The 72,089-nt window shown below is 42.2% G+C and overlaps 1 protein-coding gene across 3 annotated transcripts; it reads right to left on the reverse strand.

Annotated features, from left to right (window-relative positions):
- Nucleotides 1-571: 571 nt before the first annotated feature.
- LOC121878759 (zinc finger protein 729-like) lies at nt 572-35,375 on the reverse strand. 3 transcript variants are annotated; one of them, XM_042385327.1, is made up of 3 exons: nt 35,264-35,375; nt 32,708-32,788; nt 572-5,632 (listed from the first exon to the last, which is right to left on the reverse strand). In XM_042385327.1, the coding sequence occupies exon 3, from the start codon at nt 5,413-5,415 to the stop codon at nt 1,240-1,242; it is 4,176 nt and encodes a 1,391-aa protein (XP_042241261.1). In that variant the 5' UTR covers nt 5,416-5,632; nt 32,708-32,788; nt 35,264-35,375; the 3' UTR covers nt 572-1,239. The 3 variants fall into 3 exon arrangements, with proteins under 3 accessions (XP_042241261.1, XP_042241123.1, XP_042241190.1); XM_042385189.1 differs by lacking the exon at nt 35,264-35,375 and adding an exon at nt 34,590-35,236; XM_042385256.1 differs by lacking the exon at nt 35,264-35,375 and adding an exon at nt 34,242-34,347.
- Between the last annotated feature and the right edge of the window lie 36,714 nt (nt 35,376-72,089).

Here is a 72,089-nt window from a genome sequence, read left to right on the forward strand (position 1 = left end):
AGTCAACAGTAAGAAAAACAATTGAAACCTGCAATTGTGTGTAAATGAGGCAGAAAGTCAGATCAGCAATCTGGGACTTGGTCACAATTTTTGTGATGCCATATGGCAGCAGGGTCTACCATTAGACAATACATTATGCTTCCAATATCTTCCCAGGCGGTAGTACCTCCCTGTTTGGTAGCTGCCTACTTTGGTTAACCAAAGTTGTTCAAGAGTAAAGGTCTGGCAAGTCCAGAACATAGCAATATTAACATGTGTTAAAGGGGATCACGTGCGCAGGTTTCTGATGCGTGGACGCACCAGTACGATATACCCACTGTAATGTACTGTAATGTATGTATTAATCTTTATGATTAGTCCCAGACACTCAGATCAGGCAGGTCTCCTGGGTCCTATACCACTAGCTTAATGAGCACCTATACCCAAGCCACCTAGTAAAGGGTAGTTAACCATAGAAAGATGAATGTATTAGCATGCATGTCAGTCTTTGTTTATCCTAGAGGGTGCCAATCTCTGCTAAAATGGCGCGCGCACGCACGCACGCACGCACAGGTTGTAAAAATACAATACATTGTAATAGTTTAAACAGTGTCTGATCCTCATAACCAATTTTTTTATTTGTGCAACAATGTTTCATATTTATTCTTACTAACAATTTGCTTCAGTACAATTATATAACAACTAAAGTTGCAATAGAACTCATTAGAAAATAAAAAAAATACCAGTTTTAAGTAAATTATTATTAAAATAATATATAAACATGATCACAAAATAGCTGTAAATATGATATTTTGATAATTATTGCAGCTCACAGTGCAATACCCACTCTCCTATCAACACTGTAACAGGATAGCTAAAGCATTCAATGAGCATATCTCCATGAATCAATTTACCTAAAACCAAATGACATATACAGGTGCTCCTCTACTTAAGAAAGTTCAACTTACAAACTTTCAGAGATACAAACATCACCACCGAGGGGGGTTACCTGCCAGAGCAGGTGTTTAATGTGGATGAGACTGGATTATTTTGAAGAAAATTCCAGATAGAACAAACAGGAGTAAAGTTGGACTTACAAACAAGCCTCAGGAACGTAACTAGTTCATAAGTAGTGAAGCACCTGTACTGTATCTGTTTAGTCAATGTTGTATTTTCCAAGTGAATAAAAGGTGAAATTACTGCATTTCACTGCCCTCTTCCTGAAAAAATATTTTTTCCCTATAACTTGATCACACACACTTAACTTTTTTTGTTTGCTTTACACCAACTATTAATGTGATCCTTTAGCTTTGCTACTCTAGTGAAAGACTTTTCACATCCCTGGCATTTATACTGGCTGATTTCATTAAGACAAAACTCTTTTCCACCCACTGTATCATTAAATCTATTTGTCATAATTTTGCCTTCATTTTCTGTTTTCTTTTTTCTAGTCCATATTTTTCTTTTCTTTTGCATTACACATTTGTTATTCACTGAACTGTAACTCCTATTACTAATATCAGCCTGGGACTTCATATGAGATATTTCTTCTGGGTGTAGCTGACTTATATGTTTATTTAACATGGACATATCAGACAACTTTATACCACAAAATGAGCACTTGCAATATTCTATCTCACTAAATGATATGTCTTCTGCCTCTACCTTAATTTCTAAAGGAGCACATGGATGCTGATATTGACTACTTGCTGTTACAGTTGTTTCCTTGATAAACTCACTCATTTTCATTTTGTTATCCAAATCATCATTTTCACTTCTATAGTTTGTCAATAACCTTTCTTCCTCTTCATCATAATCATTTCTGTGACTCATCTGCTTATGAAATGTAAGTGCTGAGGCCCTCCCAAATGCCTTTCCACACATGTCACAAATGTTCCCAATATTTTCTTCACAATGGTTTATATTTTTCTTGCTATCCTCTAATTCAAAGCATGTTTCTTTATATTCATTACATATACTTGGTTCACTTGATTTCCTAATTGTTTCAAAAGTTTTCTCACATATTTTCTTCCTATCAATCTTCACAAAACTTTCTTTTGGGATAGTTTCTTGTTCCTCATTTTGATTATTGTGGATTTCAGATTCTTCCTCATTTTGCTCTTCTTTACACCTTACAATAAGTACTGGTAGCTTGGTTGATTTTGCACGAGTTGAACATCTCCTACATATATTTAACCGTCCATCATTGTCGGTTACTGTAACATGACGAGCATGTTTTCCAATAGACCTATTACACATTTCACATTTCTGCAAAATTTTTGTGTTAGGAGTATAACTGTGAATTTTTGGAGAATAAGTAGAAATATCCTTTTTGTACTCTTTATCTTTTTCTTTTTTCAGTGCTCCAGTGCTCTTTTCAAAATGTTTATGCTCAACTGATACTGATACTCCATTTTCAATACTTATTACAATAGTATCATCAATCATCTGAGTTGTATTTTCAAGAGTTATTGATTCCTTATCTTGTAAGAGTATATTCTTTTGCTCCTTCACCACATGAGCCTTTCCTTTGTGATATTTTCTAATGTGATACTTTACTGCTGAAGACTGAGTAAAGGCTGCTGAGCAGCCACTACATCTAAAAGGTTTCTCTCCAGTGTGCATTTTCACATGGTCTTTCAAATGGGAAATTTGACGAAATGCATTTCCACAGTCATTACATTTATATGGCCTCTCATCAGTATGCATTCTCATGTGAGTCTTAAGATTGGAGCTTTGTCTGAAATATTTTTTACACACCATGCACTGGTACTGTTTAAAATCAGCTGGGATACTTGCATTTATAATTTTTGTTTTAGTCATATTTTCTGTACATTCTGAACTTAGTACATGAGAACCTTGGTAGTGCTTGAAGCGCTCATTAACAGAATTTAAAACGGATTCAATTACATTTTCTTTTATTTCTTCACTGCTGGAGACATGATCACTTTCACCCTCAAGTTTTATTGTTTCATTAACATCATGTCCTTCTTTCTTGAAATCATTTATATCTCTTCCATGTGATGTCTGTTTATGCACATTTAATGCTTTAACACCCTCAAATTGAAGACCACACAATTCACAAATACCCCAATTATCTACATGATGCAACCTATGCTTCTTGAAGGTACTTTTAGTCTTGAATACAGCATCACATCTGTCACATTTGTACTGTGCTTCATCTTCATGTGTTCTCATGTGCTGTTTTTTATAGCAAGAATCAAGAAATGTTTTATCACATATCTTGCAATAGAAATTTCTAATAGAAAACTTCTTTGCTATTTTCTTTTTCTTTACTTTTCCTTCAACATGTTGTGTCCTCTGGTGAGATTTTAATCTTGAAGACTGTTTAAATGTAGCATCACATATATTACACTTATATGGTTCCTCTCCTGTGTGTATCCTGACATGAGCTTTTAGATGGGCTAATTGCTTAAAACCTATTCCACAATAATCACAATAATAAGGCCTCTCACCTGTATGAGTGCGCATGTGAATAATATAATTTGAAGAAGTCTTACAATTCCGGCCACAGTGCTGACATTCATAAGACTTTGGAATACGAATCTTCTTATCCTTCATTTTCTTTTCTTTTTTTTGAATTTTGACAGATTTATTTGTGTGTAACTCTTCTTGCAAAATATTCTCTTCATCAACTACCACCTTTTCTTTTTTCTGTTTCTTAGCCTTACTATAAATTTCTTCCACAGGAAGTAACTCTCTTTCTGGATCAAAAGCAACTTCTGTGACTGCATCAATGTCATTATCCCAAACAAATAAATCACAATTATTATGTCCCTGTTCTTCATTTTCTTGCAGCACCACAGATTCTGACACCATGGCAATCTTAGAGGCTGGCATTGGAGGCAAAGCTATGAGAGTATAATCCTTTTCTGCTAAGGCTTTTGGAAGTACTATCAAGTAGCCTTGTCCATCTTCCCCCTGAGACTCTAACACAGTGCCTGTGGCAAGAGCATCTCGCACAATATCAGGGTGAGGAACACTCACCATTTCCTGTTCAACATCTGTCATGATACTTCTTGTTAAGTCACTTGGAGGTTCAGTAATAGTGGGAAAACATGAATCCATTACTTGAGTTTTCATGTTCTGACTGCAAGTAAATTCCTCAAATGATGCATTTGTACTTTTACTTCTTAAATTATTTTCTTTAATTGGTATACATCTATCTTTAACTTCTAATTCTTCTGATAAATAATTATTAGTATCAACATTCTTATCTACTGACCCATTACCAGAATTGTCAATGTTTTGCACTGGTTCCATTTTTTTAGGTACATACCTGTAAGTACCATTTGTGTTGTGTACTTTCTTGTGTAGCGATAGACTATTTAGACGTGAAAATATCTTTCCACATAAATAACAAGGATATGGTCCCCGAGGAAGATGGGTGCCCATATGAGCTCTTAGCGTTGTTTCTTCACGAAAGGCCACTCCACATTCTTCACACTGATATGGCCTCTCTCCAGTGTGTATCATCTGATGACGCTTTAGTCTAGGTGCAGTTATAAATTTGTCCCCACAATCAGTGCATTCATAAAATTTATCTTTATGTTTCTTTGTGTGGATTCTCAACTGCAATTTATCAGAAAATGCTGCATGACATATTTGACATTTGTGACCCTTCACTTCGGCATGTACTTTCATATGTGATTTTAAGGCAGACTTTGTGGTAAACGTCTCATCACACACCTCACACTCTAAAGGATTTTCACCAGTGTGTGTGCATATGTGTTCTATCAGGAGATGGGACTGATGAAAAGTCATGCCACAGTATAAACAAGTATGAGGTTTCTGTCCAGTATGCATCATCATATGATGTCTGAGATTAGAAGGTGTCTGTGAAGACATGCCACAAAGCTTGCACATATATTTCAAAGATTCCTTTTTTGCAGTATTAACCCTTGTCTCCTCTCTCTTATTTCTTCCCCGAAGGATTCCAGCTCCATTTTTGGTTTCAATTACTAGTCCTTTGTCATCAAATTCAACAAACTCATAATCACCTTCAAGGATATTACCATCTAGTTTTTGTGAAGTTTCACTGTTTTCTATCTTAATTATAACATCTCCAACTGAAGGTGTAAGTGATCCCCTGGCTGGAGAGATACGTGCACCATCTGCTAAATCTTTGTTTCTCTTGGGTTTTGAACTTATATTTAAATCTGGTATTGTATTCTGTAGAGTATCCTTACTTTCTAAATTTGATACCAATACTTGAGAAACTTTAGAATCCAGAGGACACTCCTGACTACCTTTCACTTTACCATTATCAATATTAAAAAATGGTATATCTCCCACTAATGTTTTTGCTATTGACTTGACAATCTCTTCTTCATTCTTCGTAAAACCTAAACTGACAGTTGATATATCAGAATCATATTCTTTATTTTCTGAAGTATTATCACTCATTTGTTCCATGACTACAATACCTGTACAAATTTTCACATTAAATAAATTCTAGTAATAATTTCTCGTTGATATATGCAGTAATACAAATGTATGTATTTTCACTTCTCTGGTGATGTTTTCTGATAAGAAGTTGGAATGTAGTAAGTTAAGGAGCATGACCAGTTGGGAAACCTTCATCTCTAATAATCAGTGGTGAAGTAGAGTTAACCTCAGGACATTTCCGCACCTGCAAGACAAATGATTGACATTAGTATATAGAGTATCAGTAAATTGCTTGAGTATCAAAATAAAAATAATCAAGGTAATGTAAGTACAGTATCTCTTCTGTATAAAGTGAACATTACTAACAAGCCATCATATCACATCAGCTGTGAGACATGTGCATACTATCTGTCCACTACAATATTTGTTGGTCATACTGTGATTTCCAGTTCTGGAACAACTTTTATACCCACCTATTGGAAGGAGGGAGGGTATCCAAGTTACCTGGTCCAGACTCCCATAAATGGTGGGACTGGTCCTGAAGTACCTTTTTTATGGCATAGCCAGTAATCAACCAGATATGGCAGTTTGTGTTGGACAACCCCCAATTATTCACATTCCCATTACACCACTGGTAAAAAAATAGGGAAATTTAGCAAAACATTCACCCTTTAGAGGCAGAAGGATTTATAGTAACTGTCTAACCAATCAGTACACTTCATACAAAAGCTATAGCTCTGACTCTTGTTCAGGACCAATTCCCTCATTTGTTTTAGTTCCTAGCTAATAAGCTAATAACCCCATGGAGGGCCCCACTGCTCAATGTATTTCTCAGCTCTTGTTTGTGATTGTTTCGTAACCATGACAACTGCATGGGTTCATGTGGTTGTTTCGGTTGTGGTGGTTGTGATAACTTATGCGGTTGCTCTGCAGTTGTGGTTGCAGTTGCGAAGCTTCACGACATCACTAGTGCGTAATGTGTCTCCATATGCCCTTGTTTATTCACTGATCAGTTGTCTAAGTGCAAAAGTAGCCAAATCGAGCCATCATGAATCAATTAATTTTAAAATATAAATTCTAAAGTAAAATGTTATAAGACAATGGTTTAGTAATGCTGTTAATGTGTGTGTTGTGTAAGTGTCTTGGCATGTCACCTTACCACCTGACTCGTCACCTCACCCTTCTCCTCGTTAGCGAAGCTTGGAGTTACATTGATTTATTACTGTATTACTTAACCTTTTTTAGTATTGTGTGTACATTTAAAGAAATAATTATGTTTGCACAGTAATTATAAATAGACCCAGAACAGAAAAATCCAGCGTTACCCAAGTGGTTGGTCTTCCCACCCACGCACCAACCATGTGAGGATGTGGCTAAACATGGTACAATCTTTCATAACGCTGGGAACCTTTGTCCTCAGGCCCAGAAGAGAAAGGTTTTGAGTGATTTTATCTTCATTTTCTCCGTTTCCGATAATTGCTTTATATCATTATTCATTTACAGGTAGTTCTGCTATAACGCGATAATTGTGTTCTTGTAAAATATCGTGTTATAGAAAATCGCGAAATAGAAATAACAGGGCTTATGGAGAAAATAGGGTTAGGTGCAGATTACTCGAAATCGAAAAAATTTAGTAGTTAGCCTAACACAAAGGATAGCACAGTCTAAATAAATGTTACATTCATATCTAATAACGAAATCATACAGTAAATTTAGCACTTTACCTTGAAAAAATATGAATGTAACTTGATGGGGGAGAAGGGTGATTTTGAGGTTGATAACATCGAGCTTCTCTTCAAGTGTTATATCCTTTCTTTTACGATAATCACCGGGAATTCTATCATCAGAACTCTTTTTGGAGATATTCTTCTTTACCATATTCACAGTTAATACCACAAAATTGGAGAAATAGTAAGCAAAAATCGCGTTATAACAAACAAGCGTTCGCGCTATACAAATATTGTTCCGAATTCATAAATCGCGTTAGAGCAAATTCGCATTATCAAAACACGCGTTATAGCAGAACTCACTGTATTTATCGTTTTTATACATTTAGTACATTCGCCGGAGGCTGAAGTAGGTTTTACTGTATCATGTGTCTGAGGTGTTTCCTTAGGTGTGAGCGTATTAATGGAATTAATCTCGATTTAGCGAACTAGTTCACTAAATCGAGCAAAAAATAATGGAAAAAATACCTTCCAGTAAATCGAGTTCTTTATATTGGAATCCATTAAATCGAGAGTATACTGCACCTGACTCACTTCAGTCACAAAAACTGAGCATAAATATTACTGCAATGTACAGTATTAATCTGTAGTGTACTCCACTGTATCACTTCAGAGTCACATTAACTGGAACAATCTACCAGAAAGTGTTGTGACGGCACTGAGTGTGAGCTCTTTCAAGACCAAACTTGACCAACACTGGAGCGGGTTCAGGTACATTCAGGAGCCGGTGCATGCCCAGTACTTGCCAACAGTGCGTAACAGAGATGTGACCAATCGCCCAAGCGGCTAACGAGCCGATCATTTGGTGAAGATAAAAGAAAGAGAAAAGTAACAGACACGTGACTGATCGCCCAAGCGGCTAACAGCCGATCAGTGGTGAAGAGGATAAATGTAAAAAAGTAAAAGATTACTATACAGTAATGTACAGTATTAACCTGTAGTGTTTACTTAACTGTAAGAAAATAAACAGGGATGACAGTGTAAGCACAATGATATCAGCCCACACGCACAGAACACATGTTTACGAAAATGACGTACTTTACAGTCACAAAAACACAGAAAATATCACTTCACAGTCACCATAATACAGTTCAGTCTAAATGTTAGTGCTGTCCTCTCACTATATAAGAAAAAGAAAAACACTGATGATAAGTACAGTGTACGATGCTGGCCAATAATCATGGAGGCATGCGCTGGTGGGTTTATGATCGACAAAGAATCAGGGGAGGGCTATAGTGCACGGGTTGGCTGTATGGTAGCATGTGGGTAGACTGACAAGTGAAGATAGAGATGTGTGGTGCATAGGGTTAAATAATGTTTCCATATAAAATGTCACTGACTTGACACAGAAAAGTATAATTTGCATTGCAGGAATCCTTGCAAGACAGCGATTAATTTGAGTGTAAAAAACCCATAGTTTGCACTAGAGAAAAAAATTCCAACCAATGGATATTGATAGTTATTTTATGGATATCATTAAAGTGAGTTGTTTTGATTGTATACAGTATAGTGAAATGGCGTTAATTTATTACCATCGCTAAAGTGGGATATCGCATCCTGGGATATAATATCTCAAGGTTTACCAGTAGAGGGATGCATCGTTTTGCGATCAGGATGTGATCCTGAAAAACAGATCACTAGGTGATTTGATCACCGAGTGAACAGAAATGAGAAATATCTTAAACAAGGGATAACGAAGAATAATATTCATGGGAATTGCACGTAATTGTGCAGCTGAGTCGCCGGCTGACAGACTCGCCATCTAATAGCAGTCAGAGTGGGTGAGGCTGAACTGTGAGATGTTAATGTTCAACTCATCATTTCGGGTAGATATACTGTATGTAATTTTCTTAATTTTCTTGTAATACAGTGACCCCTCATTTAACGAACGCCTCGGTTAACGAAATTTCGGTTAACGAACTGCCTTCCATAAGGATCTTCAATTCGGTTAACGAACAAAAATTCAGTTGATGAATTTCTTACGAACCGACCTCAACATGTTTTCGCTTGCACTGACTGGGCAACCAGCTTTAGTATCAGTCCGCCAATACAGTAATCGCTTTTAGGGCTTAAATTCCTTACTATTTTAGTAAATATCAAGAAGTTTATACTATTCAATAATTTTAAAAGTTTAATATTAACATTTTTAGTCATTTTAACAATTATTGAACATAATTGAAGGTAAAGAAACTAGTTTCTGGCGTGCCATCCAGCCTGTTAACACACCAGACAGGCGTTAGTCTCTCTCTGTTTTCACTGGAGGTAACATCTTGCTTGAGACTCTCAACTAAACGCTTTTTTTCTGTGTTTCCAAGCAAATTATTGGTCATTTTGAAATATATTTTACATATTGACAATATATAATGCAGTGCAGTGTTGATTTAAAGAAAATAATCTTGAAATACACCAAGAGAACTAAAATTTTATGGGTGAAATGGTGCCATGGGGTGACTTCTCTTCCACCCGAATGCCTTCTCTTCCTCCTTCTCCTCCACCCCCATTCTAATTCCCATCATCATCATCATCCAGGAGCCTTCTACATACACACCTCAAAGTAAGTGAACTTTTCTACCATTTTTGTTGAATTTAGGAAATTTTCGGTGAGCTGGAACCAATTACCCAAAAACCCATTGAAACAATGGTTTCGGTTAACGAACGACCTTCTGGAACGGATTGAGTTCGTTAACCGAGGGGTCACTGTACAGTAGGGTCGGGATATATCGAGAGATAGGGTCCAAGGATGTTCGTCACATACAGTAAAGCCTCCGATAACGACAGTTCGACCAACGACTATTCATATTTAAGATCCTAGTTAATTTAGGACCCAATTCAATTTACGTCATTGTTTTATTTATATTTACGACAAAAATATAATTAAAAAAAAATTACATTTTCATATAAATATTATAAAAAAAAACTGAAAAAAAAGAAAGAAGAGCGCCTTGCGCAAGAAGCTGCCAGGCTAATGAGTAGTAATGCGCATAACCAGTAAACAACAGTCGGAGCTTGGCGGTCCCTTTGTTTTCACGCATCTGAACAGGAACAAGAGAAAAACTTTCTCAGGTTTCTTACGACATTTTTGAGTCCCTATTCAACATGAGCAAGAGAGCAACTGATGGTAGTGTTGGTTCAAAAGCTAAAAGAAAGTGTATAAGCTTAGCCGAGAACTAGATGTGTTAAAACGATATGAAAAAGGTGAGAGGGGTGTGGATATTTCGCGTGCTTTGGGGATGGCGGAATCAACAGTGAAAATTATCAGTAAAAATTGGTTAAAAATTAAAGAAAGTGCTCTGTCTACAACTCCGTTAAGTGCAAATAAGGTTTGCTGTTAAAAACATTGGACAGTCATGGAAGGAAGTAACATGATAACATGAATGGTGTGTGGAGGAAATTGTGGCCGGAATGTGTAAAAACCTTTAAAGGTTTTGAGGAAACCATGACAAACATTCAAAGAAATATTGTTGAGCTTGCCAAGCACATTGTAGGATTTGAAGAAGTTGATGAAGAAAATGTTCAGGAGCTGTTAAACAGTTACGTAGAAGACCTAACCAACGAAGAACTTAAACAAATTGAACAGGAACAACACGACCGGACCACAAACACACAAACCGTACCTCATCTCACAAATGTATGACAAAGAGCTTGGCAGAAGCATTTGCTCACATGGAGCAAGGGATGAACATATTTTCTGAAGTGGATCCATTAACAGAACGAAGTATTAAAATAAACAGGGATGTGAAAAAAGCATATGACCTCTACATAAAGATGTATAATGAGAATAAGAAAGCAACTGCGCAAGGTTCTTTAGACAATTTTATTATTTGAAGGTCTAAACCATCTACTTCAGCTACACCATCAACATCAGCTACAGCTTCAGCATCAGCTACAAAATCAAATTCAGCAACTACAGGTTCAGTAACAGCTTCAGCAACAGCTATGACAACATTATGGAAAGCTACAGCTGATGACTTGGCAACTTCATGATCCGAGTAAAAACTCACACAACAACATTGGCTGTCCTTATGTTTTCAACTTTACCACCATTGGTGAGTAGAATTTTTGCTTTAAATTCAGAAGCATTAATTAAAACAAATATGAACAGTATTAAGTGTTGCTTTCATATTTTTATGTAGAGTAATGACGATATGTTTTCACATGTGTGCACTTACATACATTGGCATTGAGCAGTCTCACTTTTTTTCTTTACCATTAATGGGTAGCTACTTCTATTGTTCCATTTATTAACATTAAATAACATTACTTAAAACAACCATATTAAGCTTTTTACATTAATTTTACTACAGCTACAACCTGGGTCTTATTTTCTTCAGTTTTATATGTAGAACCAGTCAGTCACATGTGTAAACACTAACAACAATGCTGCCTCGTCTCCTCTTGTGTGTTTTAATATTCTACATATTATTAATGAATTGTATTGTTAATTTTGCACACATAAACATAAATTCAATCAAAAAGACCTTCAGTAATAAACAATAATGAATCTTTTGTACATAAGAGAAATGACGATGTTTCCACGATTGTGCACTTATAAATGTTGGCCTTCTGCCGTCTCACTTTTTTCTTTACCATTAGTGGTTATTTCTACTGTGTCATATTATGGAATAAATTATGTTTGTGTTTACCTTTACTTTAAATGTTCTCTTGTTCTAATTGGGTTTTGTTTTGTTCTGTTGCAGATGTATATGGATTTATGAGTTGAATAAAGCCTTGATTACTGAAGGTGTTTGATATCATACGACAATTTATTCAACTCATATTCTACTAGCAACATGGAACGCATACTCTGCCCCGACAAGCTTGATGTTGATCCAAATTCCCCAGCTGCTGAGAAGGAATACAAGCATTGGCGTAAAACTTTTAAAAACTTTATTGATGAGTGTGGAGACAGATCACCTGACAAACTACGATGTTTGACAAAATATGTGTCTGCTACTGTGTATGAATACTTTGCTGATGCTAAGGAGTTTGTAACCGCTATATAAGTGTTGGAAAAGGTGTATGTGAAAAAGAAAAATTAGCTAATCGCCAGACACCAGCATGCCACAAGACGTCAGCGTCCTTCTGAAACACTGGATGAATTTCTTCGCGACTTGCACAGACTCAGCATAGATTGTACTCTAAAAGCTGTCACAGCCAAAAAATATCGTGAAGAGTTAGTACGGGATGCCTTCATCAACGGACTGTCTTCTGCAAATATACGTCAACGTCTATTGGAAAATCAGGCTCTCACACTCTCTCAAGCCTTTGATCAAACTAGAGCCTTGGATCTTGCACAGCGTACTTCTGAAGCCTTCCAGCCACTAGGCCCTGTCATTGCAGCAGCTTCAGGATGTGTGGAGGAAACTGGTAAGTCACCACACACTAATCAACAAGATACACATCCAGTTGAGAACTCAACACTTGGTAGTATGACCACTAAGAAACGATGTTGGTTTTGTGGTGGCAGTTTTCATTTACGGGCGAGATGTCCAGCTAAAGATAGTGATTGCTCTTTATGTGGAAAAAGAGGGCACTGGGCAAAAGTCTGTCAGACTAAGGGTAAGAAACAGGTCACGGCATCAATTTCATCTCCTACTTTTTGTGCCATCTCAGTTGCTGCTCCTCATTGCCTGAATTGCTCTGCTACAAACTTAGAGGTAAATGGAAGATGAATCTCCGGCCTTATTGATTCGGCAAGTTCTGAGAGTTTACTTGACAAGAGAGTGGCCCATCGGCTTAAGCTTCACATCAAACCCGTTTCCCAAAGTATAACCCTGGCAATGTCTTCTTCAACGGCTTCTGTGATAGGTGAATGTACGGTGGATCTCTATGTGAATGACAGTCATTATCCAAATACACGACTGGGTGTCATTAAGAATCTTTGTGGTGATGTTATTCTCGGCATAGAATTCCAAAAACAACACTCCTCAGTTACCATCGAGTATGGAGGACCCAGACCTAAGCTCAAGATTTCCAACACTGGTAACAAGCTTGTATGTAGCCTGGCATCAGCAGGTATGTCAGAACCACTGTTATTTGCAAACATGCGAGGAGATGCAAATCCGATAGCCACCAAATCTAGGAAGTTTAGCCCTGATGACCAAAAGTTCATTACCAAAGAAATACAACGCTTACTGTCCGAAGGCATCATAGAATCAAGTACATCACCTTGGCGTGCACAGGTGGTGATTGCAAGAGATGATTCAGGCTGTCACAGAAAACGAATGTGCATCGACTACTCTTCTACGGTGAACATTTACACCAATCTCGACGTATATCCATTGCCAAACATTGAAACCATGGTCAACACTCTTGCTAAGTACCAAGTGTTCTCAACATTTGATCTAAAGAGCGCATGTCATCAACTACACATAAGCGAGTCTGATAAACCCTTTACAGCATTTGAAGCAAATGGCAGACTGTATCAATTCACACGTGTACCATTTGGTGTCACTAATGGTGTCGCCGTTTTTCAAAGAGCCATAGACAAGTTCGTGGAGGAGGAGAATCTATGTGACACATTTCCCTACCTTGACAATATTACCATAGGTGGTCGGGATCAGAAAGAACATGACGCAAATCTTGAGAAATTTCTTGCTGCTGCTGAGAAAAGGAAGCTGACATTCAATACATCCAAATCTACAATATCAGCAACATCAATCAATCTTCTGGGTTATCAACTTGGAAATGGTCAAATCTAACCAGATCCTGAAAGGCTAAAACCACTGCAAGAACTTCCACCACCTACAAACCGATCGGCTCTTCAACGTGTTCTTGGTATGTTTGCTTATTACGCTAAATGGATCCCGGAGTTTTCAAACAAGGCACGGCCTCTTTACAAGGCTAAATCTTTTCCTTTGGACCGTGAAGCACTCACAGCTTTTGATGACTTGAAGAAACTGCTTGGGGAAGCTGCCCTAAATAGCATTGACCATGCCATCCCATTTGTTGTGGAGTGTGATGTGTCGGATGTGGCCGTGTCTACTACTTTGAATCAAGCTGGTCGGCCAGTAGCCTTCATGTCTCGGATGTTATCTGGCAGTGAGATTCACTATCCTCCTGTTGAGAAGGAGGCGACTGCAATAATTAAAGAGGTGAGAAAATGGTCTCGCCTGTTGTTGGGACAGCACTTCACCATTGTTACCGACCAGGGATCAGTTGTATTTATGCTGGACAGTCGTAGGAGGACTAAAGTGAAGAATGACAAGACACAAGGGATGCGGCTCGAACTCGCTTGTTTTAGCTATTCCATTTGGTATCGGCCAGGTAGAGACAACGTTGCTCCTGACACTTTCACCCGAGCGTTCTGCGGAGCCATATCATCGTCAAACCTAACTGTCATCCATGAAGGGCTCTGCCACCCGGGGGTTGTCAGAATGCTTCATTTTGTCCGGACAAAGAACCTCCCATTTTCTACGGAGGATGTGAAAAAGGTCTGTTCAACTTGTCGTGTATGTGCTGAAATCAAGCCAACATTTCACAGGCCTACTGAAAATACCCTTATCAAAGCTACTCAACCAATGGATAGACTGAGCATTGACTTCAAAGGTCCTCTTCCATCAGGCACGAGAAACTCACATCTCTTCATTGCTGTGGATGAATATTCCAGATTTCCCTTTGCTATTCCATGTGCTGACATGACATCCTCAACTGTCATCAGATGTCTGGACACCATCTTCTCGCCTTGTGGTATAGCGAGTTTTGTCCACTCTGATCGAGGAAGTGCATTTATGTCTCGTGAAGTAAAAACTCATCTTGCTAGTCATGGAGTGGCGTCCAGCAAAACTACACCTTACCTCCCAACAGGAAACAGTCAAATAGAACGGTACAATGGCATAATCTGGAAGTCCACATGTTTAGCTGCCAAATCTCGAATCTTCCGGATAGTGAATGGGAGGCTCTCCTACCTGAAGCACTTCACTCCATTAGATCATTCCTCTCACCAGCCATCAACTTGACTCCACGTGAGAGGTTTTTCAATTTTCCAAGACGATCTTGTCAGGGTACATCCCTGCCAACATGGCTAACGACTCCAGGTCCTGTCTTCTTACGCCGATACGTCCGCTCAAGCAATGGTGACCCTCTCATTGATGAGGTGGAGCTCCTCGAGGCTAACCCAACGTATGCACACATCAAGTATCCAGATGGACGTGAATCTTCAGTTTCCCTCCATGATCTTGCTCCATGCCCCGGTAGAACCTCATCCTCAGACATCTCTGCAAGATCAAACTCACCTTCACTGGAGCCAGAAATGTTGGATAATGGTGAGGGAGTTGCTGCAGAGGGAGATACCGGGACGACATTGCTGAATCCTAGTATCATGCAAGAGTTACCTCTTCATTGTTCTACTCGGCAGCAAAGAGAACCCCAGCGATAAGGCTATGATGTTTGATTGATTATGTTGGCAGGGGGTGAATGTCATATTATGGAATAAATTATGTTTGTGTTTACCTTTACTTTAAATATTCTCTTGTTCTAATTGGGTTTTGTTTTGTTCTGTTGCAGATGTATATGGATTTATGAGTTGAATAAAGCCTTGATTCCTGAAGGTGTTTGATATCATACGACATCATGCACATTCATTAAATTACATTAATTAAAAGAAACATATAATTTTTTTTTTGCATTATTTTTACTACAGCTACAGCTAATCTAATTTTCTTCAGTTCAGATGGAGAACCATCGTCCCGGGTGTAAACACTGATGACAACAATGGCGTCCCATCTCCTCTTGTGTGACTAAATATTATTATTGATATATATTGTATAAAGTGCATTAATAACCATTATTTAAAGAATATAGTTTTTTTTCATTAATTTTCCTTTTTGGGGGGGAAAAGAGGGTAAAATACCACACAACATATATGAAAAGGTCAGACCTTGGAATGCATCAAATTATTATTGCTTTATTTTAATGGTAATTAACGATTCATTATACGACGATTCATCTTTCACTGCAATATTGAAGGACAATAACGTTTTCGACAATAACGGTAAGTTACAATAGATACCCATTTTCGATAATAACGTCTGGATTCTCTTTAATAACGGAAATTTCGAGGGAAGCGTCCGAGCACATCAATGATAGCGTTTGTTTGCCGCCATGTTGATGACGTAGTTGTCCGGTCCGCCTCACTCTCACACACGCGCAGTGGAATACAGCGCTGCGCCCACGTCGAGGGAAGCGTCCGAGCACATCAATGATAGCGTTTGTTTGCCGCCATGTTGATGACGTAGTTGTCCGGTCCGCCTCACTCTCACACACGCGCAGTGGAATACAGCGCTGCGCCCACGTGTGAGATTTTTGCCTGTATAACCAGTGGTTGTTAGGGTTGGTGATCAATAATGGCTTCCGCATTTTTGCCTGTGGGGGCTAGGGGAGGTGGTGGAGGGAGTGATTTGCCACCTGAATGACTGGGAACTTTTAAAGTAAGGAAATTGAGCTGTCCAGAGTTTACAGTGCGAAATATTAAGAGGAACTTAGAGGAAACCAAGAAGAGTATTGCGCTGGCTAAAAATATTTCGGGAGTGATGGAAATGCGAGGCGAGCTATGAATGATAAAGGCGATAGAAACAGGTTGTTAGTGATAACCGAGCATTTTCTTGTGAAATGGTTAGCTTGTAGAATGAAAGACAGTGCAAGTGTTAGCGGCCCTCAGATACGGAACAATCATCACACCAAGCACCTCAAAAACTCCCCCAAGCTAAGTGTTATATTACTCAAACTCTTTAATTTGATGATTGAATAACAATTCTTTTTATTTCAGCTAACAAAAAGTGTTAGGAGGGCTTCAAGGGGAAAAAATGGGTGAAATTCTTGTGGCGGCGGCACCAATAAACCCTTTTTACATGTATTTTAATGTCACACAAATAATGTTTTTGCGAATAACGGTGTTTTTCAGGCACCTATTAAACGTTATTGGTGAGAGCCTACTGTAGTTAGTTTAGTTTCTTACTAACTAAAGCACCAATGAACACTAGACTATTGAATACCAGACTGTTTCAATATCAAAGTCAAGGAACACCAGAATCGGCAGCTGAAGCACAATCCCGGGAACACCAGACCCGGCAACAGACGCCACACGGCCACCCTCACTTGACAATCTCACACCTACATAAATGAACAAACCAAAAATATTAGTTACCGTATTAAATCTTTTCCATTAAGCTTTCTATTCTCTTCACTTCACTTTTCACGTCACTAGCAACCCATTAACACTCACCTTAGAGTCGGAATCTGCAGCAGAGTCAGCTGCTGACTCGGTACTCACTCAGAAAGGCTGTGCGGGCGAGCGAGAATGCGTGAGTGAGCAGCCACGGTGGCGCCTCTGATGAGCAAATAACGCATTTGTTTGCCATGGCGGTAAATTTGAAATATTTTCTGCCCGATTTCCCTTGCGAAATAAATAGACTTCTCGCGACACAGTATATTGGAAAACGTCGATAATTTTGGTAGTCGCGATATTGTAATGGGCCCCTGTCTCTCATTAACAGAACATATTATATAAATGGGTCAATGCATCTGATATTATATTCAGATTCACCACCCTGTAACTTTCCACTGTCTATGAGTAAGACATGAACGGTACACGTGAGAGGGCAACTCTCCCAAGAGGGAAGAAGCCCATAGTCAGATCCTATGTAAGCCCGCACTGCGACACCCTTAGTCAGTCACTCACAGCAACTTATATTGTTTGGACGTGATCAACGTTTATACACTATTACATAAACGCCGTCCCCTTTCTCATTCACTCATATATAGTGGAACTTACGGTCGATCTACACTCAGGAATTATAGATACAATCCTTTTATAATAAAACAAGGAACTACAGTTGGGTTTCGCTACTTAAACCCAATTAATAAATATATGTGAACGGCCTAGTTAATTGGACAATCCAACCGATTCAATATAAAAAAATGGCTATAAAAAATCGCTATATATCCTGTCCCTACTGTACTCTTGTAACATACACACACATTCACTCATATAGAATGTGTAAAAAAAAAAAAAAAATACATATTATAAGGATCAAAAACACCAAGGGAATACTGTACAGTAGGGAGTGACAGTTTTGCAAAAGTTTTCAAAATCAAGTGGCTTGGGTTGGATTATTTGTCTATCGGCCACGCTAATTCCGAATATGTTTGAGTTTTTTACATCATTGCATTAGAAGGTTTGTGGATACTTTTGGGTTTGGCATGAAAAACGCGAAAAAACTGTAAATAATAAAGGGACTGGCAATGTGGCACAACCTGTTAAAATCAAGTTATTGAATTGGATTATTCGACTACTGTGTACACTGGTTCATAATATGCTATTGTTTTACAACTCAATGCGCTACAAATTATGCCGATATCTTTGCTGCAAGTCACCACATACGTATATTTCGAAAACCAGGGCCCAATATTACCAACGGCGTGGATAGATTCCGTGGAATGAATTCAGGACATTCCCGCTCATGGAACATTACCAAACTCCGTATATGTGCCAATGGCAGGCCAATGGCAATATTTACAGAGTTTGTTGAGGCTCCCTGGACGGGAATGCCCTGAATTTATTCCACGGAATCTATTCACGCCGTTGGTAATATTCGTCCCAGGACTGATCAACGAATTCAGCCCAAGTAGCTTGACTTGGACAGTTAAGGACAAAATCTCAGTCCGTACTTTTGAATAAAATATTGTTCAATAGGTGGTGATATTGAAGTGCTGAAAGTTGTTTTTTCTGTGTTGTTTTGCAGTTAGTTCAAAGGGCCGCCACCAAGATGGGTCGTCCTAAGATTAGCAACACTCAGCTGCGCCAGGGTAACGATAAGGTGTTCGGGGTTCGGATGCCTCTGCCATCTAACAAGTTGCCTCTGAACAAGGAAGTTGGAAGTGCCCTGGCTTATGAAGCAGAAAACGAGAGGTTAAGGAGAAGAACAAATGCTTTTGATTATATGGATGCCACCAACAAGGTGACTGAGAAGGTACTGGATGTGTATAGGAAGGCCACTGTCCCCACTATCTCTGAAATCAGGGTGAAAATGAGAGTCCACGACCTGTGGAGGATGCGGAGGGAGACGATGATGATGAAGGGAAATGGACAGAAACAGAAAAGGAAGAAAACGAAGAACGGGAAGCTGAAGATGAGGTTCGAGGATATAGCTGAGAAGTTGTTTGATGTGGCAGACGACAGCAAAGTGCACGAACGAGAGAAAAGCTTCCTGGCAGCCCAGAGGAAACCGGGAAGGGAGGGCTGCATTGATGGCGTTGACAAAATTGTGACTGCCAAGCTGAAAGAAGAGAGGGAGAAGGAAGCGAAGAGGGCAAAGAAAAGGGCTGAGGAAGAGAGGAAAACTGAGAAGATGAGGTCAAAGAGTAAGGAGGAGATGGAGAGGATGTCGTGTAAAGTGTCGGCAGTGGATGACAGTGCTCAGGAAGAAGATAGTGATTATAAGGATGTCAATGACAATGAGTTCAAGGCTATGGTCGACAGGAGAGCAAGATCAGAGAAAAGGAAAAGGGAGAAAGAAGCCGAGGACAGGATCGGAGAAACTGCTGACAGGTTCAAGGTATCCATTGATGCAGTGGCTCACATCGCAAACACCATCAGAGCTGCAGACAACATCATAACTGAAGGGGACAAGTCTAAAGTGACTAACTGGAAGAAAGTGGAGAGAGTCAGGAAGAGGTCACGAGAACAGAAAAAAGAAAAGTTCAGGGGATTCAAGGTCAGAGGTCTCATGGTAGATGAGAGGATCAATGAGAACAAGATAGTGACTGGTGTAGGTGAGAAGAACCACAAGAGATTCGCCATGGAAAAGAGGGAAGACTGTGCAGTGATCGGCTTCCCTGGTGAGGAGTTCCTTGGTCACCTGGTCCCGGTGGGGGGAAAGGGGGTAGACCTGGCCACCAGCCTGCTGGCCTTCCTGGAGGAGCGCGGTATTGACACCACCGACCTCCTGGTTGTCCTTAGCGACGGTTGCAACAAACTGAGTGGCTATAATCACGGTTTCATCGCCGAGTTTGAAAGGCTGTTGGGACGGCCTCTCCTCCACATCCACTGCCTGATCCACAGTCTGGAGAAGCTCTTCGGCCATCTATTCAACCATTACGCTGGCCCAACCACTGGTCCCGCCTCCTGGAGTGGTGAGGAGGCTCGGAAGCTGACCGGCAACGTGTGGGACCTTCCGGTGGTTGAATTCGAGGCCGTCACCAACACCTACCTCAGGTCTCTCCTGGATGCCATCCCCTCCGTCGTCTGGGAGGAGTTCAGCTGGGACACCCGGTATCTGTTGGAGATGGCCAAGACGGTGGAGTCCGGCCACATTGAGGAGAGATGGGCCAGGGCACGGGCCGGAGCCATGACCAACGCCAGATGGCAAAACACGGAGAGCAGGGAGCTGAGGGCCTACATGAGCACCACCTCCCCCAGCGAGTCACAGAGACGGATGACCTCCTTCATCATCCTTATCTACGTGCCCTCCTTCCTGGAGATCAGGCAGAGGAATCTGCTACTGGAGGGCCCACGCCACCTCCTCGCCATCATCAACCGGGTGAGGACGTACTGCACCCTGGAGGAAGTGGAGCTGCTTACTCCATACCTCCAGTTCAACGGCTACTTCGGCCAGCACGAGGTGGTGCTGGTCTCACTGCTGGCCTCCATGGACAAGAGTGAGAGGGAGTTGGCCCTAAACATCATCAAGCAGCTGAGGAAGAAGGAAAAGAGGCACAAGAGAAAGACAGTGAGGAGAGTGAGGAACCCTCAACTGAATCTGGCAGCCACCAAGCTGTCAGAGTTGGTTGATCTGCAGAAGGCCAGCTCCTCCCCTCCCATCCTGTTCCAGCACAGTGACCAGGAACTGGAGCAATTTCTGGAGGAACCGTACAGTGAGCCAGGTCTGCCCTGCACCACCACCGCAGTGGAAAGAGGAGTGAAGCTCACCACGGAGGCGGCAGACGTGGCCAGCTCTGCCTGGCAGCAGGACCAGGTCACCTGGAACAAGCTGGAGGCCAGGAAGAGAAACAAGCGGAGGGCTAAGAAAGAGGACTACCAGTGCTAGACTGTGGGGACACTGGGACTGAGGGGACACTGTGGGGACAGCCAATGTTAGTGTGCCAACTGTGCTAGTGTGCTGCTGATAAATTGAAGCATACATGCCAATAATAAAGAATGTCTACCATTATTCTTGTTTTTTTTTATGTCGAACCGAAAAGTATCCACAAAGCTTCTAATGCACTGATGTTAAAGATTCAAACATATTCGGAACCAGCGTGGCCGATAGACAAATAATCCAACCCAAGCCACTTGATTTTGAAAACTTTTGCCAAACTGTCACTCCCTACTGTACAGTAAACAGCTCTTACCTGGTCCACAGTTAGCCGACAAGAGCAGAGGGGGAGGGAGGATCAACCATTTTAGTACAGTACACAATATCACAATAGTACAGGGTAATGAACAGTACATAAAGTACTCAATAACACGCCAAAGTCACAACAATAACAGCGATACACAACAATAGGAACGATGCACTGCGATCGAAAATACAGTGGTCCCTCGGTTAATGAACGGTTCGATTAACGAAATTTTGGTTAACGAATTACCTCCCATAAGATCTTCAACTCGGTTAACGAACAAAACTTCGATTAACGAAATCCTTACGACAAACACGTTTTGTTGTGAGCATCAGCTGATCAGCTGATGGGCTAATCCTCCAATACAGTAATCTGTTCTATGTTTACATTCGTTTCCAGTGGAGTAAATATCAAGAAGGTTGTGTTCTTGAATATTTTTGTATTTTTTATATTAAAATTATTGGTCATTATAAAATTTAGCCATCCAAGCTCTGTCTACATAAAGTTTTTCAACTATTATTTTTGACTCGATATATGTAACGTTATTCATTTATTGAAACTCATTTACATGCACACACTGTCCCAAGGGCAAAGCTGTACTGTACATGCAATCAAAATAATGTACAAAATGATAACTAAAATTTTTGTCGAGTGCAAACTATCGTGTGTTTACATTCAAATTAATCACTATCAGTGGGGTATGCTATAACGAATGTAATTGGTTCCAGAACCTCGTTCGTTATAGCATTCGTTCGTTATTGGATTAATCCGTTCCAGGCCCCCAAATACAACCACTTAACACTGAAAAAATTCTGTGGAAAATGTAAAAAATACGGTACTTTATCTTACCTTAGTGTTATTCAGCATGCAGGTACCCCTAAACACTGGCACAGCACTATCACTTCCACTGGGAGTCTTGGCTTTAAGGTCCTCAAACAATTGTTTAGCCTTCTCACAAATTATAGCTTCACTAATGTTACCACCTGCCATTTCTTTCTCCTTTATCCACACTAAGAGTAAATTTTCCATCTCTTCAATCACATTACACCTTGCTTTGCTAAGTCTAAAGATTCCCTTAGCCACTTGCACTGTTTTTAACTCCCCTTTATTCTTCAAAATCGTACATATAGTCGATTTAGCCATCCCATGTTCATCACTAAGTTTTGCAATGCTTCTTCCATTCTCACGTTTCTTTATAATTTCTTTCTTAGTTTCAAGGGTTATTAGCTTTCTCACTCGCTTTGGACGATTCATTGTTACAATTGTATACTTGTACAACAAAATAGTTATACAAATAACGCGAATTTCCACATTAAAAGACGAAATTTCAACAATAACAGTGGTGCACTGGCTACACAATGAGAAAGAGATGGCGCCTGACGCTCTTGTTGTGGGTCGCGGTACAACAATATTCATGCGCCAGGCGAAATAGTCCCATATTCATCCGCGTTCGTTGTAGGAGTTGCGTTCGTTATAGCATTCTCAATTTTATAGGTAAAACCGTTCGTTATAGGAATATTCGTAGTAGGATCCGTTCGTTATAGCATACCCCACTGTATCTTATAAAAATTCCAGCAATGTAAATTATATTCTCCCAGGTCACTTCTATGACATTTTATAAGCAAAAAACAAAAACTCAATCTAAAGGACATATATAAACAAATAAATACTTCACTAGACCTTCGCACTAACTGTCAAACATGTCACTGTCACCCATCCCTCCCCCCCCCACCTCCCAGCCAGGGTTTGGTGGTTATACAGTAGGCTTTAAGTTTTTATCTTATATAATATCACAGACTAAAGTTAGCCGAATATAATCTGCATTACTGGAATCTTTGCAAGACAGTGAATAATTTGAATATAAACGTCATATATTTTGCAGAAGAGATAAAAATTTTAGTACATTAGTGTACTGTAGTACATTTTATAATGCAAAGTTTTTCAACTGTATTTTTGGGTAGATTTACATAAATTTCTTCATTTATTTTCATTCATTTACATGCACACACCATACTAAAAGAAACGTAAAAGAAATAAATGACCTAAGTGCAAACCTGTACTGTACATGTACTAAATGATTACGGTACTAAAATTTTTATGTCTAGTGCAAATTATAGCTGTTTAAATTCAAATTAATCACTATCTTACAAGAATCCCAGCAATGTAAATTATATTCTCCCAGGTCATTTCATTGGCATTTTAAAATGAGAGAAGCTTAGTCACTTAAGGACTGATAAATGAACACACATTAGACCTTGGGTGCCAACTGTCAAACATATCACCTCACCTCCCCCCCCCTCCCATCTTCCCAGCCAGGGTTGGGTGGTATTAGGCTTACAGTTTTTATTTTATATAATCTCTCAGACTAAAGTTAGGAGAATATAATTTGCATTGCTGGAATCCTTGCAAGACAGCGAATAATTTGAATATAAACGTCATATATTTTGCACAAGAAATAAAATTAATCACCTGTATCACATTACAGTCGTGATTTAAGAGTTCTAGTGTATATGTACGATATATATAGTGATTTAAGGGCGATTTAGGGGAATTTTAGGAGTGTTTCTGACATTATGCATTTTTGGCTTTACTTTGCATGTACTTTTCTGTGAGCTGGAACCAATTACCCAATATCCCATTGAAATAATGGATTCGGTTAACGAACGACTCTCTGGAACAAATTGTGTTCGTAAACCGAGGGACCACTGTTCAGTATTCCCTTAAAGCTCACGGTTTTAAAGCTTACGTCCTTCAGAAACTCACGGATTGCCATGGAAAATAAATAAAATAAATCTGAGGCTGTGTGCCAGGGATCAAGAGGCATCATCACTACAGGACAGTACAGAGCACCATATTTTCCAGGTCATAAGATGCACCCTATAATTAGCAAAGTGTATTTTGGAAAAAAAAAATCATTTTTAATAGCCTACTGGACTGGCAGAGCAAAATCACTGGGTCTATGCTTTCATGTTTCTCACTACCACAGCTCACTATCATTTTATGGACCTATTATCAAGCATTTGTTGGTATTATTAATAAAATTTACCTGATTTAATACAAAAGGATATAATTATACGTATAGGTACCCACGGTATACACATTACAAATACTTAATGGTACCGGGCATGTTCACTAGGAACTGTCCAGTACAGGGATTGGTTACATCCTGTGCACCAGGTCAGCTGATGTTTCACGGGTATTGTTTTTGCATTGTTTATGCCACAACTAACTATCGCTATGTGGACCTAATGTTCATACAGTGTTATTTCATGTTTATGTTTATTTATTTATGTTATTTCATATTTATTATATTGTCTTATACATACATACTGTTGTTATACTTATGCATATAGCTATTGAGATACAGTATTACCCGCTTTACACGGTTTCACTTTCCGCGATTTCTCATTTACTCATCATTTACTCATTTACGTGGTACCTTGCCAGAACCGGACTTTCACTTTCCGCGGTGCATCTACTCATATACGCAGTGAAGTATAAATTTTTTTTTATTTAGCTCATAAAATTCATACAAATTACCCTGCCAGAATATAATTTACATTGCTGGAATTCTTACAATATGATGATCATTTTGAATATAAACATCATGGATTTTCCATTAGACATACAAATTTTAGATCTAATGTAATAATTTGGTTTACACAAAGCAAATACAGTGGAGTATGCTATAACGAATCTAATTGGTTCTAGAACCTTGTTCGTTATAGCATTCGTTCGTTATAGGATTAATCCGTTCCAGGCCCCCAAATACAACAACTTAACACTGAAAAATATAATATAAAATTGTAAAAATTGTAAAAAAGTGCATAAATATGTATCTAAACCCCTGAAATAAAGAATATCATTAATACTTGTAATACAAAAAAAAAAATAAATAAATAAAAAAATTTAAATAATGTTCGTTGTAGGGGTTTCGTTCGTTATAGCATTCTCAATTTTATAGGTAAAACCGTTCGTCATAGGAATATTCGTAGTAGGATCCGTTCGTTATAGCATACCCCACTGTATTTTATCTTGTGCAAAATATATGAAGTTTACATTCAAAATATTCCCTGGCCTGCAAGGAATCTAGAAATGTCAATTATATTATCCTAACTTTAGTCTGAGGTATTATTTATTACTAAACGTTAAAATCTAGTTTTTTCACCCAAACATTTCTCTGGGAGGGAGGGAAGGTGGGGGGAGGGTTGGGACCGACCGACCCAGCTGGCGTGAGTGTGAAAAGGGGGGGAGGCAAGGTGGGGTACTTTGATTGACAGATAGTGTCGTGAAGAATATTTTTTTTTTATTACCTGAAGATATTTGTTTTAGCTCATAAAATTCATACAAATTACGAGGCCAGAATATAATTTACATTTCTGGAATTCTTACAATATGATGATCATTTTGAATATAAACATCATGGATTTTGCATTAGACATACAAATTTTAGATCTAATGTAATAATTTGGTTTACACAAAGCAAATATTTTATCTTTTGTGCAAAATATATGAAGTTTACATTCAAAATATTCCCTGACCTGCAAGGAATCCAGAAATGTCAATTATATTATCATAACTTTAGTCTGAGGTATTATTTATTACTAAACGTTAAAATCTAGTGTTTTCACCCAAATATTTCTCAGAGAGGCAGGAGCTAGTGAGCTGGGAAGAGGGGGGGGGGGATTTGAGTCCATTATTTGAATGGACATTAACCTGGCGACTGTATTTCTCTTAAATATTAATTGTGAGAGCATACCATCATAAAATTTAATGTTATTTTTACTACAACATAGGTGTTGTGTCGGAAAAAGTGGAATTTGGAGGCCGGGCCAGTCTCTATTGGAATTAATCCCATATGTTCTGTTGTTCACTTTATGCGGTTTTCACTTTCCGCGGTACCCTGTGGGTTCAATTGACCGCGCGTATATCGGGGTACTACATTTTGCACACTCCTTGGACCGTGCAAAACTCGCGAATTTTGCTTTCTCACGGGGTCTATTTTACCTAACCCCAGTGAGCTTTAAGGGAATACTGTACAGTATACAGAGCAATATAGTAAAGCACAGATCGTAATGTTCAAAGACAGGGTAAACACAAGCAGAGGAGTACAGTAACTGCCTGTAAAGCAAGAGCTTTACCTGTCTCAGGCCAAAAGGTTTGATGGTAGTTTTGAAATGTATATTACATGAGAAAGTCAAAACACCATTTCTTACTTGATACAGCCTGGCCAAAAACGTGTGGTGGTGACTTTTTTACAAACAGGGAAATAACATCGCCATAATTGAAATTTGATCTTATTATTTTGTGCAGTTGTGTTGGAATTTTATAAGTAACAAAAGCATACATCATAAAAACCATAGAAACATAGATATTACATATTAAAACCTATAAAACAATAGAAGCACAGTCATCACATTAAAGCAAAATTTCTGATATAATGTTGCACAAGTAAAAAAATATATACCGTATATACCCGTCTGTAGTTCGTATGTGGTTCGAGTTTTTAAGACCAAATTTTTTGGCAAAAAATTGTAGGTCGACCTCTAAACGGGTAATAGTTTCGTTACGTTGAAAAATATTTACCAGTAACTACCAGTAAACAATGGAAATGACGCACCACCAGCTGTGAGTGTCAGTACAGTTGCCAGGGCAGATCTCTTGCGTCATCATAGCAAGCCCAAAGTAGCCAAATGCATGGTATGGTAGCATAGGACGATGTAAAACATAAAGTATTCATTTTTAAAAGTTTATTTATAGATACATAAATTTTTTTTCATTAAATTTGAAACATCAGTCTTTGTTAATTAAATTTGAAACAAAAGAAAACTACGATACCGTATTTCTAAATATTTTCATTAAAATATTACATCACAAGTATATTTTACCTTAACTGTGCCTGAATAAATATATTCTCAGAAATAAATATGGTAATGTAATATTTTTGCTGAAATGACGTTAGTATTACAGTGGAAAGTAGGATAAAATCGTGACGAAAACAATAACTTTCACTTTCTTTCGTTGTTCAAAAGATTTTACGGTAATCACTTTTCGAATGGTTTTCAGTTAAAAAAACTGTTGTATTACAATAATATTCTATACTAATTCACTTGAATAAATCCTACGATACCATATTTCTGAATATTTTCATTAAAATCCATCAAAATCATAATATGATGTGAGTCAGGTCATCTACAGACAGTTGCCAGTTTCAAGATTTTCCATTTAAAATTTTAAGTTACCGAGTATTTCTTTTCCCAAATCGTTTTACAATACTGTAGGTAAAACAGTTTACTATTGTGCAAACTCCACAGAAAAAAAAAAATAACAGAAATGGAGACACCAAAAATGTAAAAAAAAAAAGGCTGTGTCTGAATTGCAACACTGTTGGTAGGGTCAGGTGGTTCTAATGGCATCCTGCCAGTACCCGGTAATCAAATTTATAACACTGTCTAACCTCAATTACAGTGGTCCCTCGGTTAACGAGCACAATCCGTTCCAGCAGGTTGCTCGTTAACCGAAACCATTGTTTCAATGTGTTTTTGGGTAATTGGTTCCAGCTCACCGAAAATTGCCTAAATTCAACAAAAAAGGTAGAAATGTATACTTACTTTGAGGTGTGTATGTAGAAGGCTCCTGGATGATGATGATGATGATGATGATGTGAATTTGAAGTGGGAGGTGGAGGAGGAGAAGGGAGAAGAGAAGGAAGTGGAGGTGGAGGAGGAGAAGGGAGAAGAGAAGGAAGTGGAGGTGGAGGAGAAGCATTTTACTGCTTCTTGGAAGGTGAGTCACCTTCCATGAAAATGTCAGGAACCTCTAGACTGACATATTTTCCACCAGAAACATCCTCTCTCCTTCTTGAAGTGGAAGGCTGAGGGCTAGCATCTTGTTCCCTCTGCCTTTTACTGAAGAAAGTGTCAATTGTGGTCTGTGGGGCATCTCTCCTCCTCATCATTAACTTAAGTTTAAAGAAGGAGACCATTGTGTCCTCAACATGACACAAAGTTAGTTCAGACTTTTCCACATCTGGGTGCCTTGAAGGCTTCAGTTTCCTAAACTTCTCCCAGTAGTAAATAACATCTTTTAACTCTGAAGTTGACATATGGTCATCACTTTCCTTTTCCTCCTCACCATTGTCAGCCTCTAACATCTCATCCAATTGCTTTAAGTCATCAGGAGTAAGCTCCTCCTCATGAGACATCACAAGCTCTTCCACATCCTCCTCCTCCACTTCAAGGCCCAATGACTGACCAATAGACACAATCTCCTGGTCCAACTCTCTTTCTTCCTCAAATCCCTCAAAATCATGGACTACTGATGGCCACAGTGCTTTCCATGAAAAATTGAGGGATCTAGTGGAGACTTCTTGCCATGATGACACAATCAATTTTACAGCCTGCAGGATGTTGAATTGTGTCTTCCAGAACTGTGCCAGTGTTAGTTCAGGATCAGTGGAAGTTGCCTGATGACACCTCCTAAACATTTTCTTCATGTACAACTTCTTGAAGTTGCTGATCACATTCTGGTCCATTGGCTTTATGATTGATGTAGTGTTGGGAGGCAAAAACAACACTTTCACAAAGTCAAATTGATACTCCAAAGTTCTGGCAAGTTCAGGGTCAAGCCCAGGGGCATTATCCATGAGGAGAAGAGCCTTTAAAGGGAGTTTATTGGTGGTTAGGTAGCTCTTCACAGAAGGGCAAAACACCTCAACAACCCATTCATTAAAGAGCTGTCTTGTCACCTATGCCTTACGGTTGGACTTCCAATAAACTCCAAGCTTTCCTCTTCCCACTTTTTGTTGTTTGAACACCCTGGGGTTTTCAGAATGGTAGACAAGCATAGGCTTCAGTCGGAAATCCCCTGAAGCATTGGCACCAAGCAATAGAGTGAGAAGGTCTTTCATGGGTTTATGCCCAGGTAAAGAGGCTTCATCTCTGGTGATGAATGTTCTCTTGGGCATCTTTTTCCAAAACAGCCCAGTTTCGTCCACATTGAACACTTGCTGTGGAAGATAATTTTCTTCATCCACCAGTTCTTTAATTCCACTAAAAACTTTGCTGCCCCTTCCTGATCAGCACTAGCAGCCTCACCATGCCGAACTACACTAAAAATGTCACTTCTTTTTTTAAATTTTTCGAACCAGCCTTTGCTGGCCCTAAAATCTTCATATTCTGTGCCTGAAGAACCTGGTTGATCTGTCTTTAAATGTTCGTAAATCTCCCTGGCTCTTTCACAAATAAATTCAGTAGAAACTGAATTACCTTTCATCTGTTTTTCCCTAATCCAGATGATAAGTAACCTCTCTGTTTCTGCAATTAGGGATCTACTTTTAAACACTCTGGTAGATTTGTCTCTCACTTTCACTTCTTTAAATTTTTCTTTCTGTGCAAGAATTGTCGACACAGTTGATATCGACATGTCATATTCTGTGCGTAGCGCATTTGTTCTAATGCCTTCTTCATGTTTTTTTTTTTATAATTTCCTGCTTGGTTTGGATTGAAATAGCTTTTCTTGATCTCTTAGGCCCCATGCTGCATTCAAAAAATCTCAACATGTGATATTTTAAGTTTAAACTTGGTGTAATTCAAGATTATTTTCTTTAAAATAACACTGCACTGCGCTATATATTGTCAATATGTAAAAAAAAATTCAAAATAACCAATAATTTGCTTGGAAACACAGAAAAAAAGCGTTTAGTTGAAGAGAGTCTCAAGCAAGATGTTACCTGCACTGAAAACAGAGAGAGACTAATGCCTGTATGGTGTGTTGGCAGGCTGGATGGCGCGCATGAAACTAGTGACCTTACCTTCAATTATGTTCAATAATTGTTAAAATGACTAACAAATTTAATATTAAACTTTTAAAATTATTGAATAATATAAACTTCTTGATATTTACTAAAATAGTAAGGAATTTAAGCCCTAGAACCAATTACTGTATTGGCGGACTAATACTACAGCTGGTTGACCGCCAAGTGCAAGCGAAAACATGTTCAGGTCAGTTCGTAAGAAACTTGTTAACTCGTCAACCGAAATCTCGTTAACCGAGGCGCTCATTAACCGAGGGACCACTGTACTGTAGTTTATCTGATGTAGGCAATATGAAGTAGAAAATACCAGTTAAAGTGAGAAAGTGGAAGAGAATAAACAAGAAAGATGTCGTTGGGCTATTTTTGGTAGGGCTGAGGGAGAGAGTACCAGCTGTTTGGTTTTTTGGCGGGAGAGTCACGCAAATATCCGTACTGGTATTTGTTTGGTGTCTTCTGTATTTTTAAAAATGAATACTTGTAAATTAAAAGTACCATAACATTGTATTATATACAAACTTGTCATATTTCTGGAAAATAAGAAGCAAGAAAATAAGAATATACCGGTAAACACAATTTCAACGTACACTAAAATTAAAGGCTGCTTAAGAAGGGCCGATGCAAAAACAAAGCCTCCGTGACCAGGGCTCTGCCGTATCACCTAGACGGTACACGTGTTTCTTTAATCGTTTTCAGTTAAAAAACTGTTACATCACAAGTGAATTAGGATAGAATATTATTGTAATACTGTACAACAGTTTTTTAACTGAAAACCATTCGAAAAGTGATTAAGGTAACATCTTTTGAACGAAAGAAAGCAAAAGTCATTGCTTTCGTCACGATTTTATCCCACTTTCCACAGTAATACGTACGTCATTTCAGCAAAAATATTACATTTCCATATTCTCAGAAATAAATAGTAGTTTTGCTGAAACGTAATGTATTTCAATGTAAATTAGGATAAACTACATGAAAACAAAAGACTTTACCTAACCTTCCGATGTTCAAGATATGTTACTCGTTTTTTAATAGTTTTCGGTTAAAATACTGTTATATTAGTGATATTCTATTCATACTGTGCTTGATATAATACATTCACGGAAATATAATATTTTTGCTGAAATGACGTACGTATTACAGTGGAAAGTGGGATAAAATCGTGACGAAAGCAATGACTTTCGCTTTCTTTCGTTCAAAAGATGTTACCGTAATCGCTTTTCGAATGGTTTTCAGTTAAAAAACTGTTGTATTACAATAATATTCCCTCCTAATTGACTTGAATAAATACTTGAATGGAAATATACAATATTTCTGTTGAAACTGCCCGCGTTTCAGCGTAAAATGTCATAATAATAAATGGAAAACAATTTGCCTTCGGCACTTGGTGTTTCAGGCACGGTGAGCCTCAGTTTATAGGACGTAGAGTGTTTTTACTGAAGGTTTTGTTGTTCCAATACCCTCAAAAACTTGGGTCGACCTATAAACAAGGAATATCGTAAATTAACGATTTTTTGGTAAAAAAAATTAATGGTCGACCTACAATGCTGATGTCAACACAAGAGTGGTTACAGCGCAGGGTGGCGTGACGAGCGATGTGCGTGTGTGTGTGTGGGGGGGGGGTGGTGGGCAGTGTGCGGTGCCGCACGCGATGTGAATGTACTTCAATTACTTCAATGTACAGAATATTTCTCCGGCGGGGCAATCCGCGTATTTGCAAATCCGTGTATGCTAAACCCGAGTATGTTAAGGGCCGACTGTATCCATTTTTTTAACACATTTGCACAAACTAAAATAGTGTCCACTATAAAAAAACAGCGAAAATCCGGCGTTTATATATTCGTTTTCGCTCAATTTCGCCTGCGGGTTAGTTCTGAAAAATTACCAGTTAGGTAAAGGTTAGGTTAGGTAAAGATTACAGTAGGTTAGGTAAAGATTAGGTTAAGTAAAGTTAGGTTAGGTAAAGATTAGGTTAGGTAAAGATTAGGTTAGGTAAAGATTAGGTTAGGTAAAGTTAGGTTAGGTAAAGATTAGGTTAGGTAAAGATTAGGTTAGGTAAAGATTAGGTAAGGTAAAGATTAGGTTAAGTAAAGGTAGGTTAGGTAAGGTTACGTTAGGGTAAGGTGCATTTCAGTAATTTTGCGGCAAAAAAAAAGCATGACTACTGGTTGTATCAAACCAAAAACTTATGAAAAATTACTTCGATAAATATTCTTCCATTGGCTGTCCTCAGGTTTTGATAAATATATACGTATATATTTTTGTATTATTTTAGTGTGTTTTACTAAAATTTGACCTTCATTTCCGGTGCAAATCAGTGGTTTAAAAAAAATAATAATAATTTGTAACCAAACCTGCTAGTTTCCACCAAAATGGCGGTCAAATTTGAGTAAAACACACCATAAAACCAAATCAAACCAAACCTAAACATTTTTTGGGAGCTTACCTGCTACCGTGGTGGAGGATACAGCTGGGTGATCTGGAGAAGGTAGTGGTGGAGGTTGGTTTCTTGATTTTTAAAATCAGACTGAAATAAATATCAAGCCAAATATTTATAAGAGTGCTCCTTCCTGATGCCTGAACGCAAGTGTCCTTAAATAAACTGACCTGAAAAGCACATCTAATAATTCGCTTTGACTTCTTGTCAGTACGCTTATGGTTAAAGACAAAAGAATTTCCTTCTTTTCTTAAAAGTAAACAATTTCCACACTTAGGACACACTCTTGATGTTGGTAGGACACTGTGATCTTGTAATATTTGGATTGCCTCACTATTGTTCTGATAAACTCACTGAACAACAGCTAGATAAGGGAGAAAGAACTTTTCACATGATTGGCCAGCCAAGACACCTGACACGATACTTGAAAATCACTGGTTATCATGACACAAAGAGGAGGAGGAGAGGATGAGACCATGACACAACGAGGAGGAGGAGAGGATGAAACAAGTGACCCTGGTAACATGGCGGGTACAGAAATTTGTGCCTAGAAATTTGAGAAACTCCGTTAATACTGATTTGCACCAGAAATGATATAAAGTTGTATATTTGTTTTTATAGTCTTTGTGTCTGTAATATTGAAAATTGGAAACTTGCAGACAGCCATTGGATGAATATTCACGAACTTTTCTTCAATGGATATATACAAGGTCCAACACACAAAAAAGCGAGACTGATACTGTAACACTTTTTATTTACCAAATTTAGAAAATCAACTGTGATCGCCTTCAAAGTAGTTCCCTTCTGAGTTGACACACAGCTGTAAGGCTGTTGAGCTCCGTCGTGTTTGCTTTCACCTCTTCTACCAACAAAAATTGGTTCTTTTGAGCACGGACTTGATCTTTGGGAAGAGGTAGAAGACTAAGGGAGCCAGGTCTGGCGAATAGGGTGGGTGCAAAAGCACAGTGATGCTTTTATTGGCTAAAAACTGCTTCACAGACAAAATGTTGTGGAGTGGCGCATTGTTATTTGACAGTGTTATTTGACAGCATTTTTGGAACCATTTTTGCACAAACCTTTGTCATGTTCAATTCTTCAGTGAAAATGCATCGAACACTTTCCCTGTCTAAATTAACTTTCTCAGCTATCGCTCAAACTCCCAACCTACATTTTTTTCTAATCACACCTGGCACTTTTTCAATGTCATCGGTAACTGCTGTGCGTGGACGGCCAGGGCGGTCAACATATTTCACGGTTTCTCTGCCTTTCGAGTTATAGGGTCAGTCTCGTTATTTTTGTGTCGGACCTCGTATAAGCAATATATAGGTTAGGTTAGGTTCAAAACTATGTTTATCCGATGGTTGTTAATGTGTTCTGAACACTTTTTACTTTAATTTTTATAGCAAATCTCTAGATTCTGAGATGGAAGGGGGACTTATCTCATAAAGTATAAATAGGCCAAATTCGTTCATAACACATCCAAAACCACCAGAAAAACCGTTTCAACTTCAATTTCGATTAGTGGCAACAAGTAAAAATTTACCGAAATTTGAAGTTGTGTTGAGGGCGGGACATGGTTGTCAAATACTACCCAAATTAGGGTAAATTTGCATAAGCGCACCCAACTCTGTTAGAAAGTAAAAAAAAAAAACAATTCTAGTGTTTTTATGTGTTTAGACCGATTATGACCTTCATTTCCGTTGGAAATTGGCCGGGTTTTTTTATCAATTTCTTTCGTGGGGCGTTTTCTGAAAAAAATAATGGCTAAGCGAATACAAAACACACAAAAAACACAAGAAAAACATAAAACAAGCCTAACCTAACCTAACCTAACCAAGCCTAACCTAACCTAACTGACTCTGACCATATGAAGGAATCACTTATTTCTTACCTTATTGGCAGTCTCTTCTTTGTCTTTGGGATAAGGGACGAGTTACCATAATGCCACATATGTTGGTCTTGACGATATATACATTCGTTAAGACACTTTACCATTATTTGACTTCATTCCAGCTATATAAAGGAGAAGAGTTAATAAGACGAAATGCCTTTGATTCCACCCTACATAACAGTTTGGCATAAGAAGAACCACCCTAGATATGAGAGCAGTACACCAAGTTAGGACGAATTACTATCTTATAAACTTGAAGTAGCTACATCTGTACAGCATTACCAGCTTTAGGGAGGCAGCTGAATTCGCGATATTTTATAATAACTTTGCATATCTCATTAAACATCGTGATAAAATCAAACCAACCATACCTTTTATATTACTGGAAGTTTATGGAAAAATTTGCTCTCAACAATAACACTAATCTCACGCAACACAGTGTGTGTACTGAGGGTGAAGTGTCCAAATATTTATTAAAAATTGAAGATATATGAATATTTGACTTTAGGTTACCATATTAAATAACTCTGAACATGTCGATGATATTGCATAATATTTCTTAATTTTGTAACGCATAGAGCAAAAAATATTACATTTTGTGGCAGAATATTAGAACTATATTGAATTATTGTTTTAAACTGTTACATATATAACTTATTACAAATATTCTTTACCATACTTTATGATTCGATTCCAGCTGTTAATATAGGATATACTGTATGTATATCACATAAAGTCAATAAAACTGTTTCAGGTGTCCAAGGGATGATTGTTTACTATGTAGAAAACGGAAAATTTAGGGACACTTTGGATTCCTTGGTTAATTTCAAGGAAAATATATATAAGGAAGTGCGTCTCAAAGCTACTTGGATATACAGTACTGTATAGTTATATAGATATATATGTGTAGGTATGTGGATATATATATATATATATATATATATATATATATATATATATATATATATATATATATATATATATATATATATATACACAGGGTGAGCATAAAGTCTTTCCCTGATTACAAACATTTATTACACAAAACATATGCTAGGTACAAACATACAGTTTTTTGCAGCTTAAAATATGCATGAAAAAATCTATGAATTCGTCTACACAATGCTACAACATTCATGTTTCTATCTGCTTACAAACCACGTGAGAAGGTTGGGTCACCTTACCCTCTGACCTGACTACCGACCGTTGCGGTGCTTTTTAAAGATTAGTAGGGTCATTATCTAATACCTGACCATTGTGGACCTGATCTCACCCTCCTCTGTATATATACACCTTTCCTACTTCTCCTTAGTCTGTACTCACCCCTGAAGATGTGAATTACACGTGTGGAGTATGGGTTGTTTGGGTTCACACTCAGGATGGGATGGAGAAAGGAAACTCACAATGGGCTTTCTGTATACATGCACTAGCGTAGCTAGGGGGGGGCGGGGGGGGCGGTCCGCCCCGGGCGGCACTTTTGGGGGGCGGCACTTTTGGGTCTGCTCATCACCCATATCTGCAGCTACTGGAGACGTTAATCCATCCCTTTGTATCGGCGGCAAGTTAATCCTCTTTACTGCTTTTGTTGCAAACTGTTTTCAGACAGAAGTAACTCACGTTCGGAATTTCACACAATGGAAGGAGTTGGAAATTAGGATTGCTCGTGGAGCAACAATTGATAAAAAAGAACAAGAAGTTGTTGAAAGCCAAGTGAAAAAGTGGAAGGAAATCCTTTCAAGATTGCTTGATATTATTAGATTCATAGCTAAACAGAATTTGGCTTTACGAGGCCACCGAGAAGGAATGAATTATGAGAGAAACGAGACTGAAGCAACGGAAAATAGAGGAAATTTTTTAGAGCTAGTTGATTTGTTGGCGAAATATGATCCAGTGCTACGTGAACATCATCTAAGAATCCAGCTGGGAAACAAGTTTGCTACTTCCTATCTGTCTCCTACTATTCAGAACGAGTTTATAGAAATTTTGGGAGAAAACGTAAGAAGCAAAGTCATCAAGCAAGTAAAAGAAGCAAAGTACTTTTCCATGATATTCGACAGCACTCCTGATATTTCACATCAGGATCAAACGAGCCAAGTTTTAAGCTATGTTATGATCGATGGAGATAAAGTGAAGGTTGTGGAATCATTTGTCGATTTCATTGAAACAAAAGGTAAAACCGCCGAGAATATTTCAATGATGATTTTGGAAAAATTAGAGAAAGACGGAATTGATATTCAAAATTGTAGAGGGCAAGCATATGATAATGCTGCGGTGATGGCTGGTGTTCATACTGGTGTTCAGAAACGTATCAAGGAAATTAATAAAAAAGCAGAATTTATCGCTTGTACAAATCACTCGCTGAATTTGGCGGGTGTTCATGCAGCTTCTGTTGCTGTGAATTCTGTTACCTTTTTTGGATGTGTGGAACGTTTGTTTGTATTTTTTTCTTCATCAACCCATCGCTGGGATGTTCTAACTTCAGTCACTGGTCGAAGTGTCAAGCGCATAATAGAAACTCGGTGGAGTGCGAGGGGAGAAGCTGTAAGTGTTGTAAAGAAACATTTCTCAAAAATCTTAAGTGCCCTAGAAAAGTTAACTGGTGAAGAAGAAAATACAGCTACCAGGGCAGATGCTGGTGTTCTACTTGGTGCGTTGCAATCATTTTCCTTTTTGTGCTTTCTTGGCCTGTGGGGACCCGTCCTTCTAGAAATTAACGACACACAGACTTACCTCCAAACCAAGGGCTTGAACATACAACAATGTGATATAAAACTCAGGGCATTAGAAACATTTCTAGTTGAAAACAGGGACAAGCAAGTGAGTAATGGAGTTAACTATGCCAAAGAAATTTGCAATGATCTGGGGATAGTCATGGAGCGTCAGCGTCGACCCAAAAAGAAGAAACAAATGTTTGGTGAAGGATCACGAGATGCTGAATTGCCATACGACATTGAATTGAGGAGAGAAATGTTTTCTTCGCTGGACAGAGTGATCCAAGAAACAACTTTGAGATTTCAACAGCTTCATGAACTTGCTGAGAAATATGCCTTCCTTACCCTATTGAATCTTTTGGATGATAAATATGAGTGTCAAATAGATCACGATCACGACGACATTGATAAAGAGGAGTTCCTCGTTGAGAGAAAAAGACTTCAGCATTTTGTTGCTGTTGCTGCTATAACTATTAAAGACAGAATACAGACGTGGAAAGAAGGCCCCCTTGAACTTTTGCAGTTTATTCAAAAGTATAACCTTGGGAACTCGGTTCCAAATATAGTAATAATGCTGAGGATTTTCCTCACAATTGCTGTTAGTGTTGCTACCTGTGAGAGGAGTTTTCGAAACTAAAACTGATCAAGAATTACTTAAGATCTACTATGAGCACCTTGCGGTTGAGAAATCTTGCCATACTGTCTATAGAGCGACAATTGACAGATGAAATAGTTTTTGACAATGTCATTGAAGAATTTGCCAACAAAAAAACAAGAAAAGTTACTTTGTAGAAAGTTGTAGTTTTCATTTCAAAAATAAAGATGGTCCTAATTTTTTACACTTTTTTACTTTTTTCCCTATCCTATATGTCGTTTTGCTTTTTGTTTAACTGTTACTTATAAAGTTTAAGTATGTTTGGTGTGTATTTAAAGCATACTATATTTGAGTATGTGAAAGTACAGTAATATTATAATGGTACACAAACTATTTGATATATATATATATATATATATAAGAGTGAGTCATTGTGCAATATGTATTTTTGTGGGGGCACGGGGGTGTATTTAAAGCATACTATATTTGAGTATGTGAAAGTACAGTAATATTATAATGGTACACAAACTATTTGATATATATATATATATATATATATAAGTGAGTCATTATGCAATATGTATTTTTTTGTGGGGGCACTGGGGGGTGTAGCAAACTCAAGGGCATGACCTGTACCTCTATACGTACTGTATACATGTTGTATTGGATGTACAATGCAGCTTGGTGCTGGAAGTGGCAGCGTGGTTACAAGCGTGGTGTAGAGAGGCTGGTTGGTGAGGATGCTCAGAGGAGGACGGCTTGTGAGTCGCCATGCTCGCCGGCGGGGGAGCGAGGGCCGCCAGGCAGCGCGGAGGAGGTGGTGTAGCTCTGCGGCTGTAGCTAGAAGAAGAGGTCACCACGAGGTCAGGTCTTAAATAGCGGAGGCAGGCGTGGCTAGCAGTTGACCTCCGTGATGTATGGCGGCTGGTTGACCCAGACCACGAGGCATACACTGGGGGAATTCGTGGGGTCGGCTACTCAGCGACAAACAGCGTTTGTAGGGAGAAATCACTGCAATACTCTCTTCCCTCCAGGCGGTGTAGGAGACTTGTTGTCTGCAGGGGTGCATGCCACATGTGAGCCATAACGGCGATGGCGTGGATGAGCCGGCCGCTAGAGAGACAACTGTCTAGATACACAATATCTGTGGGAGTAGAGAGGGAGAAAAAGGGTGTGTGGGGCGATGAATGTTGTGCTTCCCTCACGGCAGGTACAGAGTCGTCAGATGCGCCTGCTGAGGTGTGTGGGCCTGGGTCAGGAGCAGAGGCTGCGTCAGCAGAAGCCGATGAGGGCTCGTGACAGCAGCTGGGTCTGACAGCAGCAGGGTGCAGGACAGTAGCAGGGGGTACCTGAGGGAGAAAAGAGGGGTGTGTGGGTCCGCACTCAGGTGCATGGGCCGGCATCGGGAGCAGGGGCTGCATCAGGAGCGGCAGGGGATACTGCTGGGCCGGGGGCGGCGTCTGAGGCAGGACGGGTGAGCTGGGGTCAGTAGGACGTGGTGCTTGGGGCAGGAAGAGGAGCGGCTGTCTGCTTAGAGTAGCAGAGCTGCTCTAAGGTGTCTAACCTGTGGCTTAGAGACAGTAGCTGTAGAGCCGATGAGAGCTGCTTCTGGGTGGATAAGCCAGTCTTCCATGATGCTTGAAGACTGGGAGCGTGATCTGTTTCTCCTCCATCCTGTGTGAGTGCGAATCTCTGGGGGTCAACATTTGTGGGGTATAGGATGTTTGGTTCGAGACTAAAAAATCACGATGTGCTCTCTGCATACATGTTGTATTGGATGTACAATGCAGCTTGGTGCTGGGAAGTGGCAGCGTGGTTACAAGCGTGATGTAGAGAGAGCTGGTTGGTGAGGATGCTCAGAGAGGACCAGCTTAGGGTCGCCATGCTCTTGCCGGGGAGGCGAGGGCCGCCAGGCAGCGGAGGAGGAGGTTGTAGGGGTTTTGAGATATTAATGTGGTCTAGCACTCAGGATGGAAGGAAACTCTAATGTGGTTTTCTTGTATAATATATGTTATATGATAGACAGTCTGGTGCTGGAGGTGCAGAATGAGAGTTGGTTGGTGAGGAAGCTCAGAAGGACAGCTGGTGGGTCGCCATGCTCGCTGGCGGGCAGACCGCCAGGCAGGCGAAGAAGCGAGGCTGCCAGGCAGCGAGCGGAGAGTGTTGCTTGTTCAAGAAGATTGGTCAGAATGAATCTCAATGGAGAGACAGAGCTTATATACCCCAGCAGCCGCTATGAGTCATGGTGGGAAAACCAGTAGCCGTGACTAGTTCCGTTGCTAAGATCTGATATCTGGGGACAGCTCTCGCTTGGTTGCTAGGGGAGGCGGCACATTGGAATGCGTCGCGCAGTTGTAGGGGAGACGTCCACTACAAGGTGTTGCTTGCTGCAGCTCTAGCTAGAAGAAGAGAGAGCTGGTTGGTGAGGATGCTCAGAGGAGGACCAGCTTGTGGGTCGCCATGCTCTCTGGCGGGAGCGAGGACCGCCAGGCAGGCGGAGGAGGAGGAGGTGTTGCTGGCTGGTTGGTGTAGGTAGAAAAGAGGGTGGTCGGTACGGTGCAAGGTCTTTAGTTATGAGGTGAAAGAAGATTATTGGGGTTGAAGGAAAAGTGGTGAAACTGAAATACAGTAGGAGTAGAAAGAATCTGGGCTCAACCAGATCGCTTCATCTTTCCTATTGGTGTTTTATCTTTGTTCTGCTCCTTGGGTCGTCAGACCTTTGTATTAATATTGGTTTACTGTACTGTATTTATATAATGCTTATTATTATTTTTATTATTGTTGGAGTTAGGTAGGCCGCTTAGGTCCTTGTGTAACTGGGAGGGTAGTCTACTTTTTCTGAGTGTTTATTAAGTGTTAGTTGTGTTAGTCTAAAGGGTACACTGTATGGAGGCCTGCCAGGTTCTTAGTGGAGCTGGTAGGTCACTCTCATCTTTATTTTCTCTATTAATGTTTTATGTGTATATGTGTATATTGGGGTAGGAGGTGGTTCAATTACTTCTTCCTGGCTGATGTAGCTGGGGAGGTAATCACATTATTATTATTTTTTTTTCGATGGAGTTAGTAGCCGCCCAGGTCCTGTGGGAAGGTAGTCACATTTTTTTTTTTTTTTTTTTCAAGATGTTAGTTCAATGTTAAATGTTAGTTATATTAGTCTAAAATTACCTGTATGGAGAGCCTGCCAGGTTCTTAGGTGGACTGTGTCATTATCTCTCTCTCTTGGAGATGGTTGCAATATTTATCCAGTTTTGATATGTTTCTGTGTTAAGTTCAGTCACTTTTTTCCAAATACATTGATTGCTAAGAGGTTTGCTCTCTTGTGTAGCTGTTCATTGTTAATGTGGTCTGTGTATTTTATGTTATATATAAGTCTGAGGGCTATATTTTGTACTGTTTGTAACCTTTTAATGCTCGTTTTACTAAGGGTGTTCAATGGGATGGGTGGGTAGTCCATAATTGATTTGACAAGGGCAATATAAATCTTTCTTTTGTTATTAATGCTAAGGTTCTTAAAGCGTTTTATTTTTGATAATCTTATTCTTGCCTGTCGTTCTTTATCTTTTAAGTATGTTATATATCCTCTTTTTGTTAGTTTTAGTCCAAGCATCCTGCCTTCAGTGTCGTATGGGTATAGTTCCTGGTCGACTATTACTGGACTTGTTTTGATCTTGGCTATTGGTATTATCTTGAATTTGTTCTTATTTGTCCTGATTTTCCATTTTTTCTCAAAATCATTTATATTTTTTATCGCTCTTACCGTGTAGAGTGCCATAAATTGGGTTGATTTTCCTTGGTATGATACTATTTGAGTAATATCATCAGCAAACATTGCATATTCGCTAAAGGGGGTAGGTTGAGGTGTGTCTGAGGTATAAATTGTATATAGTGTTGGAGAAAGGCATCCTCCTTGAGGTACTCCACTCTCAAGATTAAACATAGTTCCCATAAAGTTTCCAATTTGAATTTGTGCTCTCCTATCATCTAAATAGTTACACAATATTCTTAGCAAGTATTCGTTAAGTCCCAGTTTTAATATTTTATATTTTAAGCCTAAATGCCAAACTTTATCAAAAGCCTTAGAAACGTGTAGTGGACGTCTCCCCTACAAACTGCGTAGCTGCACACCACCTGCTACCGTCTTCCCTAGCAACCAAGCGTATCCGCATTCCAATGCCCGCCGTATCCTAGCAACCGAGCCAAAAGATCGGCGACTTCTCGGGTTTTCCCAACATGACTCATAGCGGCTGCTGGGTATATAAGCTCTGTCTCTCCATTGAGATTCAGTCTGACCAATCTTCTTGAACAAGCAACACCTCCTCCTCCGCCGCTGCCTGGCTCCCTCGCATCTCCTCGCCTGCCTGGCGGTCCTCGCTCCCGCCAGCGAGCATGGCGACCCACCAGCTGTCCTTCTGAGCTTCCTCACCAACCAACTCTCATTCTGCCCATTTTCCTGAACAAGCAACATCTCCTCCAGCAAGCAACTAGCTGTTACATTTATTCAACCAGGAGGCCAGCAACAGGCAACATCTTCTCTAACGAAGCTCCTGCACATCTACCTCCTTCAACACGCTACTCACCGAACGTCTTCTACTGAGCAGCTCCCCACCACACGGCATCTCCAGCACCAGACTGTCTATCATATAACTTATACATTATACAAGAAAACCACATTAAAGTTTCCTTCCATCCTGAGTGCTAGACAACATTAATATCTCGATACCCCGACAATGGTGACTCCCGGAGATTAGCACTCACACAGGATGGAGGAGACACTGATCACGCTCCCAGTCTTCAAGCAGACACCGGCTCCTCTTCCTGCCCCACGCACCACATTCTGACGACCCCAGCACACCCGTCCTGCCTCAGACGCCGACCCCGGCCCAGCAGTACCTGCCGTGAGGGAAGCACACAACATCCATTGCCTCCACACCCCCTCTTTTCTCCCTCAGCTACTCCCTGCTAATGTCCCGCACCCTGCTGCTGTCGTGGACCCAGCTGCTGTGACGAGCCCTAATCCGCTTCTGCTGACGCAGTCCCTGCTCATGACCCAGGCCCACACACACCCCAGCAGGCGCATCTGACGACCCTGTACCTGTCGTGAGGGACGCACAACATTCATCGCCTCCACACACCCTTTTTCTCCCTTCTCCCACAGATAGTGTGTATCTAGACAGTTGTATTTCAGCGATCCGCTCATCACGCCATCGCCGTTGTCTCACATGAGGCATGCACTGCCCGGTCTGCCTCACATGTGCTAAGCAACTCTACAATCAACAAGTCTCCTACACCGCCTGGAGGGAAGGGGGAGTATTGTAGTGGACGTCTCCCCTACAAACTGCGTAGCTGCACACCACCTGCTACCGTCTTCCCTAGCAACCAAGCGTATCCGCATTCCAATGCCCGCCGTATCCTAGCAACCGAGCCAAAAGGCCGGCGACTTCTCGGGTTTTCCCAACATGACTCATAGAGGCTGCTGGGTATATAAGCTCTGTCTCTCCATTGAGATTCAGTCTGACCAATCTTCTTGAACAAGCAACATCTCCTCCTCCGCCGCTGCCTGGCTCCCTCGCATCTCCTCGCCTGCCTGGCGGTCCTCGCTCCCGCCAGCGAGCATGGCGACCCACCAGCTGTCCTTCTGAGCTTCCTCACCAACCAACTCTCATTCTGCCCATTTTCCTGAACAAGCAACATCTCCTCCAGCAAGCTCCTAGCTGTTACATTTATTCAACTAGGAGGCCAGCAACAGGCAACATCTTCTCTAACGAAGCTCCTGCACATCTACCTCCTTCAACAAGCTACTCACCGAACGTCTTCTACTGAGCAGCTCCCCACCACACGGCATCTCCAGCACCAGACTGTCTATCATATAACTTATATATTATACAAGAAAACCACATTAGAGTTTCCTTCCATCCTGAGTGCTAGACAACATTAATATCTCAATACCCCTACAAACGTCCCTTAAAATTATATTGATCTGGTTACTCTTGCTTTTTTCTATTGCAATTATTTCCGTTATTGTAGCTATTGCAGTTAGGGTATTTCTATTGGGCATAAATCCATGTTGTCTATTGTTAGTTTTCCCATGTTGTGTTAAAAAGGTTATAAGTCTTGAATTTAAAATTTTTTCCAATAGTTTCCCGGTAATTTCTAATAAAGATATTGGCCTGTAGTTTAATATTTCCTTATTGTCCTTACCCTCCTTGGGAATAAATATCATTTTAGCATATTTTAGTTTGTCTGGAAAGTAACCGGTTATTAAGCATGCGTTATAAATGTTTAATAGTGTTTTTAAGATGTTTTCAGGTAGATTCATGATCATATTTCGTGTAATACCTGTGAGCCCGGGGGCTTTTTCCTTAAACTTCCTCAGACAGTGCATCATTTCTCCCATGGTTATTATTTGAATATTAGGTAATAAGTTATAGTCTATATATTGCTTTGGGGTGATTCTATGTATATGTCTTCCCATTTCGTCTTCTATTTTAGTGGACGTCTCCCCTACAACTGCGTAGCCGCATGCCACCTGCTACGTCTTCCCTAGCAACCAAACGAGCGGCCCAGGGGGGGGCGTCACCAGATGCCACAGTATCCTAGCAACGGAGTCAAAAGACCGGGGTTTCCCACGGGTGACTCACGGGTGACTCACGGCTGCTGTGTATATAAGCTCTGTCTCTCCATTGAGATTCATTCTGCTCTCGGTTCCTGAACACGCAACACCTCCTCCAAGCAAGCTCCTCGCTGTCCCGTTCTCATTCAACCTGGAGGCCAGCAACAGGCAACATCTTCTCGAACGAAGCTCCTGCACATCTACCTCCTTCAACACGCTACTCACCGAACGTGTCTACTGAGCAGCTCCTCACCACACGGCATCTCCAGCACCAGACTGTCTACCATATAATTTACATTATATAAGAAAACCACCTTAGAGTTTCCATCCATCCTGAGTGCTAGACAACATAATATCACGAAACCCTACAAATGGTGACCCCCGGAAAAAAGCACTCACACGGGATGGAGGACGGACGGATCTCTCTGCCGACTTTCAACCACAACGTCGAGGACTGGCTAGATCATGTGGAAGCAGCCCTCGTCGGCTCACAAGCGACTGATGAGCAAAAGTACCGCTATTCTGCGGGATGCCTCGAAGACGCTGCTATCAACAGACCAGCCTCTAATCTCCTGCAAGACCTATCCCTCTATCTCCTCGAACTCAACCCCGGACGTTCTGGGAGGAGATGTCGGCTACCCCGTCACACAGACAGACTCCCTGACTTATCCTGCGCCAGCTTCACGCACAAAAGCTACCCACAGAAGTAATGCTAAATATCCTGTCCGCGAGTAGATTACTCCACGACACCAGAACTATATGCAACCGCTGCAGACAGAATTTTCAACGAGAGTGCGGCTGCTGCACCCCTTGCCACCACGTGTCACACCAGTACTACCACCGAACTTGTGTTGGGTCAACACCCCTCAGCTGAGCAATACCTCACAAGACATCAAGGACCTGTTGCAAACTTTGAACCACAGGATGGAAGGCCAATTGAGCAGTTCTTGCTCCTCCATACCCACCCGCTGCTGCGCCAGTTCTGGACTCACACAGACCACGCCCCTACAAGTTCCATGCACAGCAGCCAGCCCCCAGCACAACAACAGCACATTCTCTGCTGGTATCACCAGACTTTCGCCGCAATGCCTGAACTGTGATCCCGCTGCACCTATTCGAAACGCAACAGCCCAGTACAGACGCCAGCCTCCGGCCCCTCCAGGCGCGTATTATCATAAAGGTCACCGACCGCACCTCCGGCAAGAAGTTCCTCATCGACACAGGTTCATCGGTCAGCCTCATCCCTCCCTCACTACAAGACAAGTCAAAGCAACCCTCTGATGACCTGTTCGCTGCCAACGGTACCTCCATCGCCTCCTAAGGCGTACGCACCCTCGCCTTAGACCTCGGTCTGCCCAAGACTCTGCGTTGGTTCATCGTGATAGCAGACGTGTCTCAACCCATCCTTGGTTTCGACTTCCTCACCTTCCACAAGCTCGGCGTCAAACTAAGTCATCTATGCCTCATCCATGAGCCTACAGCACGCAAGATCCAGGGTTCTCGTGCCAGACACACCGACACTATCACCTGTCTTGCGCCTTCCAACGAGTTCTCCTCCCTGCTCGACGAATTCAAGGAGCTTTTCTCACCCCGAGTCTCCCTACCCCCACCACCTACATCGGGAATTTTCCACCACATCGAGACCAAAGGACCACCAGTCTTTTCACGCCCTCTCCGCCTGCGCCCTGAGCTCCTGAACACAGCCAAAGTAGAATTCAACAAACTACTGCAAGACGGCATCATTCGCCCTTCAAGGAGACCCTGAGCATCGCCTCTTCACATGGTTCCTAAGCAAACACCCGGCGAGTGGAGGGTGTGTGGCGACTACAGAGCCCTGAATCTCGTCACCAAACCTGACAGGTACCCTATTCCGCATGTCCAGGACTTTCACCACAAACTTCATGGCAAGACTATCTTCTCGAAGATCGACTTGGAGCGTGCCTTCCACCAGATCCCAGTAGCACCGGCAGATACCCAGAAGACAGCCATCACCACTCCGTTTGGACTCTTCGAGTATACTTTCATGAGTTTTGGCTTACGCAATGCAGCACAGACTTTCCAGAGGTACATGGACCATATGCTTCGCGACCTCGATTTTGTCACCGTCTGCATTGACGACATCCTTGTCGCATCTTCGACGCCTGCCGAGCACCGCCACCACCTACAACTCCTTCTCCAACGCCTGCACAACAACAACATGAAAGTTCATCCTGCTAAGTGCGTCTTTGGAACCTCGGCCATCGATTTCCTCGGTCACAGGGTCTCGCCCAGTGGCATACAACCCCTACCACAGAAGATACTGCGATTAGGGAGTTCCCCAAACCTGAAACGGCGAAGAAACTCCGAGAATTCCTGGGTTTAGTCAACTACTACCACCGCTTCATTGACAAAACTGCCACCGTCCTAGCCCCCCTACACGACCTTCTCAAGGGACGCCCAAAGAAGTCTCACAAGTCTCTCGTGTGGACTCAAGAGGCTATTACGGCATTCACCACTATCAAACAGCACATTACACGCCTCACCCTCCTTGCCCACCCCGCACCTAACGCCCGGACCACTCTCACAACAGACGCTTCTTCTACTGCAGTGGGCGCCGTCTTACAGCAGGAGATCAACGGAATTCTCATGCCCGTTGCTTTCTTCTCACAACGGCTTCAACCACCACACCTCAAGTACAGCACCTTTGATCGAGAACTCCTGGCCATATACCTGGCTGTCAAACATTTCCAGCACTTCCTCGAGGCCCGTCAGTTCACCATCTTCACTGATCACAAGCCCCTCGTCCACGCCTTCGCTTCAGCTTCCCAGTCACATACACCTCGTGCCCTGCGCCACTTGGCTTACATCTCGGAGTTCTCCAGCGACGTCCAACACATTAAAGGCAGCCACAACGAGATCGCCGACGCCCTCTCTCGTTGTATATCCACCATTCTTCCCTCATCTCCACCCATTGATTATGGGCAGCTAGCCGCGGCTCAAGAGAAAGACGAAGACCTGGCAGCATACAAGACATCCCCCTCAGGCCTCACACTCCAAGAACTCCCTGTTCCTGGCACAAAGATAAAATTGTGGTGCGACGTATCCTGTGGACAGCCTAGACCGTTCGTGCCTCACGTCCACCGCCGCGCTGTTTTCGACCGCATCCATGGTCTCAGCCACCCGGGTGTGCGGGCCTCCCAGAGCCTCCTCACGCAACGTGTCGTCTGGCCCGGCATCAAGTCTGATACTAAGAAATTGGCTGCCCAGTGCCTGGCCTGCCAGTCCTCCAAAATACATCGTCACATACAGGCCCCCTTACAAGCCTTCCCTATTCCCAAAGGACGTTTTCAAGTAGTACACCTCGACATCGTGGGACCTCTTCCATCATCCTATGGTAGCACCTACATCTTCACCTGCATCGACCGTTTCACCAGGTGGACAGAACCAATTCCCATGCCCAATGCTACAGCAGAGACTACTGTCCGCGCCTTCATGTCCGCTTGGGTTTCCCGTTTTGGCCCCCCCGCAACCGTAATCACTGACCGAGGAGTACAGTTTGTGTCACAACTCTGGCAGCACCTCCTACAGTTCCTCAGCACGTCTAGACAACGCACTACAGCATACCACCCTCAAGCCAACGGCATGGTAGAGCGTTTTCACCGGCAGCTGAAGGACGCACTCAAGGCACAGCACGACCCTTACAGCTGGACTGATGCGCTTTCCTTAGTGCTCCTCGGCATCCGTGCATCACACAAGGAGGATATGGACTGTAGCCCAGCAGATCTGACACTAGGCGAGCCCCTTCGGCTACCCGGGGATTTCTCACTTCCTCCTGATCCCAACCGAGCCACTCCAGCCGTTCGTCACGACTTACTCCAAAAGCTACGACAAGCAGTTTCTGCATTCAGAGCTACTGCTCCACGCCAGCCTCCTCGGCGCCCTGAACACATCCCTCCTGCACTACTCACAGCCGAGTATGTTTTCGTCAGGCATGATGCTCACCGCAACCCATTACAACGCCCGTACGATGGACCCTTCCAGGTGGTTACCCGTTCAGCAAAGTTCCTGACAATTATCCGGAATGGCAGACATGACACCGTCAGCATAGACCGAGTCAAACCGGCCACCTTACCCGTCGGGCCCCCAGCCCAGCAGCACCATCAACATACTACGCCTGCACCAGTCTACCCGCAGTTACCACCGGCAGCAACACCACGCCCACGACATTTCTGGGCACCCTCTTTTCACCCTCATGTACACCCTGTTCCTGCTGTAGAACCTGCTCCTGTCATAGACCCTCCTCCTGTCATAGAACCTGAACCTGTAATAGACCTCCCTCCTGTCATAGAACCTGCTCCTGTCATAGACCTCCCTCCTGTTATAGAACCTGCATCCATCATAGAACCTGCTCCTGCCATGGACCCTCCTCCTGACACAGCCCCTGCAGCAGCAGGAGCGCAACAACCATTGCTTGTACAACCTCCTCTAATCCCAAACCCTCTTTCTCCTCCTAATTCTCCCACAGGTTTTGTGTCACTAGACGGAGTTGTTACACGTAGCGGCCGAGTCGTACGTACACCTGCCCGGTATGTGTTATGTGTGGGACACAACCCCGACAACATCCAGCCTCCCGCCGCGCCGGGAGGGGAGGGTGAGTATTGTAGTGGACGTCTCCCCTACAATTGGGTAGCCGCATGCCACCTGCTACGTCTTCCCTAGCAACCAAACGAGCGGCCCAGGGGGGGGGCGTCACCAGATGCCACAGTATCCTAGCAACGGAGACAAAAGACCAAGGTTTCCCACGGGTGACTCACGGGTGACTCACGGCTGCTGTGTATATAAGCTCTGTCTCTCCATTGAGATTCATTCTGCTCTCGGTTCCTGAACACGCAACACCTCCTCCAAGCAAGCTCCTCGCTGTCCCGTTCTCATTCAACCTGGAGGCCAGCAACAGGCAACATCTTCTCTAACGAAGCTCCTGCACATCTACCTCCTTCAACACGCTACTCACCGAACGTGTCTACTGAGCAGCTCCTCACCACACGGCATCTCCAGCAACAGACTGTCTTTCATATAATTTATATTATATAAGAAAACCACCTTAGAGTTTCCATCCATCCTGAGTGCTAGACAACATAATATCACGAAACCCTACACTATCCTTTCTTCGTGTTCACTATCAAAATCTTCATTTTCCTCATCTGATATTTTAAAGACTTTTACCCATTCCCTTTTGAATGCTGACTCTTGTTCATTTTCCTCGTGCAGTTTTGTTCCATTTTGGTCTTTAATGTATGGTGTTTTTTGCTTGTTGTGCCCCATCATCTTGTTTATGGAAGTCCAAAATGTTTTTGTGTCTTTAGTCATGTCAGCCGCCATTATAATATCATTCCATTTTTTATTGTTTGCTTCCTTACATGCGTCTCTTAATTTTATCTGTAGTGCTGTCTGTGTCGTATATAGCCATCTGTTACTGCCGTGTCTTCCATATACCTGTTTATTTCATTGTAATAGGTCTGGATTAATTTAACTTCTTCTGGTAGTCTGTTGTTGGGTAATGTTCTAAAGTGTGAAGTAGGAGTGTGTTTGGTTATAGATGTTTTTATTGCTGAGTGCAGTCTGTCCATTTCTGAGTCTATGTCTTCTGTTGTTTTCCCTTGTAGGTTAATCGAGTGGTGATTACCTAAGTCGTCTTTGAAGCTGTCCCAGTCTGTTTTACTAATTTTCAGTCTCTTTTTTATTGGTATCTGTATGGGGCTTGTTGACAGTGTTAGTATAATTGGCAGATGGTCACTGCCTGTGAGAGGTCCTTGTATTATATGGTAATTGAAAAAGGCTTTGTTGTTGGTAAAAATTTTGTCTGGTGTCGATTGTGTATTGTGATTTCTCCAGGTTGGAAAGTTAGGACCTAAATGATTGATTTTCCCTAGATTTATTAATTAATTAAGGGCGTTTCCCACGGCGTTATTATTTGTATTGTCAAAAATCCTATGTCTGGCGTTAAAGTCTCCTAAGATGTACATCGGGTGACTATTGTTAGCCAATTTTAATAGGTCTTCTATAGGTAAGTAGGGTCGTCTCGGTGGCAGATAAGTAGTAGCAATAATTACGGCTCCTTGAGTTGTATTTATTTTTATTGCTAGAAATTCATCCTGGAAGTCATCGATTAGTTTAAATTTTAAGTTTCTTTTAACCGCTATAGCTACTCCGTCATTTTTCTCGCCCGATTTATTTCTTTGGTTTACATAATAGTTAAAGAGTTTTATGTTGTTGTTGTCTGTCTCACCGTGACTGTTTATTAGTATAATGTCAGGCCAATTTCTTTCGATATATATTACTTAGGCACCTTATCTCCAGTTTCTTGTTGTGTTAGCTGTCTAAAGTTCTTACTCAGTTTCCGTCCATTGTCCATTATTCTTATATCTGATAGGCAGTTGGAGTGGAGACCTATCGTCCTGTTTCCCGCTTCTGACTCTTCTAAACTCTGACGGGTCTACTATTTTAAAGTCATTGGTCGTAATCTTTAGTTTGTCCGTAGTGATTAGTGACCAGACGTAATCTTCACTTAGGGATTTTTCTTGATATGTCCACTTGTATATCCCTCCTTCACAGTTTTTTGCTATTGTCCCTCCTGTTGGTCTCGATGTTGGGATTCCAGGTTTTGTTGTAGTGATAACTTTTAATCCAATATCTTCAGCAGATTCAGGTTGTATATTGTGATCAGTTTCCATCTTATCTTCTCTTGTGGTCACCACGAGGTCAGGTCTTTTATAGCGGAGGTAGGCGTGGCTTAATAGTTGACCTCCGTCATGTAAGGCGGCGCTGATTGACCTAGACCACGAGGCATACACTGGGGAATTCGTGGGGTCGGCTACTCAGTGACAAACAGCGTTTGTAGGGGAGAAATCCACTACACACGGAAGCGCTTGGGAACTACGTATTTTCTTTTTCAGCACCTACAGTGATTTATATATATATATATGCAAGTAAATCACTGTAGGTGCGCGTGATCCAGGTATATGCTGAATTGCTGATAACAGCAAGGAGTGTAGCGTACTGATGCCAGTTGTCAAGTTTCTCTTTGTCTATTTTCTCTTTGTATGGCTCACATACATATGCACATGTAGATCTCGCACTAAGGATGGAGGTAAGAAGGGAAACTCACAAAGGTGGTTTTCTTATATAAATATATTGTACTGTATGTACTATCGTGGACAAAAGTTCGCTCCCTCCAAAACTGAAGCAGTATCGACCCCAAATGAGACAAAACAGCACACAGTCAGGGTAAGTCAGTTCGGAGACTCATTCCCGTGACTCAGTTCCACCACAGGGAGCGAACTTTTGTCCACGATAGTACGTGGTATAAGAATCAGGTGTACTATCGTGCACCAAAGTCGTGTCCACTACCGAACCACAGTGAGGATTCGAATAGCCTTGAGTCTGAAGTTTCGAAACAACTGGGGGAAATGCTATGGTCGGCCAACAGATGTCGCCCACTGTAGTGTGTGTGGGGGGGGAATAGAGGAGGTGGGGGTTAGTCTTGTAACAGGCTGTGTGTAGGTGGAACATAACATCGTGAATTCCGCAAACACTGATAACAATAAGAATGTCATGAAGATAGTTAATATTATTAAGCATGGTGAAAGATGTGTAACGGGTAAATAAAAGCACTTCAACGACCATATCTCTGCCGTTCATGGCTACAATGGTGAGACTGATGGGCACACCAGTAATAAATTCTCCTTGACTACCAGTAATGGTAGTCACGGAGAATACACAAGTTGTTACCAAGGTTAAAAGAGATGTCGAACACTGAAACAATTCATCGTCGCTGTTCAAATAAAATCATATTAATTATCATTATCAGTAGGTATCATTAGAGCGTTTTCTTAAATAACGCATGGTTCTCTCTGTTTTCTACACCTCCCTCATCTTACCTACTTCTCTTAGTTCTTACTCTTACTCAATTCCGTCACCTATTCTTTGGTAGCATGGACATTCTTTTGGTAGCATGGACATTCTTTTGGTAGCATGGTCATTCTTTTGGTAGCATGGTCGAGGGTCTAGGCACGTGAGTATGGTAATTTTGGTATCAGGTCACTTGGATGGAAATAAAGGTAAAATACTGTGGGAGAAAGGAATACACCTAAAGGACTCTAAAAACAAGTTTATTAATGTGCAATCAATGGGGAAAGATATGGTATTAATCATATAATTACCAGGCTCACCTCCTGGGCTTAGTGCAAACTCAGTCCCTTCTTCTTTACTCTTACTCACAACATTACTGGTGGTACAATACATGGCACTCATTGTAGATTATTCAACATATACGTAAACAATGACCCTAGTATATGCAGGGGTCCACTACCCAACATGGGATAATTATTTCCAACTAATTATCCCTAACATACATGTTACACCCCTCTCTGGACATTCACTTCCAAGGAGTAACCCAGGGCAGAACACTAGGGCTCGCGGCCTTTGTTATTGTGGGGTAGCCAGACACATGGCGGGTCTGGCCCAACGAAGTCGTGGGGCACATTAATCAGGCCGCATCGGTGCCATCTTTTCATATATGATCCCGGCTGGCCATCTACTACATCCGAGGCCGTTGTTGGATGGTAGAGCGATTCAAGAATCACAATGGGATCAGGAGACAAACAGGAATCAGCGTCAGGGGACTGAGAAACATGACAACACCAATAAACTCTCTTGTCTAGACGACAGACGTATTTACGTTATATTACTTCTACACTGGGTGAATGACAATTCAACTGTTAAATCATGAACACTGGTGAACAGTGAACACTGATATTCACTACAATTGACTGAATTAACTGAACGGCTAGGGAACACAGATCATACCTGGAGACAAACGGGAATCAGCGTCAGGGGACGCTCTCCCTGGCCATCTTGAGTTTATATACCCCTGAGTTGCCAGTGATCGCTACTCACGCAATGACAATAATTACAAACAACCCAACTGTTACTCAAGTCATAAGCTAAAAATGATCAAATCATCAGTTTTATCGCCCTTGGTCATCATCAAAACAATCCTCTCGACATCACGAAACTATTCTAAATCTTCTAAGAATTGGGCATACGCGATTGACGCATGGCCAACTCATGTCTTCCCCTAATGGACCCCCACCTATATGCTCCAACCGCCGAACACTAATAACGCAGTCAACATATTCTCATTGAATGCCCTATTTATAATCGGTATGAACAATGTGCTTCACTAACCCTACAATGTAGATATTTTAGCAGAGACCCCAAAATTTTCCCTAAGTTCAGTTTTGACCTTTTTGATAAATCTATAACACTAAATTATAGAAACAAAATCTCAACTAATCCCTCTGGCCAGCCTAGGAGAGAGACTCAAATGGGTGTGGTGAAGATATAGTTAAACTAAATCTTGATGATGATGATGATTATCGGCGAATGTTTGCTCTACAGTCGCAGGGGTGGTAATTGGAGGTTTTGGGGAGAGAGGATCCACTTGCAGTTCTATGAATACATATGAAATAGGAAGGTTTCTTGGGCAGTTGATCAAAAGATTTGCAAATCGTTATGTCCGGTATGTCTTAACCTAGGTGTTACTAATGCAGCTAATTTATTCTAGTATATATAATCCTGCATCAGTTACCACAACATAATATTACTCTGCATTTTAGATACCACTGCAGGATGACAAATTCGTCGACAGTGATTGCTGAGCGAGGCCAAATCATCGGGAGGATGTGTGGAGGCCGGGGAACGCTGTGCCGAACAATGCTGTCGAAGTGGAAAGGAGCACCAAGATGATTAGGAGGTGGTTCCGCAGGTGGGAGGAAAAGAGGGGCTCAGTGGAGACAGAAACACCTCGAAGCGGAGAGCCACGAAGTAACATCGGCAAGGATGAACGCGCCATGATCGTGGCAAGCTGCAACGGCATATTCAGCTGGGAACATCAGTAGAACTTCCATACCGAAATCCTGGGGCCTCAACTGCCATCACATGACGTGAGACGCCGACTTCATAAGCCAGGATCGACTGCCATATTCCAGCTCACAAAGGGTAGCTAACACCTGCTCACAAGGGTGTCGACTCAGCTTGCATTGAGACACCTTCCACATAGAAAGAATACTGGAGCCATTATATTTACCGATGAAGTGATGATTTCAGGTCAATGGGAGCCGAAGCAAAGCAGTCTGGCGGCCCCCATACACTACTGCGGCCACAACATCGCGCAGTGGTGGTAAGTGTCTGACGCCATTCTGGGGGGTGGATGTGGGCACATGGGCCAAGGTGAACTGGTCCAGATCAATAGCCGTTTCACTGGTGAGCAGTATGTGAACATCCTGGGCAATGCTGATTCCAGTCGGGCTATAGCGGTTTTAGCCCCCCACACTATCAGGCTGGTTCATGACAACAGTCCCTTCCTTACCAACAACATAGTGAAGGACTACCTCCAGGATCACCACTAAGGAAATTACAGGAGTCATCGACTAGCCAATAACCCTGGAATCGCCGATAATCGTCCGTTGAGCTGCTTTGGGCCATGATGAAACGTGATTGGGATATTGAGGGGGAGCAATGAACCTGCGCAGCAATAGAGACCAACGCTTACGACGTGTGTGAGACTATACGTCACGACGACCGGGGTGTGCTTACAGAAGCTGGTCGACTCCATCTATAATCGCCTTGATGAAGTCCTGAATGCAATGGGTGGACCAAATATACTAAGATAATGTGTTGGTGTATTGTTTGGATTTAGTATTGTTTTGTAAATATAATTAATATAAAATAACTTTCGCCTACAGTGTTATCTTAAATCCATGTCATAATGATGTCTTAAAATTATATCGCATGAAAATTCATAACAAAGTAACTTAACAGCCACAAATTATGTATTGTGTGTTTATGATCTGTATGGCTACGTCGTGGAATGTGTTGTCTTATAACCTGTATATTCGCCATGATTTTAATTGCTACCATGTTGATACATCTCTTGATGTTCCTTTACAATATTAACGGCTGACAGTACACTCCAAATATATAAGAAGCTTGCATATTGTGGTGGGGTGTTTAAACACTGGAACTTAGAAAGAATTGAAACAGTCACCTGGATTAGATCTGAATTCCATTTTACAATACTGATAACTTTTTTCCACTCCGCTTTTTTAAACATAAGTATATAATTATATAATATTGCATATTATCCTGAAAATATTTATTAAGCAAAGGATGGGTGGAATATAAATATTTTACCAATCTCTTTATTAGAATAACAACAAAATTGTGACGTGGTCTTCAGAGTAAAACTAATGACCAAGTCCTTCACCCTGATCCTTGCATATTTCACTTTTATTGTTATTATATTCCATTCTTTAAAAATATCGACAGCGACCTGGTGGCAATAAGCACAGGGCACCACCCTCCTTCCATAGATTGTAACCATAAAAGAAACAACTGTAAGACAAAACGTAGTTAAAAAGGCAGCTTGAAATTATGGTGGTATAAATAATAAATAAACCTGCCTCTCTCATCCCGGCCCCCACGCACACCGACACACAGTGGGCGACATCCTGTTATTTAGCTGTTTTAAACTTTCAGACTCAAGGCTATTCGAATCCCCTCCTGTGGCTGGGCAGTGGACACGACTTTGGTGCACGATAGTACATATGCAGGGAATTTTCATCAGTTACTTATGAAAAAATCAAGCTGTCATTTTCGTGGGCCTTCAAATCCGAAAGTTAATGTTGGACCACCAATTTGAAGAGTCGATGAACCAGTGTGAGAAAGAAGCTTGGAATAGTTTCAAGAATGCTGTGTATAGTTTCTTAGGCAATAGAAAAGATCTAAACTATCAAAACATTGTTGAAGGTATGTTGAATAACTTTAAAAACATGGGTTGTAATATGGGTGTAAAAGTGCATTCCTTACATTCCCTTCTTGAGTATTTTCCTGAAAATTTAGGTAGTTTAAGTGAAGAGGAAGGTGAAAGATTTCACCAGGACATTAAGAAATGGGAAAAGAGGTATCAAGGAAGGTGGAATGTGAACATGGTGGCAGACTACTGCTTGATGCTGAAGAGATTGTGTCAGTGAAAAGATTGCCAGAAACTCGAGAAAATAAAGAAAGTTTCACCCATCCTAGAAGCCTAATACTATGTTCAAACATATTCATATACTGCATATCATTTATTTTTGTATTTGCAGACAAATAGCCTTAATCACAATAATCTTTAGGTTTAGTTAACTTTGAAGCCTACTGAATTGTCCTGGAGGCTCCACATTGTCTCACTGTTCAGTCCCCAAAACTTCTTCCATCAATAGTTCATTAACGGTGTATGTAAGTTCCACCATGTTTTTCACTACAACGGTACAGCAAAATATATTTTTTTAGCATTAACTGTTATTATTTTATTGTCTAATCATCACTACATATTGTGAGGGCGCGGGTTTCCCACACCTCTACACCACCCTCATCTTACTTACTTCTCTTGTACCTAGCACATCATTGTCATCCCTAAAAATCCCATCTAATTCATATTACGCTACATAACATTCAAATGCACAGCGCTTGTAGAACCCCAGAAAACGGGAAACATTGAGAAAGGACAACTCACCTACTCAAGGTTCCTAGACCATGTGTGTACCCAGGTATAGTTTATATCATATCAAGTGTATGTATTCATAGCATTAAGGATCACTCCCAGGGTGGGCATAGATGAATGTGGGTGAGATTGAGCCGGACTAGGAGTACTGTAAGACTAAGTGTGGAGCAGGGTTTGAAAGGTCCTACTATTTACGTCTGTGAGCGTGTAGCGGAACTAACTAACAGATATCATATGGCAGAAAATACATGAGAACAATGATCGGGAAAAAGGGATAAATGTATCAGAACTATGTGAGGTGTTGACAGTGATCTAGAAACTATACTGGAAAGGAAATATCGTGTATGCGTCGGTATGAATTTAATACACCTCGTAGCCTCACGTGACATATACCCACGACAGGTACAGTGATCAAAGAATCTGAGGTCTGTGTTCAAATAGTGCGCTGTGTGAGAGGAGGATCCCTCATTACAGTTTTTAAGTGAAGTTGATACCCCCCCGCCATGATCATTCGGCTTTTGTTTCAAGGCGCGTCATGTACCCGCCTCAGATGCCCGTTGATATTAAAATCCCAGGCATTTAACCAAGCACTAGCAAACCAAGACCTGACCTTAGTGTATAAGTTAGGATTAATATATGTGTTTATAAGAAATGAGGGACAATATACCGTAAAGTGTTCAGGTGAGAACCATAAGAAACAAAAATGTAAATTGAGGATTGGAAACTGTAGGCCTATGTGACGAGAAGCGGCGGGAAGCCGGCCTTAGTCTTTCCCGTTCTGCCGTCAACACAGGTCAGTGTCCTAGCGGGCTATATCCCGCCCTACAATTAAGGTTGATAAATAACAGTGACTACAGTTTAAAGCTTTGCCGGATATATAAGTGTGATAGGGATGTGTTAAGGGATGGGATAACCGCCCGTCAGGCATTATTGCTGAGTCTTTCCCGTTCTGCCGTCAACACAGGTGCCACGTGGTTGGGGTATCTTGCCGCCCAGCCGCCATTGTCTCCTGGAGCGCCACACCAGGTGGGGAATTACTCCCCACTATACCAGTCCACTATGAACCGGTGGATTCCCAGCGCACCACCCCACATGATTAGTCACAACTAAGGAGACCGTGAGAAACTGCGGTCGTCACTTGGAGCGACCTATAATACCAGGCGTAGAAATAGTGCTGGTATGTCTCTAGGTCAAGCCCTCGTCCTTACCCACCGAGGGCGGTGTGCGAACGAGGGGCCCGTGGTGTAGACCTAAAAGTCACAAGGAGTCACATACTTGCAGGTATGGAGTGTAACAGGTGTGTTGCGATGGTGCTACTATGTATGATAACCGACGGTGCTACAAGCCACACCAGTGGAACAGTCTGATGTGTTAAGGGATATTGTAAGAAGGAACGACCGAGATACAGCGTTCACCGATTGTTGTGCAATAAGTGGGTGGATGACCCGCCAGTAATGTAGGAGTCTGGGGCCCAGTTGGGTAACCAAAATTCCGTTGTTCTTCTGAGGAAGGCCAGTTCATGTATGTTTTTTTTACCAGTGTGTTTTATAAGAAATAAATCAATGAAGACATGTTATGGTTTCACCCTTCTTTACCCTTATCGATCTGATCAATGGAAAACCTAACCCAATGCCTAGTTCACTCTGCCCGCTACCTAACGAGCTACATGCTGTCCAGAGGGGGTCTGGTGGCAGCGACCCTTAGAAATTAAGATTAGAGTTAAGTCATCCCCTTAGATTTAGTGACCCCAGATCTGGCAGTATACTCTTAGTTCTTATTCTAACTCAGTTCTGTCACCTATTCTTTTGGTAGCATGGACATTCTTTGGTAGCATGGTCATTATTTTGGTAGCATGGTCATTCTTTTGATAGCATGGTCGAGGGTCTAGGCACATGGGTATGGTAATTCTGGTATCAAGTCACTTGGACGGAAATAAAGGTAAAATACTGTGGGAGAAATGAATACACCTAAAGTACTCTAAGAACAAATTTATTAATATGAAATCAAAGGGGAAAAGATATATTATTAATCATATAACTAACAGGTTCAACTCCTGGGCTTATTGCAGACTCAGTACTTTCTTCTTTACTTATTTTCTTATTTCTTTACTCAACAGTAATTACTCAGATCTTAAACTCTTACTGCACACAACCTTACTGGTGTTACATTACATGGCATAATAGGACCAGTTCCTTGGCCCTACTCACAATACATAGTACATGGCACTCATTGTAGATTACTTTACTTAACACACACGTTAATACTGACACTAGCATATACAGGGGTCCACTACCCAACATGGGATAAATATTTCCAACTAATTATCCCTAACATACATGTTACAACCCTCTCTGTGGATATATACTTCCAAGGAGTAACCCAGGGTAGAACACTGGGGCTCAAGACCGTTGTTGTGGTCGGTAGTAACCAGACACATGGCGAGTCTGGGGTCTGGCCCAACGAAGCAGTGGAGCACCTTAATCAGGCCGCATCGGTGCCATCGTTTCATATATGATCCCTGTTGAGTATCTACTACATCTGGGGCAGTTGTTGAGTGGTTGAGCCATGTAAGAATCACAATGGGATCTGGAGAAACATTGGAGCAGCGTCAGGGAGCGGACTGGGAAGCATGACAACACAAACAACTCTCTTGTCTAGACGACAGACGTATTTACGTTATATTACTTCTACACTGGGTGAATGACAATTCAACTGTTAAATCATGAACACTGATGAACACTGGTATTCACTACAATTGACTGAATTAACTGAATGGCTACACATAAACATACCTGGAAAAACATTGGAGTAGCATCAGGGAACGGTCTCCCTGCCTCATCTTGGGTATATGTACCCCTGAGTTGCCAGTGATCGCTACTCACGCAATGACAATAATCACAAACAAACTAACTGTTACTCATTCAAAGATGACCCTCAGTTGACAAAGGTCTGGCGAATTACTTGAGTTGATTTACACGGACTAATTCAAGATTGAGCTTCCCAGGAGAAAGTGGAATAACAACGCATTGATAACTGTCTTCACAAAGGCGGGACTCTGGGAGGGAATCACAAGGGTTGCATCTATGGGGAAAAACACATCTTCTCAGGGATCGCTAACTCACTCATGTTTTGCGGTCGTGGAGTTTAATAAGAATCATTAGTTAAATAGATCAGCAGTCAACGTGACCATGACAATATAACATCACCCATCACCACTACATATAACACCATCCATCATCACTACACATAATACCATCCATCATCACTACACATAACACCACCCATCATCACTACAAATAACAACATCCATCATCACTCCATATAACACCATCCATCATCACTACATATAACACCACCCATCATCACTACATAAAACAACATCCATCATCACTACATATAACATCATCCATCATCACTACATATAAAACCATCTATCATCACAATATATAACATATAACACCATCCATCATCACTACAGATCGGTAAAGTAGTTTCCGAGATTCTCGTGCGGACACACAAACACACACAAACAGACATGCTTCTTTGTTTTATATAGATAGAATAAAGTGTGACATGCTAGAGCAAAACAAAGTTTATTTTTTAAATCCTTGATAATAAACGATTCAGAATCACGTATCAGTTTTAAAACATCATTCAAATTTTCTTAAAATGCATAAATAAAGAAATAATTCTAACAATATAAGTATAAATAATCATAAAAGAGAAGTAAATAATTATAACAATATGAATAAATAAAAATAATAATCACACTAATAAATTTTATTGTAATTTTTTTTTACTCACTCAACAATGAGTGGAATGAAGTCCTGCCCCAGGCCAATGGGCTGGTTGGTGGAGTCGATTTTTTTTAGCTAGTTTTTGGAGAGGAATATTTTTTGTGTCATCTTCCTCGTCTAGAAGTACATCGAAGTACCTCTTGCGAGAGGCGCGCACCGTGGTGCTGGTATTAACACTTATATTAGCATTACCACTAACACCGGCGCCTTCGTACGTCAGGACAAAGACGTTGAGGCAGCGGCCTTGCATTTTTGTGCCTTTCAGGTTGAGGGCAAGGTTGCAGCGCTCTCCATCGCAAAATCTAATCTTGGCTACGCCCCGGTGCCTTTGACCTCCAACCATGGGCATATAGCAGCTCACGACTCCTCCATTTTCATTAAAGAAGGAGCGTACTTTACTGTATGAACAGCAAAAGGGAATGTTGGATACATATATACCATACTGATTGAAGTTATGGTAATTTGCCTTTAGTGGGCCGCTGGACGATGTTGATGTACACATTATTATATGTTTTACTTGTCGGATGGTGATAAACTTTGGCACCTCGTTTCATTATTTGACAGTAAAAGGTAATACCCCGATTTTGGTGAAAAATAGACAACATGGAATAGGTGTAGTGAACATGTAATATTAGTGTTATAGTGAAGTACGAGTGTTTTAGTGAAGTACGAGTGCTATTGTTAACACGAAGTACTGGTGTTATAGTTACATGTAATACTAGTGTTATAGTTAACATGTAGTACTAGTGATGTAGTTAACATGAAGTACTAGTTTTATAGTGAACATGTAGTACTAGTGATGTAGTGAACATGTAGTTGTAGTGGACTTCTCCCCTACAACTGCGTAGCCGCAGCCACCAGCTGCTACCATCTTCCCTAGCAACCAAGCGGCGGCGTCACCAGATGTCACCGTATCCTAGCAACCGAGCCAAAGACCGGTTACTTCTCGGGTTTTCCCAACATGACTCATAGATGACTCACGGCTGCCGGGTATATAAGCTCTGTCTCTCCATTGAGATTCATTCTGGCCATTCTACTTGAACAAGCAACACCTCCTCCTCCGCCGCTGCCTGGCGGCCCTCGCCTCTCCTCCGCCTGCCTGGCGGTCCTCGCTCCCGCCAGCGAGCATGGCGACCCACCAGCTGTCCTTCTCTGAGCTTCCTCACCAACCAGCTTTCTCATTCTGGCCCATCTTCCTGAACACGCAACACCTCCTCCAGCAAGCTCCACGCTGTCCAGCTTTCATTCAACCAGGAGGCCAGCAACAGGCAACATCTTCTCTAACGAAGCTCCTGCACATCTACCTCCTTCAACACGCTACTCACCGAACGTCTCTACTGAGCAGCTCCTCACCACACGGCACCTCCAGCACCAGACTGTCTATCATATAACTTATATTATACAAGAAAACCACCTTAGAGTTTCCATCCATCCTGAGTGCTAGACAACATTATATCCCACGAACCCTACAAATGGTGACTCCCGGAGATTAGCACTCACACAGGATGGAGGAGACACTGATCACGCTCCCAGTCTTCAAGCAGCATGGAAGACTGGCTTATCCACACAGAAGCAGCTCTGCTACTCTAAGCAGACACCAGCTCCTCTTCCTGCCCCAAGCACCACATCCTACCGACCCCAGCACACCCGTCCTGCCTCAGACGCCGACCCCGGCCCAGCAGTAACCCCTGCCGCCCCTGACGCGGCCTCTGTTCCTGAGTGCGGACCCACACACCCCTCTTTTCTCCCTCAGGTACTCCCTGCTAATGTCCTGCACCCTGCTGCTGTCGTGGACCCAGCTGCTGTCACGAGCCCTTATCCGCTTCTGCTGACGCAGCCCCTGCTCCTGACCCAGGCCCACACACACCCCAGCAGGCGCATCTGACGACTCAGTACCTGCCGTGAGGGAAGCACAACATTCATCGCCTCCACACACCCTCTTTTCTCCCTCAGGTACTCCCTGCTAATGTCCTGCACCCTGCTGCTGTCGTGGACCCAGCTGCTGTCACGAGCCCTAATCCGCTTCTGCTGACGCAGCCCCTGCTCCTGACCCAGGCCCACACACACCCCAGCAGGCGCATCTGACGACCCTGTACCTGTCGTGAGGGAAGCACAACATTCATCGCCTCCACACACCCTTTTTCTCCCTTCTCCCACAGATAGTGTGTATCTAGACAGTTGTATTCAGCGATCGGCTCATTCACGCCATCGCCGTTGTCTCACATGAGGCATGCACCGCCCGGTCTGCCTCACATGTGCTAAGCAACTCTACAGACAACAAGTCTCCTACACCGCCTGGAGGGAAGGGGGAGTATTGTAGTGGACTTCTCCCCTCCAACTGCGTAGCCGCAGCCACCAGCTGCTGCCATCTTCCCTAGCAACCAAGCAGCGGCGTCACCAGATGTCACCGTATCCTAGCAACCGAGCCAAAGACCGGTTACTTCTCGGGTTTTCCCAACATGACTCATAGATGACTCACGGCTGCCGGGTATATAAGCTCTGTCTCTCCATTGAGATTCATTCTGGCCATTCTACTTGAACAAGCAACACCTCCTCCTCCGCCGCTGCCTGGCGGCCCTCGCCTCTCCTCCGCCTGCCTGGCGGTCCTCGCTCCCGCAAGCGAGCATGGCGACCCACCAGCTGTCCTTCTCTGAGCTTCCTCACCAACCAGCACTTATTCTGGCCCATCTTCCTGAACACGCAACACCTCCTCCAGCAAGCTCCACGCTGTCCAGCTTTCATTCAACCAGGAGGCCAGCAACAGGCAACATCTTCTCTAACGAAGCTCCTGCACATCTACCTCCTTCAACACGCTACTCATCGAACGTCTCTACTGAGCAGCTCCTCACCTCACGGCACCTCCAGCACCAGACTGTCTATCATATAACTTATATTATACAAGAAAACCACCTTAGAGTTTCCATCCATCCTGAGTGCTAGACAACATTATACTGCGAATACCCTACAAAGTACTAGTGATGTAGTGAACATGTAGTACTAGTGTTATAGTTAACATGTAGTGCAAGTGTTATAGTGAACATGTAGTACTAGTGATGTAGTGAACATGTAGTACTAGTGATGTAGTGAACATGTAGTACTAGTGATGTAGTGAACATGAAATACTCGTGTTATAGTTAACATGTAGTACTAGTATTATAGTTAACATGTAGTACTAGTGATGTAGTTAACATGAAGTACTAGTGTTATAGTTAACATGTAGTACTAGTGTTGTAGTGAACACATACTATACAGTAGTGCACAAAAGTCGTGTCCACTACCCAGCCACAGTGAGGTTTCGAATAGCCTTGAGTCTGAAGTTTCGAAACAGCTGGGCGAAATGCTGTGGTCGGCCAACAGATGTCGCCCACTGTAGTGTGTGGGGCAGGGGGGAGAGAATAGAGGAGGAGGGGGCTGGATGAGAGGTAGGTATATTTATTATTTATACCACCATAATTTCAAGCTGCTTTTTTAACTAAGTTTTGTCTTACAGTTGTTTCTTTATGGTTATGAATTCATGGAACAGGTGCAGTGTCCTGGGTTCGTATTGCTGCTCAGGTCACAATGATACTTTAAAGAATGGAATATATTAAGGATAAAAGTGAAATATGCAAGGATCAGCTAGTTTTACTCAGCGACCACGTCACAATTTTGTTGCTATTCCGACAAAGAGATTATGGTAATATTTATTCATAATCAACCCATCCATTGCTTAATATTTGTGATAATATGCAATATTATATAATTATATACTTATGTTAAAAAGAGTGGAGTGAAAAAGTTATCACTATTGTAAAATAGTATTCAGACTTAATCTAGTTTCAATGCTTCCAAGTTCCAGTGTTTAAACACCCCACCACAATATGCAAGCTTCATATATTTTGGAGTGTACTCAGTTACCGTTAATATTGTGTGCTGAACATCATGAGCATTTCAATGATGGTAGCAATTGTAACTATATAATTATATTGTGTTATAAGACAACACATTCCACGACGTGTCATACAGATCATTGTATACCACACAATACATAATTTGTGGCTGTTAAGTTACTTTGTTATGAATTTTCATGCGATATAGTTTAAGACATTGTAGTGGATTTCTCCCCTACAAACGCTGTTTGTCGCTGAGTAGCCGACCCCACCAATTCCCCAGTGTATGCCTAGTGGTCTAGGTCAACCAGCGCCGCCATACATCACGGAGCGAGGGTCAACTACTAAGCCATGCCTAACCCCCGCTATTTAAGACCTGACCTCGTGGTGACCTGTCTCTTTCTACCTCCACCAACCAGCTAGCAACACCTCCTACGCCGCTGCCTGGCGGCCCTCGCTCCTCCTCCGCCGCTGCCTGGCGGCCCTCGCTCCTCCTCCGCCTGCCTGGCGGTCCTCTCTCCCGCCGGCGAGCATGGCGACCCACAAACTGTCCTTCTCTGAGCGTCCTCATCAACCAGCTTTCTCTACATCACACTTGTAACCATGCTGCCTTCCCAGCACCAAGCTGCATTGTACATCCAAAACAACATGTATATAGAGAGCACATTGTGAGTTTCCTTTCTCCATCCCATCCTGAGTGTGAACCAAACTTCTCATACCCCACAACATCATTAAGGACATGGATTTAAGATAATACTGTAGGTGAGTTAATATATATTAATTGTATTTACAAACAATACTAAAATCCAAACAATACACCAATACACACACCTTAGTATTTGGTCCAGCCACCCATTGCATTCATGACTTCATCAAGGCGATTAGGGATGGAGTCGACCAGCTTCAGGCACACCCCTGGTTGTATACGTATACTCTCCCACACGTCGTAAGCGTTGGCCTCTTTTGCTGCGCAGGTTCGCTGCTCTCCAATATCCCAATCACGTTTCATCATGGCCCAAATATGTTCGACGAGACTCTGTGACCGAGGAAATCATTGGAGGAGGCTCTGAAGACGCACTTGGCGGGGTGAACTTTCATGTTGTTGTTCTGCAGGCGTTGGAGAAGGAGCTGTAGGTGGTGATGATTCTCGGGAGGCGTTGGAGATGCGACGAGAATGTTGTCTATGTAGACAGTGATAAAGTCGAGGTCGCAATGCTTGTGGTCCATGTACCTCTGGAAGGTCTGGGCTGCATTGCGTAGTCCAAAACTCATGAAGGCCTACTCGAAGAGACCGAACGGACTGGTGAGGGCTGTATTCTGAGTATCTGCAGGTGCCACTGGAATCTGGTGGAAGGCACGCTACAAGTCGATCTTCGAGAAGGTGGTCTTGCCATGGAGTTTGTGCTGGAAATCCTGGACATGTGGGATAAGGTACCTGTCAGGTTTGGTGACGAGGTTCAGGGCTCTGTAGTCACCATATACCCTCCAGTCGTTGGATGATGGCTTTGGAACCATGTGAAGAGGCGATGCCCAGGGACTCTTTGAAGGTCAAATGATGCCGTCTTGCAGGAGTCTGTTGAATTCCGCCTTGGCAGTGTTCAGGAGCTCAGGGCGAAGGCGGCGGGGCGTGAGAAGACTGGAGGTCCTGTAGTCTCGATGTGGTGGAAGATTTCCGACGTAGGTGGTGGTGGAGAGACTCGGGGTGAGAAAAGTTCCTTGAACTTCTCGAGCAGGGAGGAGAACTCGTTGGATGGCGAGAGGCAGGTGATAGTGTCGGCGGCTGCGGCACGTGTACCCCGGATCGTGTGTGCTGTAGGCTCATGGATGAGGTAGAGGTTGCTTGGGTCGACGACGAGTTTGTGGAAGGTGAGGAAGTCGAAGCCAAGGATGGGTTGAGAGACGTCTGCCACCACGAATGACCAGCGCAGAGTCTTGGGAAGACCTAGGTCTAAGGCGAGGATGTGTGCGCTGTAGGAGGCGATGGGGGTACCGTTGGCAGCGAACAAGTCATAAGAGGTTTGCTTTGATGTGTCTTGAGGTGAGGGAGGGATGATGCTGACCGATGCCCCTGTGTCGACGAGGAATTCCCTGCCGGAGATGCGGTCGGTGATATGCAGCAGTGAGACACCTGAAGTGACGGAGGCTGTGGCATCTACCAATCCCCATTGATAACGTTTCGCGAGTAGTTGCAGGGGGACTCACAACGTCTAGCATTAGCACCGAAGCGTTGGTGGTACCAGCAGAGGGTACAGGCACTGTGCTGGGTGCTGGCGGCGGTGTCCAAGGCAGGACGAAGACGTCGGGGTTTGTAGGAAATGTGCGTGGGGCATTAACAGGACCAGCAGCAGGCATGGAGGAGCAGAGTTGCTCAAGGGTGTCCATCCTGTGGTGTAGAGACTGAAGCAGATCCTTGATGTTTAGTGAGGTGTTGCTCAACTGAGGAGCGCTAATCCGGTTGACAAGATTGGAGGTAAGTAACGGTGTGGCTGTTAGGTTGTCCGTGGCAGCGAGGAGCGCAGCAGTGTACTCATAGAATATTCTGTATGCCGTGGCTGCGTAGGTCGCCGGGGTCGTAGAGTAGTCCAGTGCTGACAGGACGAGGCGAACTTCTGTGGGGAGCTTCTGTGCGTGAAGTTCGCACAGGACAGTGTTGGGAAGCCTGTCCGTGTGCCGGGAGTTCAGTCTACACATCTCGTCCCAGAGACATGCAGGCGTTGAGTTGCCGAGGGTTAGACTTGATAGGTCTTGCAGGAGATTGGCGCCAGGCCGCTGGTATTGCGCCTTTAGAGCATCCCGTAGGGTTGCGAATTTGTTGTCAACTGGAGGATTGGTGGTGGTCTCTGAGACTTGCGTGGCGACTTCCGTGGACAAGGAACAGAGCAGGGCAACTTACTTGCTGAGACGGTGAAAGTTGCCTCCACATGAATTATCCAGTCCTCGATGTTGTGGTTGAAGGCTGGAAGAGAGATCCGTTTGTTATGAGAGTGCGTCATATGTATTGGGGAAGGATAAGGATTGCTACCCTCTTTTCAGGTGGACCCGCACGATCACGATTTTCCTGGGAAGACTCGGCAGAGGGATGGGTGCTTGCTTCGACCCCCTTTCGTGTTCACAATCTCCTGGGAGGGAGGTGAACAGTTACAGGGGGGACTGCAGGACGAATACACTTTTGAGGGTGCAGGTCCCTATGTCATGGTCACGTTGACTGCTGATCTATTTAACTAATGATTCTTATTAAACTCCACGCCCGCAAAACATGAGTGAGTTAGTGACCCCTGAGAAGACGTGTTTTTTCCCCATACACGCTACACTTGGGTTCCCGCCCAGAGTCCCGCCTTTGTGAAGACAGTTATCAATGCATTGTTATTCCACTTTCTCCTGGGAAGCTCAATCTTGAATTAGTCTGTGTAAATCCACTCAAGTAATTCGCCAGACCTTTGTCAACTGAGGGTCATCTTTGAATGAGTAACAGTTAGTTTGTTTGTAATTATTGTCATTGCGTGAGTAGCGATCACTGGCAACTCAGGGGTATATATACACAAGGTAAGGGAGAGAAGCGATCTGGTTGAGCCCAGATTCTTTCTACTCCTACTGTATTTCAGTTTCACCACTTTTTCTTCAATTCCTAAAAATCTTCTTTCACCTCTTAACTAATGACTTCGTATCGTATCGACAGCGTCCCCTGACTTCTGCTCTCCCGTTTGTCTCCAGATCCCATTGTGATTCTTGCAACCATTCAACAACGGCCCCGGATGTAGTAAATAACCAGCAGGGATCATATACAAAACGATGGCACCGATGCGGCCTGATTAATGTGCCCCACGGCTTCGTTGGGCCAGACCCCAGACCCGCCATGTGTCTGGCTACCCCACAATAACAACAGGCGTGAGCCCTAGTGTTCTACCCTGGGTTACTCCTTGGAAGTGTATGTCCACAGAGAGTGTTGTGACATGTATGTTAGGGATAATTAGATGGAAATAATTATTCTATGTTGGGTAGTGGACCCCTGCATATGCTAGTTTGATTATTTACGTATATGCTGAGTAAAATAATCTACAATGAATGCCATGTAATGTAACACCAGTAATGTTGTGAGTAAGAGTAAAGAAGAAGGAACTGAGTTTGCACTAAGCCCAGGAGTTGAGCCTGGTAGTTATATTTTTAATACAATATCTTTCCCCATTGATTGCATATTAATAAACTTGTTTTTAGAGTACTTTAGGTGTATTCCTTTCTCCCACAGCATTTTACCCCTATTTCCATCCAAGTGACTTGATACCAGAATTACCATACCCATGCGCCTGGACCCTCGACCATGCTACCAAAAGAAGGACCATGCTACCAAAAGAATGTCCATGCTACCAAAAGAATAGGTGACGGAACTGAGAAAGAGTATGACTAAGAGAAGTAAGTAAGTATGAGGGTGGTGTAGACATACAAGAGGGAACCCGCGTCCTCACATTGGTGACAGCGCCAGACCCACGCTCTCACACCTAGACCATATTGAAAAAAAGGAAAAAATAGTAGAAGGCAAAGAGCTATAGCTGCTCTCCAGCTGGAGTGGGGGTCACTCACACCACCAGTGGGGAGGGCAAACTAATGCTAGATAAACCGAAAACGCTCGTGAGATGTTGTTGACGATGTGAGTATAAGGGCCTGCGCCTCTTATAACAACTTACTTTAATACTTCAACCTTTGGTAGTAACGTGACGCAAGAGGAAGGCCCATGGGTACATGTAATTATAGTGTCAAGCAATAGGAAAGAAACAATGGTGGATACTGTAGGTGAATAATAGACCCAACATACAAATATGAAAGTTTATTACAACACAGAAAAAATGGTTAGAGGATGACACTAGGCACAAAATATGGACTCCCGGTACCAGCCCCCAGGCTCAATTTACTCACACCACGACTGGGTGTACCAGCTCAGCCTACCGGACAGGAGGGAACGAGCGCCGTGTAAACAATGACATTTCTAACCACACCCTGCAAAATACAGTGTACTTAGCAAATGCTGCAGCTTCTGAGAATGTGGGTGGAGCGGGTTTATTCATAAGAGCAGAGACGTTACCGAGAACAAATTCTGGCTTGAATGTCATGTACACTAATACTGACACGTTCCTTGATAAGAGAGAGAAGTTTGAAACACTACTAAGAGTACACCAACCGGATATTGTAGGAGTTGTAGAACTGTTGTACAAGAACAGGAGAATCGACCCAGAGGAATGTGAGTTCAGTATTGCTGGATATGACTCATTTACGAACCTAACTCAAGAATCCTGCAGGAGGGGTGTGGTTATCTACGCTAGGCAAGACCTTAGAGCCAGCCAGGCGAGGGTACAGGGAGAGGATGTTTTTGAAGAGTCCAAGTGGTGTAAAATTAAATTAAAGGGAGGGGACTTACTTATCGTCGGGTGTATCTACAGATCCCCAAACTGTGGCCCACTAAATCAAAGGAACTTAAGAACCTTAATAAACAATGCGGCGATGCTCAACCCCAGCCACCTCCTTATCATGGGGGACTTTAACTATGGCGACATCGACTGGAGAAACGAGTCCACCCCGAATGACTTGAATAATCCTGCTACTCTTTTTGTAGAAACTCTGAGAGATAATTTTCTGTTCCAACATGTGAGAGACCCGACACATTACAGAGGGGAGCAAACACCCAAGCCACTTGACCTCATCATAACAAACGAGGAGGGTATGGTGGCCAAACTGGAACACCTTGCCCCAGTTGGCACCAGTCACCATACAGTGTTGTCATTCAGATTTAACTGTTACCTAGTTCAAGATAAGGCCAGGCCAAGGTGCAAATATTACAAGGGAAATTACAATGGGATGAGGGAAGAGATGAGGGGTATCAACTGGCCTGACTTATTAAGGTACAAGAACGCAGACACTACGCTGAATATCATAACTAGTAAAATGACCCATTTGATCGATAAATATATACCCAAGACCAAACCCAGTGCTTCTAGGAATACGAGGGGATCCCTACACATGAACCATGCGGCGGTCGACAAAATTAAGAAGAAAACCCAGAAATTCAAGACGTGGGTTGGGTCAAACGATGAGCAAGACAGGAGGATGTATGCAAGAGCCAGAAACCAAGCAAAGATAGAGTGTAGGAGGGCTGAAAAGGAGTTCCAAAGGCTGGTTGCACGCGAGGTCAAGTCAAACCCAAAGGCGTTTTACCGCTATGCAAAGTCGAAATTGAAAACGCGAGTAGGAGTATCAGACCTGAGGCTTGAAGATGGTAGTTACGCAGATTCTGACCAGGATAAAGCTGAGGCATTGAACAGCTTCTTTTCCTCAGTGTTCACAAGAGAGGATGCAACTAACCTTCCTGCGTTTGAGGACAGACGGTTCGACACAGCACTGACCCACATTGTGTTCACAGAAGAGGGTATTAGAAATAAACTGTCCAGGCTAAAGGTCCATAAGAGTCCCGGACCTGACATGGTGCATCCTAGAGTGCTAAGAGAGCTGTGCAACGAGCTTGCAGAGCCCCTGAAGATTCTGTTTTGTAAATGCCTGGATGAACAAATGGTCCCCAGTGAATGGAAAGTGGCTTATGTGAGTCCTATCTTCAAGAAGGGCGATAGTCACTCCACGAACAACTATAGACCGGTGAGCCTGACCAGCATAATATGTAAAGTACTTGAGAGTATTATCAGAGATGCCGCGATGGAACATCTACTACGAAACAACCTTGTAAAAGATTGCCAACACGGTTTTATGCCGGGGCGCTCTTGCTTAACACAATTGCTCAAGGTATTGGATATTTGGACCCATATTCTAGAACGGGGTAGTAATATCGACAATATTTACCTAGATTTTGCCAAGGCTTTCGACAGTGTACCCCACGAAAGGCTGAAAATCAAACTGGAAGGGTACCGAATTCGGGGAAATGTCCTAGCGTGGATAGAAGACTTTCTACATGACCGCAAGCACTGTGTGGTGATTAATGGCACGAAATCGTCATCTGTACCTGTAACAAGTGGGGTACCGCAGGGTAGTGTATTGGGCCCGCTGTTGTTTGTTTGTTTCATAAATGACATGCCTGATGTTGTACACTCCTCCATACAAATGTTTGCCGATGATGGCAAGTTATTTCGGGAAATTAAGAACCAAGCGGACTGTGAAGAGCTGCAAAAGGACCTCTGTGGGCTCCAGGAATGGTCGAAGAAATGGCTGCTGAGATTCAATGTCACGAAGTGTAAGAGGATGCACCTGGGGCGCACCAACGGTAAGGAGGCGTATCATATGTCCCAACGGGATGAAGAAAATGCACTAGTTGAGACTGTATGTGAGAAGGATCTAGGTGTGTAT

The sequence above is a fragment of the Homarus americanus genome, unplaced genomic scaffold, assembly GCF_018991925.1.
Source record: "Homarus americanus isolate GMGI-L3 unplaced genomic scaffold, GMGI_Hamer_2.0 scaffold51859, whole genome shotgun sequence".
Classification (NCBI taxonomy): domain Eukaryota; kingdom Metazoa; phylum Arthropoda; class Malacostraca; order Decapoda; family Nephropidae; genus Homarus; species Homarus americanus.

Coding starts and splice junctions, on each gene's coding strand:
- LOC121878759 (XM_042385327.1), bottom strand. CDS start 5,415: ATGGAACAAATGAGTGATAATACTTCAGAAAATAAAGAATATGATTCT.